This window comes from Agelaius tricolor, unplaced genomic scaffold (assembly GCF_023055355.1).
Source record: "Agelaius tricolor isolate 1412-34295 unplaced genomic scaffold, bAgeTri1.0.p SCAF_9, whole genome shotgun sequence".
NCBI lineage: Eukaryota > Metazoa > Chordata > Aves > Passeriformes > Icteridae > Agelaius > Agelaius tricolor.
In genome coordinates, this window is record NW_027269269.1 from 24536675 (window position 1) to 24607401 (window position 70727).

Here is a 70727-nt window from a genome sequence, read left to right on the forward strand (position 1 = left end):
ACTGTCTTTACTTGTTGATGTGAAGGCAGGCTTGGGACAGTTTCTTTTAGGACATTATTCCAGTTGTGGAGAAGAGTGAAACTAAATGTTTGTAAGTATAGTGGCATGGATGCAGCTTTTCAGTGATGAAGGAGGTTTTGTATCTTCAAGTAACAAGCCAAAATACCCTGTGTCACACTCTCAAAATAACTGGACCTGGCAGGCAGTGCTACAGACTGAGTTGGCAAAGTTAGTTTACAGCAAGGGCAAAGGTTTGGGCTGACTGTGTCAGTCTCACAGTCAGGTAAGTACAAATGCTTTCCTGCCAGGGTCTCAGCGCCACTGTTGACATGTTTGACCTCAAGGAAAAACTAGTATTTAATTTCTCACAAGTATTTTATATTGAGGACAGCTCAGCCCTGAATGATACATAATGTCTGAGCAACAGCTGTAGTAGTAGATTAATTTCCCTGCTCTGAGCAGAAGGTTAGTACTAGGTGACAGCCTCAGGTCCCACTCAGTCTGCATTACTTGCAGTTACAATAAAGCTATTGCAACAGTGGTGGTTCAGGTCAGAAAAAAAAAGAAAATCAGGGATTTAAACTCTGGTTTGTCGGGTTTCAGGGCAACTTTCTCTTTTATTATACTCTTATTCAGTATTCTATAAAACTCTTAAGCCAAACACATAACTCCATTTATTTTACTCAAATTCACAAAAGATATTTATAGAACTGTAAATGGCTTCAACACCTTCTCAAAATACAACCCGTCAGAGGCCAATCTGACAGAATGGCTTGCATCCCAATTAACACTTAAGTACACAGCAGGACAGAGCTATCCAGCTACTGAACAAAGGTTCCAGAAAGCTTGGATTGGCTTACTGTCACAGACATGGCTCAGGAGTCAGTTTTACAGTGACTTGGACTATTTTTACAGTAAGCCACTTACTGTTTAGTAGCTGTCATATCCTGTTTCTGGAGCCTCTTCTAAATCTGAAACAGTTTGAAGAAAAGTGGAAGGCAAAAGGGTTAATCTCATGTGGGGCAGTTGCCACAGGAAAATGGGAGAGATTGGCTGAATGCCCCTCTGGCACCCAACCTCTCCTTTTGTTTTCAGTCTCTTAAGAAAATGGGGGAACATATCCAATGTCCACAGTGATCTTGGTATAAAGAGGATGCTTGGTCCTGGAAAGGAGCCTGAACTGTAATGTATTCATTCCGTCAGCTTTCCATGTTTTTCTGGTGTTGTGTTGGGAAGGAGGCCTGAGGGAGGAAGAAGACCTGCAGTTAGAAGAAAGAAGGTAACATTTGCAGCTGAAGCTGCAGAAGAAAGAATCTTCCAGAGGGCAAAAAAGCCCTGAGCCAATTCTTCCCACAATACAGACTGAACAGATTAGAGTGAGTTCACACTGAGTATTCCAAAGAAGGATGACAACTGGAACTGGATCCTGATCAGAGAGGGAGACCAGCGAGGTGGCAGAGTCTCCGAAAACCAAGAAGCTGTCAGCAGCTTAGAGAGACCTGGGAGTGCAAGGCAGAAGTTTGCAGCCACGGTGTACACAGGCTGCTGTAGGTAGGTTTTTGACAGGGTTGTTATGGAAACCTGAGTTTTGAGATGATACAGAGAGATCTGCACTGCCGGTATGAGAAGCCTCCACCACACTTGACCCAACACCCTCCTCCAGCTCTTCTATATAAAACAGTCTTTGATAAAGTCTCTCATAGCACCTTTCTCATGTCTTCAAACTAGAATATTGCTTTCCACTATTTTAATGGCACGTTGTAACTCCACACAGACTGAACAGCAAGCTTTTAATATTGGGAACTTGTAACACAGTGCCCCTTTAAACTGAAATCTCCCGATTTATAAGACAGGCCATATTTTTTTCTTTAAGTTTTACTCCCTGTATAATTTAATGTTTAAATCTATGTGTTAGCTTCCTAGCTGGCATGTGTCCTTCACAATAGGAAGAAAAGGCAGGAAACTAGGAGAAACCCTTCAAATGTGAAGACAGGAGCTGAATGATTCAGTTGAAACGGATTGGGGGCTGCTTTTAAATAGCCTTCCTAAAGCAGAAAAAGCAGCAGTGACATGAGGCATATGTAGCCAGTGCTGGGGAAGATGACAGCAAGAGCCAAGCTGCCCCAAGGCCCAGAGTAGCCCCCAGCCCCACCAGGTACCTCCTCCAAGGATCTGGGATCTCTGTCTCTTCATTGTAGTCCATCACTCGGTAGCGGCCCAGGTGAGGGGATGTCCGGACTATTTTCATTCCTGCCAAGTGAATCCTGTAAAACAACGTACAAAAGTGTTTGCTTGGGCATAGAGGTGCCACTTCCAGGGTTATGGTCAGAGATGATTTTCAGTGCTAATGCAATAAAAACAAAGTGCAGAAGCAGCACAGGCCACATGACCTTCTCTAGCGGGCTATAGGCCAGGCTTGGGCTAGAAAGCTCCCAGCTGCAGTGCACTTTGACAGGGCACAAGGGGATTAGAGCAAGCAGGGAATGAACTACAACATACAGAGCATTCAAGAACAGTTCCCCTGAGTCTGACAATGAGCATTATTCCACTTCCTGCTAAGAGCGAAGCTTTTGCTGCCTAGAGGTCCATCACCTAAACTTTAAGGGAAAAGAAAAAAAAAAGACCTCAAACTTGCAGTTTCTGAAAGGAAGCCAGTCCTCAGTTTCAAAACCAGATTAAGCCTCTCTGTTCTTCGAGAAGTGCCATTCATTCAGATGGCCTGATCAGACTGGTTCATAAAAGATTAGGGATAAACCCAGGCACCAGACAAACATATGTAAACTCAGCTGCAGTACAGTTAGATAAGAGAAGATGAACTGAAGGCTCAGAATTCCAGAACAGAGCTTCTAAGCCCAGCATTTTGGGTGACTTTCAAGCAACTCACAGCCCACTGCTGATAGCACCTATGTTACTTTGCAAAAAAAAAAGTGCCTTCAATAGTTCTAGGGCTACCAAACCTCTGTTATCACAGGACAGCCCTTAGGCAGAGAAAATTCCTGTGAATGTAAGAATGAATGTTTGCTCAGTTGAGGTTATCTAACTGGCATGTTTGCAGCATTTGACTGCGTTCCACTGGGATCTGATACAGCAGGAATGTTATGAAGCTGAAAGGCTACAGAATTGAAAATATTTGTTAGGCTAGAGCCATCAGATGACTATTACACTTCACTGACAGTGTTATAGTTCCATTATTTCACATGGAGTTTTAGACAGTTTCTTGTTTTCTGAACATAAGCTTATGGTACATTCAACCATAAAGAGACAAAAAAGCAAGAACACTAAACTAGCTTTGCTGTTACATTTTTTTGCATTGCAAATAAGACTAAAACTGAATTGTTAATACATTCATTTACTGTTAAGAAGAGTCCAAGAGACTTTCCTGTAGTTGAAAATGTTAACACATGAGTGGCTCCAATTAGAATAGCGTTTTCTTCTGGTATTTGCTACAACTTGTATTAGAGAGCACTGCAGTCTGGCGACCATGAGTAGCAGCTGGCAGTTTTTTTCATTAACTCTGCTTTTTAATAAGCAATATCCCAGAAAAAAAATCATCTTTGCAAAGAATTTTTTAAAGCTGGACATTGAAATGTCAAAAAAAAGATTCATTAATTTTTTTGCTACATGGTAAGAAGTGCTTGAGCACCTCCCAAAATCCAGATCCCAGCTGGTCACTGAAGAACAGCCAGTTCATTCCTAACTTCTTCAGGCTGAGACTTCAGAATGTGAATAAATCATTAACAGGCATTGTCCAGAGCACCCATGAATCTCTGGGCCAAAACATTGCTAATCATTAGTGTAAGTTTTCTCTGAAAACACAGGCTCTAATTCCCTTCCAGAAAGGGCTATTCTGGGAGCTATATAATTCACTTGCCTTCCAGGATTCTCTTCAAAGGAGTGCACTCCTATGCATAACTGGCATGACTCTACCCTGGCTACCAAAAACCAAATTAGATGCCTAAGCATCTGCTGTATAGACCCAGCATTGTAGTACTTGATATAAAGATCTATTTTCCAGGCATTCTATTCCTTTCATAAATGCTGACTCTCTAAACAACCATACAACCTTTTAGTTGGCTTTCTTTGAAAGGCAAAGGAGGAATTCTATATCAGAAAATTTGGCTTTCAATTCCCAGATGAATACTGCTTTGAAAAAAAAAAACAACCCTGTAACTTGTCACGTTATACAAGACAAAAATAACAAAGGCTTCCATGGTCAGTTTAGTTTTATAAACTCCCCATGAGTCTGCCTCAGTGCTGGATCATAAAGGTGCACAGTGCAATTCCAAAGCTGAATAAAGAAGCTGCAGCCATGATTCTGTACTTGAATTCACATTAGGCAGAGCACCTGGAACTAAACTCATCTATAGAATGCTGCTGCCATGGCAACCAAAGTACAAGAAAAACCATCAACTCTTGCTGTCACTGACTCACACTGGTACACAGGCTCCTCCATCACCCAGCACTGCAGACAAAAGATAGAATTCCTTGTGCTCCTTAATCCCAGGTATCAGTGATTAGGTAACACTTGGAGCAGCCTAAATGCACTCAACTTAAATTCCCAGCTGTCTGAGAATTAGCTGAGCACCTTCTTATTCCTCAAGCTTGCAGATTCCTTCCCTCCCTTGGGGCTGTGAACATCAGTGGAGGCACTTGTCAGCTACAAGTGGTTATAACCCCTTGCACTGAAGGCACAAGGATGTGAAATAACATTCTGCTCCCCAGAAATGAGAAAGCTTCATTTTCCCAGCACAAAGTAATTGGATTCATAGGTTCTGGCCGTTTTCTGACATTAAGCATTCCCAATACCAACAGCATTTGGGATTATAATGGTACTGCAAGCACATTAAGGAACAATGTTGTTGGTTCCTTTCCTAGGGTGCTGCTGTGCTTCACTTGCCAGCTGAGATCCATTTCAAGCCTGTCCTGTGCATTGGTACCTTGTAGCAATGTCATCATTTTCACCACCATCGCCCCAGTAGGTGTTGGGAAACCCATTCATCTTCATGTAATGTTCTGGAGTCAGAGCAGACACGCCCCCAAAAAAGGACTTGTATGGCAGACTAAAAGAGAAAACAAACAGGCAAACAAACACCACCCTCCAAAAAAACCTCCTAAAAAACTCAGCCACCAAAAACCAGAGTTCACTATTGAAGGCTAATGCCTGTCCTCCACAACTAACAGTGTGATCCAAGTCACACATACATTAATTGCATACTTGCAGGCACTCTCATGACAATGCCAAACCCCAAAACAGTAAACCCAGTGTAATTCCCATCATGTTCCATTCCCCTCATTGTTTCCCAAGACCTCCCCCCAAAACTGACCAAAGTAAAGCTGGTTTCAAAACTCTATCTTGGATGAGTTTAAAGTACCTGTATCCTACCACATCATATTCCACCTGATCCAATATTCCCATCTTACATTTCTTTTCTTGAAGGAAAGTCAAACAGAAACCTGCCAGTCATTTGCCAAGCTGAGCTAACTGTGGAACAGGGAACTACAGGCAAGGAAACATTCAAGACTGCACGCTTGGGTCAAAAATATCCTTTTCTAGGAAGTAACTGCTGCAAAACTAACACACAGAAAACCTCATAAAGGTTGTGTCTTTCACTGTTCCCACCCATACTTTCTAACAGGAATTGAACCAACTGGAATATATCCACAGAAAGCAAATGGAGGCACTTACGTGTACTGAAACTTATCCATGGCACTGGCCATGTGCTTGGGATAATATTCATCACAAATGTACAGGTTATAATCATTCTCAGGCACCAGGTCAATATCATGCAGGACAAGGCAGTCCCACTCTTCATCCTTCATGGCTTCCCGGACACCAACATTAAGCAGCTTTGCTCGGTTAAATGAACCAGTCCCTACCTGGAAAAGAAAACCTACATTTCTTCACCAAAACCACACAGATGTTGTTAGATAGCTCAGTTAAAATTTATTTTAGCCAAAAAGCCTTATTCAAATGAATGAATCAATACTGGCTGCAAATTCCATGCTTCCAGCTTTGAAAATGTCACCCACCCTCTTCACAACATTCTTAGCAATTGTCAGCTTTGCTGTGTCAGGGGCCTTGCACTCTTGCCACCTTTCAAGAGATCCATCCATAAGCCAATCCTCAGGTAAACATTTGTACAGCAACACTTTTGCCCTGACTACTGTTTACTAAAACTTACAAATCAGAAAAAGATCTTGGTCAAACAAAAAAGCTTCTTTGCCCTCCCAGTAAACTATTGGTTTTAACTGATGAATCCAAAACTTGCTCCCTTGCCACTGATCTTTTGCAACACCAGTCCATGTCAGGTACAAAATGCTGCTAGACCTGCACAGACTACCCTGCCAAGCCACATGTATGTATTTGACACAGACTAAAAATATCCAGCTCCACTTCAGCATTCAGTCTCCACGTTTTGCTTAGTAGTCACACTGAAGCTACAGACAAACCACATGCAAATCTCAAAAAGAGGAAAACAAAAGTTACAACTGTCCTGGGTTACAAAAGGAAAGTGCTACTGTGGGGTGTAACCAAACTGTATTCTACTTTCCTCTACATCATTTTTGGACAAACTCTTAAAGAAGGGTTGTTTGCAGCAGCTGCCCAGTGCACAGTCACCCCTCAGGCTACAGCTGGGTGTTACACAAGGGAAAAAGAGGCAGCCCTGTGAAGCAGGATAGTGTTTCTTTCTCTTCACACTCAGCTGTGGTACCTTCACCTGCTGGTGAAGCAGCCATCCTGAAGGGTCTCTGCTAAGGGGCCATCATGAACTCAATGGAACCAGCAGAACACCTGGCAACAACCACCAAGGACTCCAAAAATATTCTGTCCCTCATAGGACTATATCATTCCATTGTGAAAGTCCCTGCCCTGGGAGGTACCACCTGAACCTGACCACATAGAATCTCAATTTGGGGATTTGGGACACCATCACTGCTCGAGGGAACCAGAGGAGGAACAGACCTTCTACAGGACCACCGTTTTCAACACTGCAGCCATCACTTAATCAGGCTGTGACCACCATCCTGACCAACAGGGGGACAGGCTGTCACTTTAAGCCAATGTTTTTGTATTAATGTATTTATTGTAATCTTTCTATTAAGTTGTAATTCCAATCTGAAATCTTTCTCAAGGTGATTGTCTGGGGGTTCATTACTCCCGCTGGTTTACTTTCAAACCAGCACAACCACTTAGTGACAAATTTATACCCCCAGGAAAAAAAAACCAAAACCACAACAGAACCAATTAAAAGTGGTACAGTATTTCAATCATTAGCAGTCATGGAGGCAGGACAGCTATCTCACCTCCTCTCAGCCCATGCATAAAACAGTATTTCCACATCAGAAGAGTCACATTTCTTCTTCAGAACCCAGCCCTTAAGTGGTGTAGCTGAGCTTCCCAGCAGGCAGATCTGACTTGGAGTTACCTGTTGGATCAGGTAGATAGTGTAGCTGAGCTGCTGGCGCTGCAGGAAGGGATGGATGTAGTAGAGAAGATGGTGGAGGCACTTCTCCTGGTTCCTGTAGGCCACGAGGATGGCGGATTTGTAGCGGGCAAAGCAGTGAGGTGGCTTGTAGTGGCCACCAGACTGAACAAAAGGATTTCTTTTTATGATCATCCTTTCACTAGGGAGCACCTTGAAGGTGATGGTTAATGGACCAACTGTAAGGAGAGACAGAAAAAGAGTAAGTAAGATCAGTGATGTTTCTCCACCTTTTTTCAGACCATCCAGCCATGTTTGCTCCTTCAGACAGCAGCCCCACCAGAGAAGAGTTAACAAGACCCATGCAGATGTGGCTCTGTGATAAATTTCACTGCTGCCTGCTGGCCAGCTCAGCACCAGCAGGACAAACTACCTGCCAGGCACCCCGAGCCCTGGCACGGCCAGCAAGTCTCACTGGGCTGCTGCACAGCTGCTTCTCCCTGGGACTGCCTGCTACTACAGCCTTGTGTTGCTTAGATGAGATCCTTGAGTAAATGGATTCACTGAAAGAAACAGCGTAGAAAATTATTCAAGATGAACAGACACATCTGCTTTTGCTACCCACTTGGAAAATTTCTTTAAGCCTCTTTCTGAAGAGATTCAAGGACAAAGATGTGCAAGTGGATATTCAGCAGGTCAGGGGAGAAACAGTTTGAAGCCTGGATGAATAGAAATGCTTTAGAAAATGTCAGCTCTACCTTTAAAAGCATTTCAAGTTCAATTTGATGTTACAATCACATGCCACAATAGCTGAATTTGCTATATTATTTCATTTTATACACTTTGATAAGCAGGCAGTACTTCAAAATCTGGGAGAAGCAGATGACAGAACTGAGAAAGAAGAAAGATGTTATATTTTCAGGAACAGGCACAGGATAGCAAAAGAAACTATACATGGTTGTTGTTCTACTCAGCACCTCATTTTAAAATACAAAATATACTGGATATCTTCAAGAGTTTTTGCCTAATTAAAAAAAATCTGCATTTTTACATGAATTCTTCAGATGGAAAAATCCTGACAAGTCATAAGTGAAAAAGAATCCATATAAAGTGTCAATACCCATTTTAACACAAACCTCATTGTTACAATATAAATAAACAAATTCTACAATTGTCTAAATGCCTGTCCTCCTGGGTACTGAGAAAAACTTCCAGAAGTAGCAGAAGACTTGTATTTATACACAAATCAGTGTGTCTTAATGGTTTTCTACAACTGTGAACTTTTAAGAAAATAATACACAGATGCAGAACAAGATTACCATCCAATGTTTAAATGAACTAGGAAAAAACTTTCACCCAAATCATAATTAGAAGCTGGCAATTTCAAATGACAGTTCTATTAAAAAATTCTTTGCAGGCCATGTTACCAAAGGCAAAATGTTTTTTTTTCACCAAAAGTCTGCAAGGCAAGTTTGTAGTTGGTGGTGGTTTTTTTTTTTTTAATAGCTATAAACAAAATTTTCTTTTCTTTCCAAGCTGATAATTAACACTATGGCTATCCTAAATCAGGTTTTCAGTACCTTCTAAGTGAGACTCCCTCTTAAACACTGAAATAAATAATTCTCTCAAAAACCTTCTGATAATGAAGCATGAGAGAGAGAAAGCAAATATTTAAGCCTGGTGTTTAGGAACTTTCATTTGAGCAGGAGAAGGTACAGGTGTGTTTTAAGACTAAATAAGCAAGTGAGTCCAGCATATGCTCCTTTCAGTCCATCCTATATTCAAATCTGTGCTACAATTCTAACAAAAACAAACAAAAAATTGAGCCTGCCCACACCCACATCCTGTTTAACTAACACAGAAAGAAGCAACATCCCTCCACTGGTTTTGGGGGTTTGGGGTTTTGGAGTTTGGTTGATTCATTGGTTTTGGTTGGTTGCAGGATTTTTAGAGCAGTAACAAGACTTAAGGACTAAATTTGCCATAAAATTCTAAGTGTCCATTCTGAACCAGGGAACACTGCTACTATGAGGAAGTTGGTACACCTGACATTTCTGATGGGCAAACCTGTATTTGCTAAGTGTCTCCTCTCCTTCCTCAAGGAACACACAAATGGTATTTCCTGAAGGTCAGTCTGAAGAGCCACTGATCCCATTTCTCATGCTGTCAAAAATGTCTGGTCAGAATCCTGCTGCGTGGGTTTTGTTCATTGGTTTCTGTTTGTTGGTTTGTTTTTAAAAAGAAAGCCTGACTTTTGCTTGTCAGCAAGATTTTGCAATAGCTGACTCTTAAACATCACTTTTCAGTCCTTCTCCAACTATTTAAAATACTGGAGAATTTGATTTTCACTGCATTACCCGCAGCAGGAAAGCAGAGTACATTGCCATATATTTGTACCCAAAACAGAAGAGTGGTTCTTCAGAGAATCATTGTGTGGGCTATGAACCTAGGTCACATCTCCAGTGAACATTTCATGATGTATTTCCTACCTCTGTGCATGCAGTTTCCCTTTCCACTGTTAAGACTCCCACATTTCAGTCCAACAATGTTATCAACCTGTAGTTTATGTTGCTGTTTAGATTAATGCACTTGCTGATTATCAGATCTTTCAACCTAAGGCACCATTAACCACTGATTTGATGACAAGTGGAGCTTGCTAAAGAAGTATTATATTCAGGGATTTCAACTATAGATTATTGCTCTAAAGAAAAATAAGAAGGGGAATTAACCCCTTTTATTCTCCCACAAAGGCAGGGTTTTGTTTTCTATAAAACAATTGGGACTTTGTATTGCAGAGTAAGATTCTGCAGCAACAATCTTTAAATTCCAGAAAAAATGAGATCTTAATTTGGATGTAAGGGTATGAGTAGGATACTGTGAACAGCTTCACTCCTGTTCTCTCCTTCCATACCCAAGCATACCATTCAGGAGTGTAACATTTGCATTTTCCAGGGTTTTCAAGATATTGTGTTCTCCTATGCTGCCTGGCTCCACACATCAAACAAATGAGCTCAGAAACTCAATCTGGAATATGCCAAGGGAAGGAAAAAAAATTCAGTGTGACTTACATCCCCAAAACCTCTGGCTGCCCTACACTCCTTGGCTACAAGCTACATCCTGGCTCTCATGTCTCCCTGCCGTCCAACTAACAAAAGGCTAATGCAATCTAATCCAATTAAATCCCAAATGTGAACAGAGCACTTGCATGCTGGACCAAAGAGGGATAAATAAAACTGCCAAAGCACAGCCTTGGAAAAGGAGGAAAAAACTATCTTACACATACTAGGAAGCACAGGATCCCTGTTGAGGCAGGGCACAGAATCAACACTCCGAAGTGTCCAAGCAATTTTTCCATGGCAAATTTTTCCATGGTTCCAAAGATGTTTCTGTGCCTGCACCATCACACAGAGGGTGTTTAATAAATATGAAACTTCAGTGTACAGTTAGGTCTCACAAATCCCTGTGCTGTCAGCTGGTGCCACTGACAGCACACTCTCTGCTTGCTTCACTCCCTGGGCAACATATTTACCTATGAGGAATCCTATTGACTTTGACCATATCTATCCCACCTTATGAAAGTAACTCCAGGACCTCTGAAATCAGAGTTTGCAGCTGTCATTACCAAGCCCAATCAGAATAACCAGAACTTACACAAGATGAACAAACAGGAACAGTAGCATGGGTGAATGCTGCACTCAGATACTGCAGCACCACACATAACATTACCAGAGTCATATTTCTGTAATTCTACCAGCACATGGGAAAAGAAATAAAAAATTAGACCAACAGCTTTCATTTAAGCATCAGTTGCTAATGATAGAATACAAGGCTGCCTCAATGGCACCTGAAAATAAATCTCAGTGTTAGCACTTTTTTATTTCTCTTTCAATCCAAGAGAAGAAACTCTGGCAGCATTAGAAAACATAGCAGGAGCTACTTAATACAACAGATGGTCCTGCTCATGAAAAGGTTATGACAGATGGGAGTGAAAGGCAGTAACTACTATAAGAAGGGCTTGGAAAAAATCCTTCCACAGCATGAGCAAATTATAACCAGCAAACTTACAGACAGAACTTTCAACTATTAAAGTCCTTGAGGGCCAAACCAACTTGTTCAGCATGTACCATGTATGAAGGAAAGTACCCCTTTAAACCAAACCAGAAATAATACAATAAAGACAAATCTTCCAGCACCAAACTTTTTCCTCATGAGAGGAAAAGATGAACCGAAGCAAGACATCTTGCATGCAATGTGAGAAAGTCAGATTTTGAATTTAAAAGCTATTTAGTTATGTTTAACAAAGTATAACCCTGGCATATAAGCACTTCACTTTTTCTAAAAATAGAAGAGGAAGAAACAGGCAATGGATTATTTGTGTAGAAACTTTAACCTCTGAGGGAACTCAAGTAATTTATTCACTATATTAGTGAAGACACTGAATACCTGCAATGCTTTTCAAGTTGTTGGTCACAAAACGTTCAGTGGACACCACTAGGTACTTAAAAGCATCACTAGTCAGCAGGAGTCTAATTCCTCTAAGGCAGAGATGATTAGCAATTACACTTTAATTCTTTCTTCACAGCCCTGGAAGAAGCAAGTTGCTGCAGATTCAGGAGACAGGAAATAGACAGATGAGCTGCAAGCTGATCAACATTCAAATAGTTATCAAAATGATCTACTACATATATAAATGGAAGAAGTGCTGCACTTCATAAAAGCCCTGATGCAGAAACCATTTAAGCCATTTGGAATCCTTCCAGGTACTTTAACACACTTTAGAGTGGGCACAGTGACTTATTACCAGCTCTGAGCAGGAGGCTGAGTCCTCAAGAATTGATTTGAAATCTCATTTAATAGAGTTTATGAAATTAATATTAAAAGGCATTGCTCTCTGCAATATAATGCTTCCAAGAAGCATCAGTCTCATGAGAGATGATGGCAACAACTATTCAAGACATTTATAAAGTATTTATATCTCAATTCATATGCTCCATCACGTATAAAACAAGGGACAACTCCCTCACAAAATAGCATGCTTCTCAGCTAAGAAAAAAGCAAAACACCCAGAAGAGGCTGGCATGCAGTGATAGAAGGAATAATTTACATCCTATATTTACAGGGAAATACCGCTGAGTAAAAGTTAAGCAGTAGCAGAGACCTTAAGCTGAATTTGTATCAGTGCTCCAAATTACTTGTGTTTCACTTCAACGATGGTTCATATGCTCAGCTCAGTATTTTTATACAGCAAAACTTACACAGTTACTTTGCCTCATGGTTGGCTTTTTTTTTTCTCCCAGAAAACTTGCTGTTGTTTCTGTCTGTGACTAACATCATGTTTCCATTTTAGCTCTGAAGTACCGCCTGCAGGACCATCCCCTCTTCTCAGCACTCTCAGTGACGGGCAGAAAAGGAGTTCTTACAAAGATTTCCCAGCTCTAAGAGCACAGATTAGAGTAATTTTACTCTGCATCCGCCTCCTCCATATACGTCACTACTTTTACTTATCTGATGGTTTGCAGACAAGCTACAGAATTGTTTGGTTCTTTGTTTTTGACACTAAAGCTGTCTCATTTGACTCTTAGGAGAGAGGATTTTCATCAGTAGCGGACACAAGTTAGGTGCAGTCATGTTTCTGCTGTGCTTTTTCAAATAAAACAATTCAGCCTGAAACAAGGAATTGTAGCTTCCCAGAACTGAATGGGCTGCAGTGCACTGAGACCATGACACCCAGCACCTGTGCAAAAAGGCTCTGTGCTACCAGGATTTCAGGAGTTAGTAGAGCTATTTCTGAGGGAAATGCTGAAACACACACCCAAAGCTATCATACATACTGTGTACTTAATTTAACTGCAAGCAACAGAGGAAGGAAGGAAACATCTCAAAAGAGCAGAGCAAGCATCATTACAAAGATTGCAGCCTGAGCAGGCTCATCCAAAGGGTCCCAGCAGAGCTCCCCAACCTAAGTAAGCAACTTGACACAAGAGCAATGGCTTCCCACAGAACTTCCACGTGAACCACGGCCAATCATTTGCTCCTAATGGGCTCCATGTGCAGTGATCAGCTTTCCTAGAACAGCAGTCCAAGGCTAGGGGCTAGGTGTAGACAACATTTAGACATGCAGAAGCCTGTGCACTATGGACAAACCTGACAAGAGTAACTTACTACACAGTACTCTAAGAAGGTGATGGCCCCAAACCAGCTCTAAGTGCATGCTGATGGAACTGAATCCATTCATGGCTGGCTGAGTCAAAGGGATTCACTATTGCCTGAGCAGCACCACCACTCTACTAGAAACACATCCGCTTTATACACCTGGTTTCACTTTGTACTGACTTAAAATTTCTCAACTGCTTTAGTACTGCAACAACTGGATGAATGCTGCTTCTTAGATCAGCTCTGGTTTGGCCCTACTGTGAATACAAATTAACCTCTGACCAGACTTTTAAGTCTAACACAGAAGTTTCTAAGCCTAAAGGATGTGTAACAGTCATAGACTAGAAGATCACCATGAAGAGCAAGGTGCCATCCTCATACATCCTCCTTAAGCTGATTTGAAGTCAACTTAATCAATTTATATTGAACTACAGATTTGATATAAGGCTAAGACAAAGAATCCAGGAGTTAAAGTCAGAGGTCAATATTATGCAGTTTCTGAACTGTTGGGTCATTTTACACAGACTGCCAAGAAAAAAAACCAAAAAAGCATTACTAACTTGATATTATCACCATGCACTGTTTTCACTCTTGCTCTACAATCTTGACATCTGTGTAACCAAATTCTCAGTATTGGAAATTTGTAAGCCAGTAAAATACTTTTCCTTGCATAAGCAATAAAAACAACACAAGTTGTTAAGAGGAGAGAATTTTGTCAGTGTAAGTACATCAGCCCACCTGTTTCAAAGTTTGAAGAAGATACAACTTACATTTATGACACGTTCAGGCTTATGAAGGAGGTTCTTTCAAACCACCTTTCCATGGTTTTTCGAGGTTCATACCTACCCAGGACTGGGGACTGCGCTGAGCAGTAGGGCATGGTGTCTTCATTGGGAGCCCGGGTGAACAAGCTGAGGTTTGTGTACACATCGTGGGGCTTCGAGTAATCCACCACCACCTGAGGCGACTCTGCAAACCCGCGGAACACACGCGAAGGTCCGCCTCGGTAGAGGATCAGGATAAATATTGCTTGGAAGACAAACACAAACAGCAGGAAACAATGATTTTCCATACGGGAGAGGAACATAGTTTTTAGCCCATGCTCCAGGATCAGGGCGGTGAGGAGCTGAAGTGCCTTCCAGGGGCTGCCGTTCCACGCTCTGGGCTACATCGCTGTGCAGACCTCCTCCTCCCCCTCCTTCTTCTCCTCCAACTTTCTGAGGCGACAGCGTGCTCCCCTAGCTGGGCTTCATCAGGCCGCCGAGAGCCAGACCTCCCCTTCCCGGTGCGAGCTGAGCCCGGTGGGCTGGAGGAAGGGAGGAGCCGGCCGAGCCAGAGCCAGCCCGCTCGGAGCCCCGGGGCAGCGGCACGGGCTCGCTGTGGCACAGGCGTAGCGCCCGCCCTCCCCCGCCCGCCTTCCGGCGAGACTACAGCTCCCAGAATGCACGGCGGGGAAGGGAGGGCGGGTGGGTGGGCGGTGCTGCCGCCCGGCATGCTGGGAGATGTAGTCATCTCCCCCTCCCTCAGCGACCGCCGCTGTGGGCGAGGAGGGAGAAGGATGGGGTGGCTGCTGAACTGCCCCCCGTGTCCTCTCGTCCGTGAAAACCCGACTACTGTCTCCACTTTAAGTTGGCTATTACACTGGTCAGGGAGAGATGAATGGAAATTTAGACATTGCAATTGACTGCCCAGGGAGGTGGTGGAGTCTCCGTCCCTGGAGGTGTGTAAGGAAAGACCGGGCGTGGCCCTCAGTGCCATGGGCTAGTTGCCATGGTCGTGTTCGGTCATAGGCTGGACTATAGAAAAGACTCAGAAGTCTTTTCTAAACTGATTTGATTTGGTGATTCTGTGGAATGGATACATCTCAGCCAGTGCCTAAAGGGATCACAGCAACCTGGCCGCTGCGAGAGGCCTCCTCCCTTGGCCATGCTGCCCTGAAAAATTTCAGCTTTTATGCCTCTCTCTTCTCTGGCTGATAAAAAAAAAAAAAAAAAAAGATGGGGCTTATATTGTGCTGTCAGTCATTTTTTGTGCCTGCTTTTGATTAAATGCAGGAGAGGAAAAGACATTTTACAGACATTAAATTCCTACACGGCTTCAAAGAAGAGTTGGCGTTAGCCGTGTTTGCAGTGGGGAGAAGATTAGAAGGAAATCTGTGAGGGGGAGCAGGCTCCATGAGCTCAGCATCAGGCTCCCTGAGTTCCGCATCCCGCTCCAAGGCATGGCCACTGGCCCAGCAGCCCAGCCCATGAGTGCTGGCCCAGACCAGGCACAGCACTGAGCACTGGACAGGCTGCCCAGACAGACTGCCAACCTCTTTCCTGGGAGAGATTCTAAAGCTGTCTGGACACAGTCCTGAGGAACGTACTCTAGGGACCCTGCTTGAGCGAGAGGGTTGGACCAGATGGTCACCAGTGGTCCCTTCCAGTCTCACCTGTTCTGTGATTCTGTGTGCTGCTGTTTGCCTTCCAAATGGGATGGCATAGCAAGAAGATGGGGGAGAGAGTGATATCACTTTTATGAGGAGTTGGAAGTACTCTGGCTTTAGAGTTGGACTGAGATGTATGAGACACATCTATGGGAAACTTGATCTCAGTCATTCTCCTGAGCAGAACAGGCCATTATTCAATTAAAGCGGATTGCTTAAGGCCTGGATGCAAATTGTCATAATTTCACATTTAATTTTAACTTAATTGGGTTTTTAAATAAAAAATGTAGAGAACTTTTCTTTTCCCCGGGCAAAGTCTTGGTTTACTGAAATCCACGCAATGCTGCTGCCACAAGGTTGCTTTTTTGTACACCTACATCTACTGTTTGCATTCTTCTTGTGCCATTCCCTCTACAATGACAGCAACCCACCCTGCTTGCCTTCCCCTCCATAAAACAAAGCAACACTCGCTGTTCTGCTGATAGTTCCAGCAAGTACAATGCCAAGGACAGGAAAGAATTAATCTCTGCATCAGCTGAGAAACAAAGAAAGGAATCAAGATTTTCATGGTATGACCTGGGGCTGCAGATGGCAATTGTTTCAGGGCCAGTAGTGCTTTATGTTTCTCAATCCCTCCTTGGGTCACAGTAGGAAATGTCAATGGAGGAAGAATTTGGACAAAGCATGTGTGCCTCCCTCTCTCTTAGAGAGGGGAGCAGCTGGACCATTAGAGCTCCCCCAATTCAGTGGCTCTGCAATTTCCTTGCAGTCAGGGCTTAGTTGTAAAAATTGCCACCCTGTGCCAGTTCTTGGGCAGAAGAATGAGGTCAGATGGAACCTAATCTGTATTTTCACCTGTGTGCATATTTGTTCTCCAGACTGGAAAACTAAACACAGCTAGGCAGATCAGCTGTCTGCAGAGGAGCCAGCCGGAATGTGTTTCTGTGTGGGCTCGGAGAGCTGAATCTCCAGGTGTGTCTCCCTCAGGAGCCTTCCAAACCAAATACAGTTCCTCTCCTTCCGCTTCAACCATGAGCACTGGAATGAGTGGATCATAAACCCAATCACGAGGCTTTTCCTCACCAGAAAGCAAGCAAGCCAGGAAGAGCAAAGTACTGGTCAGAAACTTCATGGTGCCAGCAGGTCTGAGCCTTTTCAAGGTCACAGTGCTCCTGTTTTAAACAGAGCTGTGGAAACTGGGGTGTGTTTTGAATTAAAAATGAATTGGATTGCTTAAATGCAAAAAAAAAATCTTGTAACTGTCTCCACTGAAGTGTGAAAGGGAGGTGGGAGGAATTTTAGCAACCTTTGTGCAGAGATTTATTGAGGGCAGTGATGGAGGAAAACAATATGAGACTGGATCTGTAAGAACCAGGCACTGGTCTGGATTCACAGTCAAAGGTCTGCCTTTCTCATTTTCACACAGCTCCCTGGGAAATTAGGTTGAATGCATTAAAAAAACCAACCAACCAATCAAAAAAACCCCAACCAAAGAAAAAAACCCCACAAAACAAAATGCCCAAAACAAACAAACAAACAAACAAACCAACAACAACAACAACAACAAAAAACCAACAAAAAAACAAACCAAAAAACACCCAAACCAAACCAAACACCATCTTCAATGGAGCTTGAAATTAAGTTTGTGCAAGAGCCTCTGGATTGTCCCAAGGGAGGGGGCTTTCCCTCCCTCCAAGTGCAGTTGCACTTCCAATCAGGCCTGAACATGATGAGAGACTGAGAGGGATGCCTCACTCTGTTTAATGAGATTCATTCTTGCTTGCTCTTTTTCTCTCCCTTTCTCCTCCATGCCCTGTCTCCTGGGGGCTGCACTAGATCCCCACTGAAAGTGCAGCAAAGTGGCTTTGGGAAGCTTTGCCTTGAAAATGCAGGGCCTGAGGAGGGGAGGAGCAGCTGGTGTAGCAGAGTGGTTGATACCAGGCTGGGTGCTCATACAGTGCTGGTCAATGCATTATCCAGTGCCCTCTCAGTCCCCAGGGTTTCCATTAAGGCAAGAGGGAGGTAGCATTAGTCCTTCTACAGGTGGATGCTTTCAGCCAAGCAGAGCCATCCCTCATTTTTGGGGAGTGAGGTGGTTTTAAACCATGACACTGTGTTTCCTAGTGAGGTGCATGTTTCAAGTACTTTTGCCACAGCAGTTTTTTCTCAGCCTTTTGCAGGACCTTGGCTTGTAAACTTCACATTGTTCTTCTAGCAACACTTTTGTGAATGTTATTTTTTTTATTACATAGGTATGAATCTGGCTTGGTCTCTAGTATGCTAAATTTTCAGCAAGGCTTCCTCAGAAGAGTTTTAAAAATGCTTCCATGTTTCTGAGAGGTGGATGCCCTGCTGTTAAAAAACCCAGATAGCTGATGTCATATACCTTGAACCAGTGATACAGCAAATTAGTGAGAGCTTTCGAAACAGAACCTGGATATCCAAGCTTCTCCTAGGCTTGTGGAAGAGCCAACAGTGGGCTTCTGTCAAACAGACATTTCACTAATAGGCACCCTTCCCCTTGGGATGGAGAACTGACTGCCTGCCCTATGTTTTGACCATCACTCAATTCTGAGTCATGGTCAGCACCTTTACAGAGCAATCGCATTTGGGATGGACACCATGCCCAAAATGACTGCTAGAGATGCCATGAGACTCTGGAGTTTAGCCTATTTTCTCCTGTCTCCTATTTCCTTTATCTCCATAATGCAGGCAGCAGTCTCAGGGACCTGAAATGTTTTTGCTTGACTTTCACTTGTAACATTTAGGTCAGAGGAAGAGTGAAATGAGTGGCCTTGAAATGAGAACACTTTAAATAGATATTTTTCCCATTATAAATTCTGCTGTGTTTTCCTGGAAAAGGAGTAAGGACTTAGGCTGCAGACAAAACAATGCAATATCATACTATTCACATCATATTTAATAATGCTCTAGTACCATTCAATATAAATAAATAACCATTAAAAAGTACTTTCTCGACATTCTCTTTTGTTCATCAATAGTATTTTCTGCAACAGGAAAGGTTAGTAATATTCATTGGTTGGTGAGTTGGATGAGTCTCAGAGAACATGAATATCAGGTACTAAGATGCTAGTAAAAACCAGGCACTGGGATGCCTTCTCTTGTTTAAATACCTCAGGCTTGATCTGCAGCTTTCCCTCCTTACTGCACTCACTTCCCCTGAAGCCTGTAACCCTGACAGCTGCTTCTGTCCTGGGCTCTCCCACCCCACTCTGCTGGCAAACAACCATCTTATCTTGTGGTGCCTGTTACTCACCCACCCTTAGCTGATACACCTTGGCCAGCAGCAGTCCTTGCTATCCTCAGGCTGCTCTACAGGGAACATAGTCTTTGTGCTGAATAGGTCCATCTGTCTGCTAGCCTGGAATGCCAGCTGTCCAGATGAGGTTTTGGTTCTGCACAATGTAGTGACTGACAGAACTTCTTGATTCACAGAAGGTTTGCTCCACAGGGCCAGGCTGGGGCAAGAATGGAGGTGGTGCAATAGGGCTGGTCTTGAGAGCTGACTCTGACCAAGACTGATCTGACAGTGTAGTACATACAGACAAAGTAATTTTACTTTCTTGTAAGGATGTAGAGAGAACAGCTCTCTAAAAATATGTGTGTGGTGGGATCTGTTGCAATGGGAATAGATCCTTGCTACAGACACTCACTGTCAGTGCCTAAACCCTATGTAGGACCTGTGTGAGGTTAAAGGCCAGAGAATTAATCACCACATCTCCTCCTGTTCATACGGGCAGAAACTTGGCCCATCTCAGAGGAGAAAATGGAGGATCATAAATCAACTCCTTTATTCCCTTGCTCTTGCTCATTCATTGAAACCACAAAGAAGGGGACCTAATCTTGGGTTAATGCTGGCTAGAAGCACTGAGCCCACCTGCCTCTGGCAGGGTGGGCTGGTGAAGCTCACTGGAGTGCATGCCCTGCTACCTTCTGCAGAGGGCAGGACAAAAAGCTCTGACAAATGCAGAATGAAAAGCATTCTGTGGATGCTGGACTTCCTTCATGCTATCAGGTGCCAGTAAGCTCTGTAAGGACCTTTCTACAGTCCAGAGAATACATTGCTTTCTCACCCCATTCAATATTTCCTTCATACTGAGACAGCTGGCAGAATGGCCTTGCATTCTGGTGAGTTTATCCAGACAGGCCCTGGCCTTAGCCTCAATAAATGCAGTCTCCATTTCTGTAGTTGTTGCCTATTATTTGATTTCTCCTGTCTCTCTCTCTGAAAGGAGGCATCTCATCCCCTGTGCCTCTCCCATACTTTGGTCCCCTCCTATAGCTGGATGCATGGCTGCTTTCTCCACTCAGGGAATATGGACCAACTCCCTCTCTCAGATACCCTTCAAAGAGCCCCTTTCATGGAGGCTTCCTGAGAGCCCATGGGGACTATCTGCTGAGTGAGGCAGTCCTTTGCTCATGTTTTTACCTCAGTGGGATTGCTTGAGAGCCAGAAACTTAGTGCCACCCACATTTGTTGCATAAAAGAACTGTGATTTCCTCTGCTGTACTGCCCCCCTTGCTGAGTTTCTGATTATATTGCCAGTTTAAGATACCATTGTAAAGAAACCCCAGGGAGCACAGAACATATGACATTCATCAGTGAACACCAAGCTCCACTGTTCTGAGGCAAGGGGGTAAATACTCTTTCTTCATGAATATGTCATGTGACCTAAGCTAAAAACCAAAGTTTTTTTCCTAAACAAGGAATAGGCAGAGAAGAATTCTAGTATAAATAAATCAACAAATAAATAAGTTTCCTGCTAGCCCTGAATTCCTTGGGCAAGGGATGACTCAGTTGCTTATAACTTTCTCCCAGCTGTGAAATCCTTGATGTGTTTTGAATGCCTTAAGCCTTGTTTCTCATGGCCTGAGTGAAGAAGGATTTAAAGATCTGCTCAGAGGGGTTTCTGGGTCATTCAGGGAGTTTTCCTGGAAAAGTCACAGCGACACTACTACCCACGCACACATATGGTACCAACACTTGTGCTTTTAATCCAGTGCATCCTTCCTTCGGTCCTCATTTGCACCTCCTGTTTTGTAGGCTGCCTCCCACCTGGCTGTCTTCCTGTTTTATTGAGGCAAAGGGAAACCCTTCCACATGACACTCCTCTCTCTTCACAGCACCACACACTCCTTTCAAAGTTCAGCTGGAAGACCTTGCCACATTTGTTATTTCAGTTGTCATGTATGTGCTCAAGATAGGCTTTCCGATGATGTCTCCACATTCCTTGATGTTCTCATAGCAGATGAGTGCAGGCTGAGGGTTCCTCTTCTCTGAGCACTTCTCACCCACCTCCCTCTCAGAGAGTTGTCTTCCTCTCTGGAGGTCCAGGAAGCAAGTCCATGCACATGATTTGAGGCTCCTGAAGCACCTGATGGTGCTGCAGCAGGCTTCCAGGCCTTGAACACATTCAAGTCCACCCATCTTTGCCCCTGCTTTCTGCTCTCTGCAGCAGCACATGGAGGCATGGCCTCTGACATACAGTACCTGCCACTCCCAGTGCAGGAGAGGAACTTCTGCCAGAGGTGTCTGTGCCTGGGGATCTCAGATGGAGTTTTCCAAAACAACCTTAAGCAGGGACAGTTCAAGATCTGAGCTGAGGGATAGGCACCACATCCCTTCTGAGCTCCCAAACCCCAAATGAGGTCAGCACAGGTTCCTCTCCAACACTGAAGGCTGATCTGTGTACATATCAGAGTGCATCCCTCAGAGGGAGAGACTCTCATGCCAGCTTTGCTTTAAAGCTGTTTTGAGAGCATACCAGCCTCAGGCCAACAAGTCCATGTTTGTGCTTTAGTGACAACTCCTGTCCTTGAACTACTGCAGTTCACAGTTACTGTACTGAAGCTAAGGTTTTGCAAGATGCCAGGAGAGACCTTTGGAGGCACCTGCACCCATCCTGGATTTCAGCCTCTGTGCTGGCACAGTGGAGAATGAAGATCACATCTAGTAAGTTTAAAGAAATGGTTAAAAGTACAGGGCCCAGTGGGGAAGGGAAGCACTCCTCTCCTAGGTGGGGAGGATCTCAGGGCATCACCTCAGCTCTGTCCCTCCTTATTACACCTCTTTGGGCAATGGGAGCTGTTTGGAGTGGTGACATTTGGGGTGTTTGTCATCCTCCAGCAGTGGAACAGAGTGCTGGGCAGGACAGGCAGGGTGCACAGTTGCTATGGTTGCTGATGAACTTCGGGAACAATCACAGCTCTCTGCCTCTGTCAAAACAAACACAAGGTGAGGTAAGAAGGTGTAAATACAACATGGCTATCCCCCCTGGCTCAGGCAAACACCTTGCAGGCATCAGTGAACAGGTTCCTCCTGAACTGTGCATGGCTTTGGGCTGGGATATGGCTGAAGAGCTGCAGGGATTCTCTCTCTGCACTAGAGTCTTAGCTGGGAGATTTTATTTACAAATTAGAGAAAGTTTCTGACAGATTTTTTTGTCTGTACTTAAAGGCATTATTTTAACTTCTCTGATAATTTTTTTAAAGAAAGAGTAGGAGGATGAGATCTGAGGATCTATTCAGTCTGTCTGGAAGCTGTGAAATGCAGATGAACCTTCTCTCTTTCCAAATTTCACAATAGCAGGAGTCCTGTGCTAACCTAAGCACACTCCTCTCTTTTGGATGCCTGTGAATAAAAATTAGCAATAAGAACAGGTAGTTTTTATAAGACCAGTCTTCCGTGATAGTTTTCAGGACTTTAAGAAAGAAAAATATGAGGTGAAATTAATCTTCATCTCCTGTTCTCAGAAGGCAAAGCCTGTGTTTCAAAGGTGTTTCAATACAGTCAGCAGGGATGTATGCTGTGATAGCTTTGGTGCTCTGTGGCAAGCAGCCATGCAAGTGGTCCAATTAGAGATTAGGGGAGTACCAAATCCCACACCAAGCAATGACTGCCTGACTCACATCTGTAGGATTTAAAGGGAAGGAGGGCTCTGGGAGGTCTTGGACTTAACTGGCTTGATCTGATCCTCAAGGAGGACTAATTGCCAGGAGGGAAAGATGGAAACATTCTTCCTATTGTGTCTAAGAACAGAAGATCCTCAGGGGAGCAATTTTGCCTCTTTTTGTTCTCAGCACTGGCTTATCTAGATCATGTCTATCAATGTTCTGAAGCTCAGTCGCCTTGATAGTATGAACTTCCAATACACTGAAGCCTTCAGCAGAGATCTCAATTTAAAATTTTAAGAGATGCAATCTAAAGATTTTGCTTGATTGCTATTGATAGTCAAGCAATTTACCTTGCATGTGTCTCCTGGAGTAGATGCCACCTGCCAACCTGATGTGTCAGAGCAGCTGCCCCACATGACAGGCAGTGGTGCAGAAGGATTGTGGTCAAAGTGACTGCTAATGCAAGTACAAAGATCCTTAAAAATCTGCAGAGTTGATCCAGCCAACAATCTGATTGAAACCATTGGAGAGGATGGCTTGGATTAAGGTGCAAGTCCTGCTGGTGAATCAGTGGCAGTGTCTTGACCTTGTAGGCTGGTTGCTTTCCTTTGCCATAACAAATCACTCATGGGAAGCCATTCTCATGAGACTCCATAGCTGGTGCATTACATCTCTTATGGAGGATGGCGGAGTGTTTGGCCAGGGAGAGAGGCGAGGACAAAAGAGCCCATCCAAAAATGGCACATTTGTGAAACATTACATCTGCACTGTGCATCTCCAGTGGAGCAGCCTCTCCTCTGGCAAGTAGGCAAGGAGGATCTAATCCATCTGAGTTTTTATAGGCCTGCTCACCCTGTATAAAGTAAGTGATTCCTGCAGAGCAGTTAACTGGACTGTGAGTCCTTATGAGATGAGTTTGGGCAATCATAGGCAACTGCAGACTCAGCACGGGTGAGTGTGCAAAATGAGCCTTTTGTAGTGGATCTCACAAAAGCACTGGTGAAAAGAGGAGCTTCTGCCTAAGCATAGGCATAATTTATGGGTTTCTAGGATATCTATAATATTAATAAAAAGCTGTCAGAAATGATACAGGGTTTGTGCCCTGTAGGAGGGACAGGTAGGCTACCCCAGGGTCCCTACGGTGGCACCAGGTGTCTGTGTTTAGATAACTGACTCCAGTCCCTTCCATCTGCTGCTGGGTGTGCAGGCACTGGGATTGCTTTGCACTATTTGTGTGGTGTCACTCAGAGATGATGAGGTACTGTGGCAATGCTGAGTGCAGCTTCTAGTGATGCACACAGAGATCAGTGCAGGAGTTGAAATACTCATGACTGCCTATATAAAAGCTGTCAGTTTTATTTCCACCGGTAGAGCTGAGCTGAGGTGTACATTGGGGTCAAAACTAAAAGCACTCCTGGAATATCTTCCAAAGTAGGACTAAATCATTCAGCATCCTGTGTCCTGACACAGTTATGACTGATTTCAGAAAAAGCTGGGTACTTCAAAATTGGGATACTTTTATTCTTTTTGGACTTTTGGGGCAGGAATCTCCCATTGAGATCAGAGGGCATGGCATCTGGACACTTCTTCATCATCATTCTCTTTCTAAGAACATATCAGTTATCTCTGATCCATTCCTGCCTCACCCATGGTGGTTGCCATAATTCCCCATCCTGCTGCTGAACCCTGCTCTGTGAACTGCAAAGGCATTCCTAGTGCATTCAGTATTTCTCCTCAGCTAGCTCTGGGAGCATTGGTACCCAGCACCTCAAACTGAGAGAGTCTGTGTAGGTTGTGCTTTGCTGGTTCCTGTTCTGAGGTGCTCTAAGCATTCCATCAGCCTTTCCCTGCTGCACCCACACCCCAGCTGTTCATGCAGGATAAAAGCTGAAGGGGGATGCATGAAATGCAGGATAAAAGCTGAAGGGGGATGCATGAAGCACTGCACAGGTGGCAGGGCTGGTGGAACAAAAGGTTGCCTGCAGCAGTGTGATCTCATTCCATGCTGTAGGACAACTCCCACACAAAGGGAGTTTACAGCTGGATGAAAGAGTCCAGGGGCAAGAATTTGGCTTGTCATTAATACTGAGTTAAACTGGGGGATTCTGCTGCTTCTTTTCTCTCTGGCCAGCAAAACTCCCATATGGTCTGCAAGGAGGCTTGAATGAGCAAGAAATGCAGAACATACATGGGTAAAGATGAGAATCTACTTCTTGTCCAAAGGGTGGCATGGAGAATTACCAGAGCAGTCATATATGCAGTCTTTGAGGAAATAATAGCAGAAATAAGGAATCAGGTACAGATTATTTGCCTTGCTAAAAACAGTAAAGACAAAGATACTCACACCCTGGAGCAGGCTCTCTGCTTACACCTCTACTCTGGGGTCTGTAAACCCACGCTTGCCTTCATTAACCAGAGTGGGCCTCTCAGTTCTTGTGTGCCAGACCAACACCTAGAGGGAAGCACAAAGAGTTCAGGGCATTCTGAATAGCAGGGAAACTATGAAAATACTTCACCCATTGGGTGGGATCCTCAGAAAAGTGAGGCTCAGAGCTGTTTGAAGTATGTGATTGAAAGGGGTTGATCCTGGGAGACACTTTATGGGCACATGAAAAAGTGACGAAGAGGGATCATTCTAGAGCAAAATTACAGACTCAACCCTCTGCCAATCCTCCTGGACTTTGGAGAAGCAATCTGGGCACAAATTGTACATCTGAACTTCTTTATTAATGAAGCATACCTAGCATTGCTCCTTAGCTCTCTCTGAGCTTCACGTCTGTGAAGAATTTAGCAGGCTTTGTCCATCTGTCTGTCCCAGCATCATTTGGCACTGACATGTGCCAGCACAGGGAAGGAACAATGGAAGGTGAGAGAGTGTGGCAGGAGGCTGTAAAAGCAGCCAGGACCCAGCAAGGAGACTGTATCTTTGAGATTTCTTCTACTACTCACCTTTGTGCAGTTAGCTGCTTTGGGCTCCAGCCCGTCCATAGTCACTAAATCCTTCAGCAGACTTGTTTCCTGGTACCCTCCTTTAACTCCCTCCAGCTTGAAACTGGCATGAGGCTTCTCCAAAATCAACTTGATGCTGATAGCAAATCCGGCCATGTCAATAGCAAAGGGACGATTAGGGTCAAAGACGGTTTTCCAGCCCACCACCTTCCCTGCTGGGCTCACTTTTGGGGATTCATATCGCAGCCCCCCAACGAAAGCCACTGGCCAGACTGAGACCCGCCTTGTGTAGCGCATCTGTGTGCCAGAAGGAGACAGTGCTGTGAGAATTCAACCCCACCACGTCTGTCCCAACCCGTTAGTGCACCATCCTCTGCTTTCATTGGCACCTGTCCTCCCCCACGGACTTCCCACACCATCACATCGCTCTCGGAAGCACAAGCTCTAGTTCACCTTGCTGCTGCTTGAAGAGCCACAGCTTCCACAGTCACAAGGCAAATTCTTAGCACTTTATTCTCTGAACAACAACTCACTGCTTTTCTGTGCCCACATTCAGTCCCGCAGAAGAATGATAACCTCTGCTTTTCTCATCCCATTTGAACTTTTACCTTTTTCTTATGGTAGAATTTTATCATTTTTGTAAATGCCAAATACTACTGTTACCAGGCCTCTAGCTCTGTCTTACCAACTCCACTCACTCCAGCTTCACACTCATGCAAGTAATCTCCCTGACTGATTCATCTTTGTCCTTATCTATTCCAATTTCTCCCCCCACCTCCTGCCTTGTTTTTCCATCCATGACTACTGCCTAGAAGTGTGGGGGTTTATTGAAATTGTCAGAAAGGACCTGGAAGTAAGTAAAAAGGATGAGCTTAACAGAGACCTAACAACTCTGAAAACTGGAAATGTGTTGTGATGCATAATTCTGCTCTTCAAGTGGCCTAGTACTGTTTGGCTTAAATCGGTGACAAGAGAGTTTACTGGATTTTTGCAAATTCACAATAGGCTTGGCATCTCACAAAAGCCAGGTCTCCAGCAGAAGTCTGGGCAAGCTCCAGTGATCCCAGAGGCACAGCTCTCTTGTGGTGGCTGGAACTTGGAGAACTGAAGGGCAGCCAAAGAGTAAAGGTGGATAGAAAGTCAGACAACTCTTTTATCATCCCCTAACTATTACACCCCTACAACAGTGCAGATTTACACCTTGCCAGAAGTTTGTCTTTGGTACTTATTTAAATTAGGTCAGCTCTCCCTGAGGAGAGGTAGAAATTCTGAGGCACACATCCCGTGGTCCCTGGCAAGAGGAACTCCAGCTGGTGCAATGATGAGTGAGTGGCTGTTCACATCCACAGCCTATAGCATGGCAAATATGTTCTTTGCCCTTTCAGCTTGCATCTGCCCTATACCCAGCTGCCACTGCATGGCAGAGTGGCGAGGTCTTTGCAAGTGCAACTGGGCTTAAGAGGCTTTGCAGCTCTATCCTGCTTTTCTGTCCCATGTAATTTTATGTCTCTTACCTCCTCAAAGAGCTCCAGGCTATAGGTGTTATCATCATCAGCAAAATAGACTACGCCTTCTGGTGGTGCGGTGTTGCTGAAGGTGTCCCTCAGCCAGTGCAGCCCCAGGTTCCTCTGTAGTGTCCCCCTTGGGGTGTGGGATGGGATCCAGGACAGACCCAACTTCAGGCTCTTGGGTGTCTCCACGTTGAGGTGGGTGAAGTTGAGCCCAGCCTTCTCCAGCAGGTTGGATACAAGGTTGGTCCTCCGCGGAGAGTCCTCCACCACCACCCAGTGCAGGTTCTGTACGTGGAGGAAGGTGTTGGCCAGACGGGTCAGCTCAGCTTTCTGCACGGGCCGGGTGTAGGTCGGGGTGATAACAAAGATGGTTGGCAGGGTGTCTGACCATGGGGGAGGCCTGGAGTACACATAATTCTGGATGATTTTAGGCGTTGCTCCTGTGCTTTGCTGCTGCCGAGTGCATGATGGGAAGACTTCTTCTCTCAGTGCAGATGTACCATTAAGGAGAGCTTTAGAGGTCACGTTCTCATCTGTCTCTTCTGGGACAAAACAAAGGAAGAAAGAGGAAAAAAACCCAAAAACATGTCAGAGGACTAATAACCAACAGGCTGCCTCATGTTCAGGGAGGCACACATCTATCTGGAGTTAGTGCTGCATCCTCTCTCCAAAGCCAGCCTAAGGTGCATGTTTAACACACTCTTAAGAACAGTTTATGTTTCTGCTGTCAGCAAACCCAGAGGGGGCCTTCAGGCAAGTCTGTCTTTGTTTAACCCTTCCCGTGAGAGAGCATCCTTGCTGAGGGTTTGCAACAGAAGTCATCACAGCCACCAGCACACTGACAGCAGAACTTTTGCACTTACTTCTCAGCAGGCTGAGGTAGTGGGTGGTTGGGTACTGGTGCCACAAGGTTAGGAGAAGAGCCCATGGCAAGGCAATCAGGAGCGTGGTAAGAAGGTTACGTCTCCTCAGCATGCTGCAGGGAGCTTCCAATGCCCAGGCATCTCTCTACCTTTCAGAAAAGAAAAAAGAGTAAGGCCTCCAATATATAAGCTGCCAAAAATGCAGGGAGGCATGACAAATGTTTGGCCCTGATCCAGCAAAGTGTTGTCTAAGTTTACAAGGAGCTCTATTAACACTTGAGGTCCAAACCATTATCCTACTTGGCCAACTCTGGTACCAATAGAAGGTTTTAGCTATTCCTGTTGCTCTAAAGAACCTCCCACAATCCCATGATGAAACCACTGTCCTTGAGTTAGGGTTGTTCATGTTGCTGATTCTGAAGTCAGAGAGGACTTCTACTTGCCTCCTGTTTGAGACTTGTGTTCATTCCTGAGCTTTGTTGTGGCCATTTAATTTGCTTCTTTCATACAACTTTTTAGAGCTGTGTGCAAGATTTGTGTGCCTGAATATGCAAGTGGACAAAACAGATGTCAGGCATCCTCTAGATAGCCAGCACCTCTTAACACTTCTGCAGTGTTAACTCATCCTCCTTAGGCAGATGCATTGAGGCAATTGGGCACGCATGCTATCATCTACCAAGCATTCCATGAAATCCCTGCCTTGGTCATTCCACAGTGCTGGTGATGCCTGCTGAACGTTTAATTATCCCACATCCCTTTCTACTTCCGGTTTGCAGTGTTTGGCCATTGCAGCATTTCATTGAAATCACAGACTTTGGTAGGGCCACCAGGCCCTACCAGTTTCTCCTGTACTCCTAGGCTGATGGCATTTTGAGGGAAGAGAGTGATGGCATCATGCTGATACAAAAAATTGAAAGGAGATTCAAATTGGTTGGCTCTCAATTCCAGCTCTGCCAGGGATTTTTAAGTACCGAAGGCCAGTCAGCTAAAACCAAGGTCCTCAAAGGGACACAGGCACATTTTGTTCAAAAGCAACTCTTTGCCCAGGATTTGGGTCCAGCAGCTCCTCATCTGTCCAGAGTGGAAGGATTGTCTTGCTTCAGCCTTAGAGAGTTGTGGGAGAAGAAATATGACAACTAGTCTAAAAGGGCTCTGCAGTGACAGCAGCCACAGGGTACTGGAAGATATTAGGAGATGCTAATCTAAATTCATCCTCTGGGGCCTCTTAGAATCTGTCTTTAATTGTTTCTCTGACATTTTACCTTGGTGTCCTGAAAAAACCAAGGAACATGCAATTGCAGGGCTCATCAGTGCTCTACCACCAATAACTGTCAATCCTGTTTCAGCCACATCTGACAGAAGACTAGCATGTCTCAGCAACTCCTCTGGTGGGCAAGTGGATGTTCATAAGCAACTCCTCTGGTGGGCAAGTGGATGTTCATAAGCCCTGTTATGGAAATTACTGCAACACAAGCTTGTTCCTTGCTAGACACCAATGGTACCAATGATGGAGCAGTCCCTTCGGGAAACATATTCCCACTGACTGCTCCCCAAGCCAACCATTAATGGTGTTAATGTCTAATATTTCTTACCTTCTCACTCAGGAAACACCATGGTGTCCATTTCACTACTTTCAAGCTACAAATAGCTGATGAAGAAGTGGACCAAGGAAGCTGCATGGCCAGGGGCACACTGGAGTGTTTTGGTGATGTGAGCAGGAGCCTTGTGCAGCAAACATGCTGGCTCTGCTTAAGTGCATTGCTTTTTGATCACTGGCTCTGGGGCAGGTACAAGGGTGTCCCTCAAGCTTTAGTAGAGGTATTTGGTAAGCTACAGATCCAGGCCAGACACAGGGCAGGATGAGGTTACTCACACCAGGGACTGCTTTCCCCACAGGAAATCTTTTCTCTTACCAGCGTAGCAGCGCAGAGTAAAGCCTCCCATCACTCATGGCTGTGAGAACAGACAGAGCCACAAAAGAAATCTGAGGATTGCTATTAACAACTGCAGATACCTAGGCCCACCTGAGCCCTTGCTCAGGGTCATCACAGCTCCTTGCTTCCTCTGGTATGCTTGCAATTACAAATATCCCTGCACCAGACTCAGGCAGCCACTGCCTCTTCCCTTTTATTAAAGGCCTTAATTATACAGACACAGTTTCTATGCAGCAGACCTGCTACTGCTGCAAACTCAGGTTGCTTCTGGAGGGAAAGAGAGGATGAGGCAGTCGTGGCAGCCATGTTACCAATAGAGCACAGAGGAGAGTGGATCAGAGTTGGAAGAATTTTTAACGAATTCCTTTTCTAGTTCTTTTTCCTCCTCCCTCTTCCAGCCAGCCCTGTTCATGCTTCCCAAACACAGCAAACAAATGGAGATGCTGCCTGTGTGTGCAACTCCCCTGGTGCTCTGTGCTCATTTATTTCTGCATGCACCTTCTCTCTATTGCTTTTCCAAAGCAAGCAAGGCTGAACAAGTTAAACCCTGCATAAAGCCCCAGGTAACTTGTGAACCTCACAGAGGAGCTGACTTCAACTCCATTTAAAAAAAATCTCTATTGGAATACTTTATTTTCTCTTTAAAATGTTACCTTGTCTCCTCCACTGTCTCCCCCTGAATCCATCATGTGTACTCTTCTCTGTTGCTTTATATCTTTCACCTGCCTTTTCTCAGTCCTTCAGGGTCTCTTTTCTTCTCTGTTTCCAGGACTACAGAAATCCCCTGGCTTACTAATAATTTTAGCCTTTGTCTTCTGTCCTTACCCACACAAAGGCCCTTTGCATTCTCTTAATGTCCAGCCCTCATGGAATATTTCCCACAAAGTGGTCCATTAAAGCATCAGTCCATCCTTTTGAAAACACAGCATCAAAATCCAGTCACATATCAATGCCTCTGGGAAGCCTACTGATGGCCCCAGTGGGGCTTACTGCACATATTTTTACCTACTTTTTATAATTAAAACCAAAGTCTCCTAAGTGGCTCGGATTAATTGCATGCCTGCTGGCAAACATTGCAGTGTGTATTCTTGGCACAACCAGCTACCTTCCTTCTGCCTTTAACCCCTCTCAGAGTAGATCCTGTTAAATGAGATTCAAGATCAGAAGAAATTTTTGTGATCATCTAAACCCATCTCTTGCATTCATCTGGTAATTCCTGGGTTTAAGCTGTAGAGGGCAGGGACCATCTCTTAATGTGCTTGTACAGACCAGCACTGATCCCAACGGGAGCCTTTGGATGTGATTGCAATACAAATATTATTGATTGTACTCTCTTGCTGGCTCTTCTCCTCCCTTGCTATTTCTCCTGTCCTGCCTATTCCCCGTTCTCTTTCCTTTTCTTTTTTTCCCTAGTGTCTCCTGCAGCCCTTGTTTGTGTTACACACCCTTAACAACATTAGCTGAATGTTTGATGGATGCCTTCAATATGCTGCCTGTAGCCTTCTTGAGCTGTTTTCCAATTACACATCCCTCTTCTTAATTTCATCCATCAATCTTCTGTTCTCCATTAAAAAATAAACAAACACACACAGCACAAAGCTGAGTATGATAGGGACAAAATGTTTCTCATACTACTTTGGCTTCACACTGCTTTGTCAGACTTCTCAGCTCCTGGGATGCAACACCATTCAGTCTCCATTTAAGCTCCTGTTCTAAGACAGGGGGCATTATTCTGAAAGGATTCAGGAGAAGACAATGAGAGAAGCACACAGAGGGAAGAGCTGGATTCCCTGGAATGATGCTGAAGAGAAACAAGATCTGGCTGAGGCGCAGGCCATCACATGTGACCAATCCCTTCATCTGTTATTGACTAATTACCAGCAGGGTACAATTTGTTACAGGCAGGACAACCCAGATATTGAGAGAGGGATAAGGATTCCAGGCTGCAAAATGACCCGGGAAGTGACATTCTCCTGAGCTGCAGAGTATTTGAAAGGACATGCTGGGTGAATGGGAGAAAGGTGAAAGTTAGGGAGAGACGCAGCTGACTGGGGATTATAAGGCTGACATATTCCAGTGCCTCTGACTTTCCTACAGTCCTGTTGGGAAGGTGCTCAATTTACATCCTTTTTGATAACTCAGAAATGGTTAGGATCACATGGGCTTTGGTAGCTCTCTGAGGTTCTGGTTCTGCCCTCTGCCTTCCTGATCCAGAATGAGAACCACACTTTTCAAAAAGTTTGCTCTGCAGGAGAGGCGATTTTCCAGCCTCTGGTTCAGGGCGGCCGGCCTGTCTGAGCCAGGCTTACAAGACTCTGAATGCTGGACCAACCACAGCCCCAGGACTGTATGGCTCTAGTCAGAGACACAAACTCTAAAGATCCTTATCTTCCCAGAGGGACAAATTTCACAGTTCAAACTGTCCCTTGGGAACATCCTGCCAGCCAGCGTAACGATTTTCTAGGCGAGCGCCCAAAGCAAACTACTCTCAGGTAACGGAGCCAAAAGTTTCAAGAACCGCTCCCTAATCTTGGTTTGAGCCGTGTTTGCAAGCCTACTGTTCTATGTGTACCCTGGGAGGAGACAGGTGGAGAGGGGAGGAGACAGGGCTGTGAGGAGCAGGGCTGGAGCAGACCTGCAGGTAGCTGCAGATGACTCTTAATTTCACACACCAAAGCCATCAGCAGGGTTTTTGGTTTGTTTTCCTGCGTTTTGCTGCCTCTCTCCACCAGCCCCTAGCCACCTTGATCAAGTCCATGCAGATTTCATGAGTTCCCTAACTCCTGGTGTGGGAGATGTGATGCTGAAGGCAGAGCAGGGAGCTTTCAATTATTGATGAGAGCGACCTCTCTTTAAACAAGGAATGCATAATTCATGGCAGCGCCGGTATTTGTGGTGAGCAGCACTGGCTCAGTCCCTGCCTTGCTGAAATGCACAGGAAGACACTGTCCCCTCTCCCTCCATTCCCTTGGGCCCATCAGAGCCTTCAGTTGAAACTACAATAGTGCTAAAAATTGAGACAGGCCGAGATGCTGCAGCGCTTCCCCTCACCAGGCAGCTGCCTCCCTGTTTGAGATGTGCACGATAAAGTGGGAGGATGGATTCAAGGAACCACAAAAGTGGGTGGAACGGGTTATTGCTCTGGGATAAGCACAGGTAATTACTGTGCAAACACAGCCAAAACAGGGCATTTCTCAGTAGAGAGACTCCTCCAACCCTCGGACAGGTCTTCAGGAATGGCATCCTTGTAGGACAGAAAGGGTAGGCTAGATCTAAAGGACAGTGCCTGAGGGTTCGCATCCAGCTGTATTTCTTGAGGGAGTGGGAAAGAGAAGGGAAAAGGCAGTTTTGTTTTCTGCTCAGAAAGTAGCAATTTCTCCCCTAAACTCTGCTGGACCTCAGTGGCTGAAAAACAAAGGGGGGCAAAAAAAAAAGAAGTGTTTTTTCTTGGAAGTGAAATGTTAATCATACAATCATGGAATGTTTTGGATTGGAAGGGACCTTAAAGATCATCTAGTTCCAACCCCTCCGCTGGGCGGAGACACCTTCCACTAGACCAGGTTTCTCAAAGCCCCATCCAACCTGGCCTTGAACACTTCCAGGGATGGGCTATCCACAACAACTCTGGGCAACCTGGCCCAGTGCCTTTCCACCCTCAAAATGAAGAACACCTTCCTAATATTTCACCTAAGCCTACCCTCTTTCAGTTTGAGCCCATTCTCCTTTATCCTTTCCCTATATGTCTTTGTAAGGAGTCCCTCTCCAGCTCTATTGTAGCCCCTTTCAGGTATTTGAAGGTGCTCTGAGGTCTCCCCAGAGCCTTCTCCAGGCTGAACAGCCCCAACTCTTTCAGCCTGTCTTCATAGGAGAGGTGGATGGAACAGGGAAGAGAAAGGCTCTGATCCCACAACTGGGATCTTGACCTCCCAGTAGCCCAGGTAATAGTAGAAGACTGCAGTTCTGTCCCAAAGTGCAAGAGTGCTCTTCTGCTGGGGGTTTTAATCATCCCTCTGCTGCAGACCTGGCGAAGGGCTGCAGGCAAGTGACACCTGCAATCTGAACGAGGTGAGCACTCCCCTACTGCTCATGGGGAGAGAGGGCAAAGGAAAATTAACTGAGTCCCCATGAGAGACAAAACCCAGGGAACTACAAATAATAAAACAATACAGGGAAGGATGGCCAGGCTCTTCCCCACAGCAGGAAGAGCAGAACTACCAGCAGCTGTGTAGTTTCAAGGCTCAGCCCCATCAACACTCTGTCCCTTGGTGCGCAGGCTCCTGTGGGGACAACTTCCCCAGGAAGTGAGTCACTCTCAGTGAAACAGCTGCCCCTTCCCAAGCCCCTGCACCTTTTCCTCAGAAGCAAAGAAAGGCTTCATCCTCCCCTGCCAGCTCTGATCCCTTCACCATATGGGAGCACAGTTACTTCAGCCCAGAAACCAGGCTTGTCCCTCAGGAATACACCATGCACAACCCCCTTCCCTCCACTGCCCACATGAAGCCAAGCTGAGCATTCCTCAAAGCTTGGTTTGTAAATAGCTTGACAGTGCACCTTTCTGAAGAGCATCCTTGTCCTAGACATGTGGCTTGTGTGTGGGAGCATGGACTGAAGGAGGGTGGTGCTTTATAAAGGGATTACTTCCAAGCCAAAAAAAACCCCAAACCAAACCCACAAACAACAGAAAACAAAAAAGAAATTTGATGGAGCTAATTAAATCTGCGGGCTAGGTCCCACAGGAGCCAATACTTTAGAGACAGCACATGGCTCAGCCTGCTATCCCCAGATAGATCAAGGGTATCCAGGCCCTATCTGGGCTATCAGCAGGAATGGAGATAACCCAGTTTGAATACAGACTAGACCTTGAACTTGGCTGCAAAGCCTGTCCTTGCAGGGAGCCTTCCAGAGCCTGAAAAAGGAGGTCTAAGTCAGGCTATTTTTAATCAGCCCAGACCCAAATGTCCTTCACGATTGATCCATACAACCTGTCACCACATTCTGCTCCCTGAGCATAGGCCAGGGTGGCCTGTGACTCAGAGGGACACAGCCCTCTGCCCCAGCACAATTTCCCTGCACTGCAGAGCCATAATCCAGGGGTGCCAGAAATACCCAGAGAAAGATTAGCAGCTCAAGCCCAAAGAGAAGCAGGGGGTACCAGATATCTCCTGAGAAAGCTTGCTCTCTCCTGAAAGCCCTCTAAGCTTGGAGTTATCCTGTCTTGAAAGGGAACTCAGGGGCTTATTCAGACGTCAGCTCCTCTTCCCTGCTGCTGAGCTCTGGCAGAACTGAGGTCCTTTATAGATGCTGATGACTATTACAGAATAATAATTCCAAACGTATCAGCATGAATCAGCCCAATATCTGCATTAGCCAAAAAAAAAAAAAAAGAAGCTTTTTTTTTTCCAAGGAGGCAAAATAATTCTAAGGAAGCAAAAACAATAGTGGATTGTTCCAAAGTTTCTGTATATCTCATTCAGAGCTTTCCCTACTGAGTTAACAGCTGATGCCTGTTCAGCAGGAGTGGGAGCTGTCATTTTACAGCTTTTTTACAAAAGCAGAAAGGAAAAACCCATAGTATTGCCTTCCAGAACATTTTCAAAGATGAAGAGGAATTACTTTTTCAGAGAAAAAGGCATTAGGCATTATTTGATGATAACTACATTTCACAGGTGCTTGTTATGGGGGAAAAAAATCACATTGATCACAAGCTCCTTGTAAAGATATGGGGCCCAAAGGCCAATGCTGTTCCTCTGATAGCAGCCAGGATACAGAGACAGGCTTTGATCTCAGCTGTGTGTCAATATGACATCAAATGCAGACCTCCAGAGGAACAAGCTATCACTAATGCACACTCTTGATTGATTTAGACAGCTTGTTTTCCTCCTGCTTTCAAAGGCAATGTTGAAATGCTCTTCCCTGCTGGACTTCCCCATTACTCCTAGGGAGGGCAAAAGAAAGCAAAGGAGAAACTTCTCTGGCTGAAATCACAGTGCAAATGAGTGGGGCAGCAGTTTTGTCATTTAAAACACCAGTATAGCTAAATATGTCTACTCTCTTCCCAAAATCTGTGAAAATACTGGCATTTTAATGGTTACATGTGTGTGTTGGCCCCCTGAAGAATCAGAGCCCTGATCTGTTATTATATGGAGAGAACTGTGGGCAGAGAATGAATGCAGTGTAAAGGCAAGAGTCCCCCTGAGTTTTTATTTGGGAATGCTGACGGAATGATGTGATCAATAAAAGCATCGTGCAAACAGCAACTTTGTGTGGAATGTTCTTGTGGGTGGCTGCTCCATATGGACTAAGACAGAGAGGACACTGGACAGCACTGATGCCACATCATGCAGGTGTTAGTTGTGTGAGATCACAGAGAGGAGAAACACCACTCTGGTGTCTTTGATGGACATTTTTGCTGTTGCAGCTCTCTGAGCTGTGTGAAATACGCTCACTTTGTAACTGGCTGAGATGGTCCAAAATGCTAATTCTGATTTCTTCCTCCAAATAAATCATCAGCACTCATTATATTTGCCACTTGCTGTGCAGCATCCAAGTGTCATGTGGACACTTTTAGAAACAAACTCAGAATGGATAAATTGGCACCTAAAGAATTGTCTTTTGCAATTGATATATGTTATGGTCCACTGCTTGATTTGTACCTTAAATGCCACAGCTGATCTGTATAGCTTGGGCTTCATTAAAAGAAGCACTAGAATGAAAATTAGAGTCAGCACACAGTGTTTATTTTTCTGCCTTCTGCTTGTGAAATAAAAAGGGAAGAAGAGAGCAAAAGAAAAAAGGGACAGGAAGCTGATAGTCAGTGTCCTGCTAGGACAATCCTGCTGTCCTTCCCTGTCCTAACAGGGAAGCTGTTGACTCTGGACTACAGGCAGGCCACGTTCAAAGAATGCACCAAGGTGGTTGAGATCAAACCCATATGCAATTCCCACCACCTGGGAATGCCAGGGGAGCAATATCTAACTTGGGCACTGGCAGCAGCTGCAAGCCTATATCCCTGCATCATGATCAGAGTAAGTTTTATTTTGTAGAAAAAGTTAGCAGTGGATGCATTTGGGTGAACAGATGGAGCTAAGGAGTAGCAAAAGTCACATGCCCCTTTCTAACAACAATTCAAGACTACCAGAAAAAAAGGATGTGCGTTTTGGTTTCTGTTTTTCCATGTCTTGCACAGTTAAAATGGAAGAGTCTGTTGGGAAGGCAGGGAAGGCCGTGAGGGAATTGAGGGCAGACGAGCTCACAGCATGAGAAACAAATTGCTCTCTCTCTTAGAGTGCATGGAGCTTGCCATAGGGCTTGCTTGTATAGGGATTGCTCTCTGCCATGCTCCTTAATTGCACATGAAAGCAGCCTGGTCTGAAAGTGTCTTTGCATGTAGTGTTTATAAAGCTTCCCTTGGGAAGGAGGTCAGCCTGTGCAGTATTGTACTCATGGGCCTATCTGTGAAATTGTGTGCTTCAGGCTGCCCTAGGCCTGGGTGCAAAAGGGGTTTGATACTCCCCCAGGCTGGATCTGTTTCCTGAGATTGGAGTATCATCTTTGCACAAATAGAACCACGATAACCCTGGGAGATGTGTCCCCCCAGCTCTTACACCTCTGCCCTCTGCAGGGTGTGCTGGGCAGTGCTGTCCTGCCTACCTTCCACATTCATGGGCTGCCAGTTGGCCTTGGAGCGAATAACTGATGAATAGATACTTCTGGCTGGAGAGGGAAGACGAACTAGGCTTTTTTTGAACCCTTCTCTGCAGTTTGAGAGCCCTTGGAGCTTCCAAGGCAGACCAAGTTGGCCTGGAGGATCAGGGCAGACAAAGAGTGGTTTCTTGTTAAAAGCAGAAATGCGCTGCTGCTGTACATCTGAGAGGTGGATATGAATCTTTCCTGATTCTGGGGATGAATCTGGCTCCCTCCTTGTGCTCAGGGAAGGAAAGTTCTCTCTGGTTTTGAGGATGTTTGTGGAGGTCAACAGGCCAGGTTAGGTATTTCTAGCTTCACACATGCACATGTGAACTACCTCCATCCGCTACCAGCTCCACAGAAAATACCCCCGAAGGGCCAGCAATAGCTTCTAGGTAGAGGAAACATCCAAAAACTGCTTGGGAAGGAAGAAGGAAGAAACTGGATTTTTGCTTCTGCTGCTGTAACTAATTTCTAGGCCATTTGTGTTTGTTCTGGTGCTCAGGTTAGGACCCATGTTTGGGTTAGGAAAGAATGACTTGGTATCAGATTTTATCAGTCTGGTAAGTGCAGTGCAAAAGGGAGTACACAAGAGCAGAAATCTTGCCTAGTGACTATTTTGCACCAGTGTTTAACAGTTCCAGGACTTGGTTTGACTTCAAGAGAGTTACAATCCAAGTGTCCTTGGCTTGGCATGGCTTGATGGACTGTGAATAAAACTTGCTGAGATGGCAGCTGATCTACCACTGAACATGAGCTGGTGTTGACAAAAGAGCCACAAACATCCTCTGCAGCACCTCCACAAGAGGCTGCTAGGTGGGAAGAAGTGTACAGAGTTTGTCTAGCACACTGACATGACTAGGAGTGTGGGGAGTATAAGTACAAGTGGGGAGACTGGTCATGATACAGGAACAGGCTTGGATTTATTCTCAAGAGGGTGACAAGAGAGGCTTTTAGAGGTCGTAAGAGCAATTTTAAATAATCCTTTCCCAAAGAATCCTTTGGGGTGAACTATATTCACCCCTAAAAGTCCACACAGAGGTCAGCAGTGATGATCTTAGCAAAATGCTTATTGGTGTCCTGTGACTTTGTAATGGTCCTGTTCCCTTGTAATGAAGCTGCTGATGCATATCGAGTAATCAGAGATTTATTGTGTTTTCCTTAATGCTCCAAGAGTCCTATTCTAACACAGAAGTTAGAAACCTCACTTTGGCTGGAAAAAAACCTCCTGTTATAATTGGATGACATGCTGCTGAGCACTGTAGGTTTGAGGAAAATACAAAACAGTATGAGAGTTGCTAACCAGAATGGGAAACACACTGGGATTACTGGAGGAGTTATGGAGAAGCCTGTGGGCAGCTGCACTTCAAAAGGTGCTGGTATCCCATGCTGGAGAGCAGACATATGAGTTTAGGCAGAGCAGGGGACTTAACTGTAGAGAACACCTGAAATAACTAATTGTTCACAAAACAGAAAATGTAAGAGGTTGGTAGAGGTGGTTCCAAGGGCAAAAATAAAACAAAAATAGGCTGGGGGAATAATGTTGGCCAGGCTGAGATCTGCCACTTAATAACACTTGACAAAATGCAAATAATTTCTCCTTCCTAAAGATCTGCCAGGGGATGCCTCAGCTATCTGGGGTCAATGATTAACACTCCTACCTCCTTTTCTATAGCTCCATAGAGATGAGGAGCTGGCACACATGTCTGAGGGAGGAAAAAGCTTGCTGTGGACCGTGGAGCAGCAGGATTTGCCAGCTTGCCTCTGACTGCCCAGCCCAGCCCTGAGCTACAGCTCAGCCGGGCTCATGTTTGACTTCAGCACACACTGCTTGTGGGCTTTGTAGAGGTGCACAGGGATAATCAGGATTTGGTTTCTGTTTGCTTGCTAATTTCAGCCCCTGCTGTGAGATTTGGATGTTTCTGAGGATTCTGTATTAGCTTTAATGATTAAAAAATTATTTCAATGCTTAGTGAAGAAGATGCATGATCTATCATAGAAGCCGCTTAGCAACAGGACTCATTAAGACACGTATTAGTACAGAAAGATATCCTTGCCCCAGCGCCCTCTTGGAATGACTATCCACTCATCTAAACAAGATAAAGGTCTTTGCTGGCCTCCTGTGAGGCCAGAGGATAAAGCAGTCAACTGTGAAACAAGATTTCTTGGTTCTTTTTCTGTCTTCAACTATGCGTCAGTATGTGGATCTGGGCAAATCATTTCACCTGCTTCAGTGCCTCAGTTCCCCCACAGGTGAGATAAGCACAACAATGTATGAACACTCTGGGGAAATGACTTTCAAGTGCCTAAGCTCATTAGAGAAAAAACAACCAGAGCAGTGAATAAAACTGTCTCAGCCCCTTGCTGGTAGTTTGTACTAACCACATGGTTCACTTTGTCCTCCTGAAGCCCCACATACAGTTAGCTAATTACAGGGGAGAAAAAAGATCTTTTCCTAGCTCCTTACCACCTGGTGGTAGCCAAGCACAGATGTTAAAACTTGTCATTTGGCTCAAAAGAATTCATTTTAGGCAAAGCATTTCTGGTTATCCTTCAAGGAAGGAAAGGGTCTGCCAGTTCTGGGGCAGCCTCTAATTTTGCTCAAAGGAGCTCTGTTAAATACCACTTCTGAGAGGAGAACAGTAATACTTTGTGTTTTATTTCCAGAGTCATTCACTGAATCTCTCAGGCAGCAACATTCTTAGGAGGAAAAACAGAAGAGGGGTGGAGGAAGCAGGTGTAAGAGCAGACATTTCAGTCCACAGTGAAAAAGCAGAGGCATTCCTGAATCTTGGGCTTACATGCAGGACAGTGAACTTCATACCTGGATGGACAAGCTGTGGTCACACCTCAGTGTGGGGTAAGGGTAAAGGAAACCTAAATGACAGGAAAACAAGGGAAGAAAAATAGGTGTAGGTGAGAAACTAAGGTGTGACTGAAAGTGATTCCTGAGGAATGGAAAGGGAACAGAAGAAATGAGGTTAATGGGAATGCAAAAGGAGGAGGAGGAATGAACAAGGGTGAGGGAGCAGGAGACCAAGTGGGACAGCAAGCAGGAGGCACAGTCAAATCATCTGAGTGCTCTCTGAAGAGATTGCCTATTTTGTTTCTGCCCTTTTTTTGTGTGTGATCTTGCCTTAAAATTGCAGGAATGTGGCGGCACAGCACTGGCGCTCTGATTTATTAATTCCATCCCGTCCCACAAGCCCATAAAACAAAAGCATCTGTGTTTGCTCGAGAGAAAACCATGAAGGGCCTCATTCACGTCAGAGGTGGAGAGAGAAGCTGGCAGATAGAGGAAAGTCATCGTCTCCTCCTTCCTTTTCACCTTTGTGTGGATCTGGGCTGGGGGAAGGGCCTCGAGAGAGAAGCATCCAGGGGATGAAGTACCAGCAGGGAGAAAGTTAAGATCACCCTGGCATTTGTGCTGGAGAAAGTGGAGGGGAGACACAATGAACACAATGACTGGACCAGTGAGGAAGGCACCCCAGCACAGCAGAGAGGACAAGATCCCTTGCTGCCACCCAGGCTCACCCAGCACTGGTCTCTGAAGTGGCACTTTGTGCAATGTCACTCCAATGAACACCAGTCCCATTGCTGCAGTCACAGTCAGGGCTTTCATGAAGCCTAACTCATAGCTATGGACATAACCATAAAAATAAATTAAATCTGCCAGTCATAGGAGAAATACCCTTTTTTAGCTTTCAGAATGAGGGAGGGTCAGGGCAAGATGAATGTTAACTATCCTACTTTAATAACTGGGGCATGAAGGGGGAGAGGAGCCAGCAGCCTCTACTCCTGCCAGGCAAGGATCAACTGTGCTCTTTCTATCAAGAGGCACTGGGAGATTTTTGTTGGGAGCAGAGGACCTTGCTAAAACCCTGCCCTTAAGGATAGTGTCTTTAGAAGCCAGGCTGCCCTGCAACGCCCAGGGGAGCATCACCTCAGGGTCTGCAAGTTACTGCTGCCTGCCTGGCCCTTGGCTTTTCCTCCAAGTTCTCCCACACAAGGATTGCCGAGGAGCAATCCTGCTTTGCTTAGCAAATCACAGTTCCCATGTGCCCTGTACTCCCACACACAGACCCACCGTGAACTTACAGAATGAGACAACACTGCTGCTCTAAAATCTTTTATCCAGAGCTGAGATTGCCCGACTGCTAACCCTGTTCAGCTCCAAGTAATCCCAGCACTTTGCTTGGCTAGAGGTTGGCTGTACTGGGAATAAGTGCCCTTGCTCTCATTGACAAGAGGTAACATCCAAAGAAAACCATTTCCTTTTGCAATGCAGCATTATTCATAGACCAGCACCACATAAAGTTGCCAGGACGCTGGCAGTCTGCTAAAATCCACAACATGGGCAGGGGAAGTGGCAGCGTAAGCACCACTGGACCAGCTCAAATCTCAGCAGAAGTTAACCTGAACCTGCTCCAGCTGACAAAACCCAAGCCTAAAAGAGCTAAGTGTCAGCACACAGGCTGGAAAACACTTTTTTTTTGCTTCTGCCTGGAAACTAAAATATGCCCCAGTGATTTTCACTTAAACACGTCTCTGTCCTTTTGTCCTTCATCTTACATTGATCAGTGTTGGGGGTTTGGAAAGTATAAAAAATCCTATGCTAGAGGATGTGAGAGGTTCAACCCTGAAGATTTAAATATCTTTCAAGTCGACTGCCCTGTCCACTATCCATCTATCCATCACAATTTCTACTCTTCCTGAATCCTACACTCAGCACCAGCAGCATCTTGTAGCACAGAGTTCCTTATGTCACAATGCACAGCATGGGAAAATGCTTACTTTTATCATCAAATTGCTACCTTTCATGTTTTCCTGAATGCAGTCCAGTTCCTCTACTGAGAAAAGCCCTGTAGAGAAGCATTCGTTCTCCCTCTTCTGTGTTGTTGATTGCTTTGTTTTTTACCCCAATATCCCTCCTCATGTGTCTTCCTGAGCTAACTAACCCCATCTTAAGGAATCTCTCTGTGTGTGCCAGGCATTAGTGGGATTACCTGATCAGAGTAGGGATGAACAGCAAACAAAATCTGAAGGTCCCTTTGCTGGAGCTGTGGATCCCATTGCTGTGTCTCAGACCTGGGAAGCTGTGTCTCATGAGGAAACTTAGATCACGTTTTATAAATCCCAGGAATTTGCAGAGTGCAATGTTTTCATCTCAGGCAGAAAGATGTCAGACAGCCCCCCACATTGTGTGGTGGAGGAGGCCAGCAAGGTAGCTGATTGAACACTTGGGAACATTGGCAAAGTAGATAAATTTGAGTTTTAAGGAAAGGCCTTTGGGAGCACTAATGTCACATGACAGCAAGCTAGAAGAGACTTCAAACTCTTAATTATGAGCCTGCACAGCCTAAAACAGCATGAAAGATTAAGGGACCAGGTTTTCTTAAGTGTGCTGACCACAGGCTGAGATGCAGTTTGGAAAGGTACCCCAGCCTGGGGATCTGACCAGTGTCCCTTTCAAAAACTGGGCTTAGGCAGTCATGTGTGCACCTGAGATGAGGATGCTGACAGCCCCAGGTCTCATCCATACCCTGTATTTATTAGTCTTTTGTGGTACTGGTAGGTTTGAAATCACAGTCCTGTTAGGCTGAGCTGCTTCCCAGCAAGTGCTTCCCAGAGACGCAGGGGCCTCTGGCCTGTGAGACAGATGATCTGGGGCTGTCTCAGCTCTGACGCGCTGAGCTGCCGTGTCTCCCTTGTAGAGAGGGGGTAGTCATCCTGACAAACAGCTCTGTATGTGGGCAGGCAGTGCTCTTAATCACACATGCACAGTGCTTGGAGATCTTGGGATGGCAAGTGGTGCAGAAAAGCCTAATGCTTATTATTAGGTAGAAAGGCCAGGAGCAAAAAGGGCAGAGTGATTTTAGACTCCTCCAGGGCCCTGGAGGTGTGTGGGACCCAGATTCCAGTCTGGCTTATTACCTCCTTTTTAGGCTTCTTCTTTTATTAGGAACAATTAGATACAAGGAGGAAGGGGACAGATATCATCTTTCCTGTGTACATCCTGCAGAGAATAATTGCAGAGCTTTCTCAGAGCAATTTTGCATGCTCAGTAAAGGGCATCTTTGAAGCCTATCAAATATCTCATCCCTTGCAGGCATACATATGAAGGCTTGCAACACACGTCTTTATTGCTCCCAAGTATTGTGAACAGGAAAGACCATCAAAAGTGCTCAAGGCAAGGAATAAGAGGCCTTGGAAGTAGTTCCAGGAGGTGGATGGAGTTGTGGGGTGGCTTCTTATGTTTGGAACAGGAACTTTGCCTCCTGAGGCATTGGAGGAAAGCAGGAGGTGACTGTGCACCAGCACCCTGGGAGAGAGGGGCAGCCGAGGCTGGAGTTATGAAGGCACTGAGAAACACAGGGATTGTAGAGCACTGTCATTGGCAGGTGACTGCCGTGGTGAAGAGGGTAGGAAAGCCATCCAGGGGTACAGCTGGAGACAATCCAATGCAGGCTCCTGCCAGCAAGCTGCCTACTGGGGACAACTTTGGTCTCAGACACTAAGGACATCTCCTGGCCTGCTGCTAAAGCAAGGGAAAATTTCCTGCCAAAAAGCACCTTTACCAGTGCTTCATAGGCAAGAAGAAGGATGCTGGGTACGCAGGTAACACAGCCTTGAGCTGTCCAGTACAACCTTGGACACTCTGCAGGGAAGATGTCATTAGAGAACACAGGCACTAGGGACCAAAATATTCCCAAACCATGGAAAGAATATGAATTTAAGGGCTGTACATTGTGGAAGTGTTTTCTCTGGCGTACATTTAGCTGCTGTATAGCTCTGTACAGCTCCCTAGGCAACAGTCTTCCCAGATGACACTGTAACAAAGCCCAAAGGTGCGGGAGCTTGCCTCATTAAAACCCTTGTGGAGGGAGCAAGTGTCCTCAGCCCAACTGCTTTGTTTTCTATCCCGTGGCTGTTCAAGTGTCTTGCAAGCCAGGCTGAGGCCTCTTGTTGTAAAGGTGGCTGCATCTCAGCTGTGCTCTGTGTCAGCTCATTGAATTGCTTTGGGATTGCAAGGTTGCCTAGATGGTTTTGCTATTATTATCATTATTATTATTATTACTACTACTATTATTGTTACTGCACTCAAAATGTCAAAGAAGAGCTTTAATTTGATCTCACCAGATTCCTGAAACACCAGATACAATGAGTTAGCTGCCCATCTACCTCTGTACCTTAATTGCTCTGCAGAGCCTTAATTCAATGCAGACTGAAGTGCCCTGAAAGCAACACCAAAGTCACTCCTGTGAGGGACAGGGGGAGGGAAGGCAGGAATCACAGTCATGGAACTCCTGGCCTCACACCGGGCAGGCACAGCGTGCGCTCAGCTACTGGTGCTGTTTCCCTGGTGTGCCTGTCCACAGAGAGATTCCAGGAAACCATGGAGCAGGCACCAAACAAAGGTGATGGAGCCCCCACATCCTGCTCCAGGGCACGAAGAAAACAGGATTGGCAGCACGCATGGCTGCAAACAGATGTGACACAGGCTGTCACATACAGCTCTGCCAGTGGCTTCCTCGTGCCCTGTAACCCTCTCTATTTCCTGAGACAGAGGTTCCCATAATCTCCTACTGAGGAATCACATTTTAGAATATTGATAGCCTCCCTTTTTTGAGGGTCCTATCCTGCTGTCTCTGTGCACCTATCTCCCAGCTAGTGGAAGTGGTATCTTGCCTCTGTTTCTAGTCCGTCTGAGGCTATTGAGGTCACTGCCTTGCACTTCTGCTGGCTGTCCAGAGGTACAAGGTGTGAACCTCCCCATCCATTTTTCCCTTTTTGCACCTGATGAGATTTAAGCCCAAGCAGAAGTGGGTGATCAGACTCATGTGTGAAGCTGCTGTACTTTGCTACACTCTCTGCATATGTGCTTTGCACAAGGAAGCTTCCTCTGAGTCCAAAAAATGAGCTGAAAGCACCTGCAGTGGCTGCATCGCTCACTCTCCCCCAGTCCCTTGCTGAGCTGTGTGGACTTCAAGTTATCGGACGGGCATTTATAGCTTGTCATTATTGCTCTGCTGTGGTGCTGCTTGCTGCTGCCCTGCTGATTCCAACACCCCTTCTCTCCAGCTGCACAGAAACTGCCCCTTGGCAGCTTTCCCTTAGGAGTCAGTGAGGAACTGGCTACTTCTCTCCAGATTTGCAGCACCTTGAGGGGTTTCTCTCTGTCACACATTAGCTGCTGAGCCTCTCCCTCTCCTCCCCTGGCCCGAGGCTGGAAGGGTCAGTGGCTGGAGCGGGAGGCCGAAAAACGTACTTTCCAACTCGCCTAGCAAGATCCACCCCAAGCTGCTCCAGAAAACCAGCAACTGCATCTCTCGGCAGACACCCGTGTGCGAGACAGGGGTAGAACAGGGCAGAACTCTTCCCCAAACCTCCTACTCTTGCCCTCTCCCAGTCCACGTCTGCAGAGTCCCTCACTGGGACGCTCACCTGGGGTCGGTTCCAGCGAGGCTGCCAGTGCCTGCACACAAACCCCCTTGTCGCCCTTCTGTAGTTTGGCTTCTCCGGTATTTGTCACCAAGAGGCGCAATGAAACCTCTCCGGGAGCAGCGGCGTGCCCGGGACAGGCGTTGGGTACCCTTGCTCGGAGATCCCAGCGGCGAGATTCCCGGGTGGATACACACCAGGAATGAAGGCATCTCCCCACAGCTGGAAAATTCCAGCCTGGGACTGGGATGTCGCTCCCCTGGAAGGTGTCCGGACCAAGGTGCGGGGGGATGCAGGGACAGGGGCTCCCCGTCAGGAGCGGAATCGGTCCTGGCGCTGAGCAGGGATGAAGTTCGGGGATACAGCTGCCGGTCGCGGGGCAGAGCACCCCTCCAGCACCAAGCGCCGGGGGACCGCAAGGTCACCGCTGTATCCCCGGCGCTGCTCCCACCCGCAAAGCCCCGGTGCCCGAGCGCGGGGTCTCCCGCTTACCTGGCGAGATGGGCCGGTCACGGTGGAGACGCCGGGGCGCCGGGCGCGGGGCGGCACCGCGCCGGGGGCTGTCGGGGGAGCATCGCCCGCCGGCGGGCGGAGGCGCGTCCTCCCTGCGCCCTGCGAACGGCACCGGCACCGGGACCGGCCCGTCGGCGCTGCCGGCGGATGGCGGCGCCCGCCTTCAGACGGCGCCGGCGATGCGGCTACGCGCGGCGCGGAGCCGATTTAAGGCCACCCCGTGCCGGGGGTGGGGGGAGCGCCGAGGGCCGCCCGCAGCGGCTCCTGCGCGCCGCGCATCCCGCGGGGCCACCTTAAGCGGGGAAGGGGCGAGCGCGGAGCCAGGGAGGGGGGAAGGAGCGGCGAGGCGGCGAGCGGGGCCGGGAAAAGCGGGAAAGGCGAGCGGGGCCGGGCACGGCCGCAGCGCTGCCCCCGCCGCCCTCGAAGGGGGAGGGTTCCCTGCCCCGGCCGGCCGCTGCTCTTCCCGCCGAAGGCGAGGGGCGGGATGTTGTTGCCCGTGCCGAGGATCTCTCTTTGCCGCTGACCGGTGCTGGGGTGATTTCCCGCTCCGGCTGCTTCAAGGAAGAGCCACCTGCGATGGCTACAACCCGTGCGGATTGGCTATCTGCAGGGCAGTCACAGCGGCCACAGTGCTTCTCGAATTTGGTCCCGCACTTGCTGCTTGATGCGCGCGTCACCACTGCCTGCCTCAGTTTCCCTGATGTGGGAGGATGGTGATGTCGGTGCAACCACTTCCCACTGCGGCAGCCGCTGGGCCATTCCTTGCTCTGGCCACATGAACAGCCACAGCCAATGCCTTGTCTGGCGGCCTCTGCCTCGGAGCAGTTAAATGGGAGCAGAAGACCAGCCCGCTTTGGTTTTCCCCTACCTACCTCCCTTAGGTGCTGTCTCTCGGCCATAATAAAGTCACCATGCTGCTTGAAGGGGGGTGTGACAAGCAGCTCTTCCCTCAGGCTCCCAGTTGGGGCTGGATGCACAGAGGGCAGAAGTCAGGGCTCTCACACCTCAGCCCTGCTGTAGGGGACTTCTCCTTGCACTGGGCTGCACAGCACACATCGATCCTTCCCTTACCCTTCCGAGGGTTGTGACTGCCATATTCCAGGAGTTTCTCCTGGAGAGGTTTCAGGTCTCAGCAAACCATGAGGCACACAAAGTAGCACAGTCCCAGGCTATGGTGGGGACTTGTTGATCACATTTGGCTTCAGGTAACAAAGCTCCTGCCATGGGATGCAGTAAGCAGGGCAAAATGTTTTGATATCCTTGGCTGGCAAGTGCTCTTGGAGAACAGGAGAAGTCTGCCTTCTCAGGATAGCTGGCAGGTCTTGGCCACGTTTCTTTCTAGAGCAGGCATTTCTGAAAACACCTTGAAAAGAAAGACATCAAGTGACATTTTACAGCCCAAATGACATTTGCAAAGTGGGACACAGATGCAAACCCAACACAGGCAAAGCAGCAGGCCAGGGCCAGTGCCTTTGCTCACCTGCTTCTCCCTTTGCCAAGGGCGCGTTCCAAGCAGTTGAGTTCAGTGCTCAGAAGGACTATGGCCATGGTCACCACTACTGTGCTCATGGCTGTGCAGAGCCACTGGCTGTGTCCTTCTGCACCTCTCCCCCAGCAAGAGCAGGGCATGGAGTGCTGCTCTTCACCAAGTGTATTGAGGGCTGCTCTTATTCTGCCCTGGCATCCTAGGCTGCCCTTAATGGCAGGAAGCCATCCATCCATCCATCCATCCATCCATCCATCCATCCATCCATCCATCCATCCTGTGTTGGAGGCATGAAGTCCCTAGGCTGCACGGTCAGCCCAGAAGGGTTCTGTGTGCTTGTGGATAAAAGCCAGCATGTGGGTGTCAGGAAACGGCGAGATGCTTCCCCACAGATGGCTCAGCAGAAGCCTGAATTCCTCTTGCACTACTGGCAGAAGCATTACCCTGATCCAAGAATGAGTTAGCTGTGTTGTTCCAGCTCTGCAGCACCTTGATTTTAGGAAAATCCTCACCAAAGAAATTGATTGCCTACGCCTGCGAGGCATTGAATCAGAATTCCCTGGGATAAGGCAGAGACTTTATCCTCTTGTGGCTGGGGGAAGAACTTGAGGAGGAGTTAATTGACTGATAATTAACCACAGGCATCTTGGGTGTTTAGTGAGCTGCAGGCAATCCTTGGGTGAACACCCTAACTCTGGGACCTCTCTAGGAGAGGTTGGTTAAGGACTTTGACTTCTGGGGTTCTCTCTGGAGTGGAAAAGCATGAGGAAGAGAGCAGGTCCAAGGCTGCTGGAAACTCTGGAAGCCCAAACCACTCAGGCTCTGCTTACTCATGCTCCAGGCTCTCCCTTCTTGTGTCCACAAGCTTTGACATGGCTGTTTCACTGCTACACACAGAGCCACAATTTAAACACTCTGTCCTATGGTTGGACTGGGGGTGCTGAGAGTCGGCAGTGCACGAAGATGCTTCCCCTCATGCCACAGTCAGAGCTGGCTTCTGGCAAAAGCTGCACACTTCTGCAATGAGATTCAGTTCTGGGTCAAGTGGGTCTGTGCAGAGATATTTTTCTCAGATAAAGCATCCACAGTAGATTAATGGGAGGGGACAGTGGAGTATCCAGTGTGCTACAGTCCTCTTTATCCCTCCTGAAGGCAGTGGCTGGGGCAGTCTGTGTTCCTAGCCACGTGGCAGTGGAGCTGCTGCCCTGGTAAGACCTTCCTCCTTCCAGTGCCACCACAGCTCTGTCCAGCACAGACATATGCAGCAATCCACATTGCAGTGCTCTGGGTGGCAGCTCTTCCCTGGCATGCTGTACTTCCCTAGGCCATCTGCCCCTGTCTCTGCCCACACTTCCTCCACTGACAGTACAGCATGAAACCTCCATCCTGATGCTGCCACTAAGCTAAGCTCCTTCTCAAGTGATAAGTGCTTTGAGATCCTGGGAGAGATGCTGTTGGAGAGGGTAGCTTACAGGTGCAATCTGTGTGCAATTTATTCCTGTAATTTGCTTTTCTTGCTTTTTCACTGCCATGCTCTAAGGGGCCTGATGCTGTGTCAGCCTTGAGGCAGACCCACAGACCACATCCCTGAATCTTGCAGCAGTAAGTCACAGCAGAGGAAACACTGTGGAAAATGCTCACTGACTCGTGCTACTAAGGAGGAAGCTGTGCTGCAGCGCTGTGAGCCTCCTGAGGTCTTTCTCCATCTGGGCTGAGTGGCTGCAGCTGCTCCCCACTCTCCCGACTCACCTCTCCTGTTGCAGCTCTTAGAAACAATGCATGGTGCAGTGTGTGTGTCTGAGGCACCTTGTAGGATTGGGGGAGCGAGTTGTTCACACTTTCCAGCCTTCCTTTTGACAGGGGATTTGGCTACAGGGCAGCAGGGACCTTGCTGGTGTCCTCTGCTGAGGGAATGTGTGTGGTGCTGTGCTGTTGGACCATCTGTTCCCAGCTGTGCTGAGAACTTGCCCCTTCAGTGCCCTCAAGGCAGGGGAGCCATTGCCGATTCCCTGCTGGCATGGTGTATTTCACAAACAAAAGGTGAGGAAGAGCTGGGAGCAGCCCTGGAGGACAGCACACAGGGGATGTGGATTTGGGAGGGAAACCTCCAGAAAAGGTCAGTAAAGAGTCATGCCCACACCCGACATGGCCTGTGAAGCATTGCTAGGTAGTGGCATCACACTGTCTCTGTGAATACAAATCTCAAAACATTGCAGACTAAAGTGAGTAAAACCTTCCCTCTGAATTTGGAAGGTGGCACCCTTTCTGCTGAGAGAGAGGATAAGCCCTGGAGAGAAGACAACTTGTTCCCTCAAAGTCACCCCTGAAATCCATATCTGAGGGATGCAATGAGACACCAGAGGTCTTGCTTGCCAAGCCCCTCCCTGATCAGGCTACATTCAGCCCGAGGGTATTTTCAGAGAGCTTGCTGAGCTGTCTTCTGCCTAGTCCACACCTCTGCCCCAGGACAGGCCCCCTTCCCAACTCCTTTCCTTCCCATCTTCTGGATGTGGTTAAAGAGTAATGGCAGGGGATGAGGAGGGATGTCAGGTGCATCTTTTCCAAGGTCCAAAGTTGCAGCAGGGCCTCTCTCTCTCTCCTCATTGTAAATCTGCCTGAGAATATGTGTGGCAGAACAAGCAGTCCTTGATCTAAAATCTGCCATCCTTTGAAGAACCTGTGCTTCAGCGAAGCAGCCAGCAGTTGCTGCCTGAAGAAGGCTGAAAAGCCACTCTGCAAAGCTCTGCAGTTTCATTTCTCTCCCCCTTGAAGCACCAGAGCTGTGCACTAATCAAGCTATTTCTGCTACAAGCTTGGGAGGAAAGAAAGAGAGATTGTTAGTGTTAATGCTATTTTTAAGTACTTTGCAGACTCTTGAATAGGATGATGATGGGGGCCGGGTAAGGACCCAGACAGAGACAGATTGATGTGTGGTAAACACATCTGCTATTCTGCAGTTGGGAGGCAGTTCTTTCAGCAGCACCACTCCAAAGGTGCAGCAAGGAGCCCCTGTGAGGGCTCTGCTCACAGCCTCTGACAGGGCTTTGCCTTGGTGCTTCCAGTGCTCTCTGCTCCTTCCTCAGCCACCTGCAGGGCAGTGTCACTGCAGAGGGGTTTAGAGCCTGCAACCTCCCAGGAATCAGCTTCCAGTGGCACAGCATGTGTAAGGGTTGTGCATGCAGGCCAGAGCCCTCACACACCTTCTGTGTGGGGGGAGCAATTGCCTGCTTCTGCCTGTACCTTGCACCCTGGGGATGGGGTCTGTCCATGAAAGGCTGGAGAGAGCCTGAGTGACTGTCTTCTCTCAGATCCTCCTGCCCAACAGCTAAAGAAGTGCAGATCTAAAGAAAGTCTTTGGTCTCATCCCTGCAGGAGAGAATGTTCCTATGTGATAGGGAGAGAACAGGATGGGAGCAGGGAGGTGAGAAGAGGGTTGTACTGATGGAGAAGTTTAAAGAAACCCTGAACCATTGAGCTGTTTGGACAGGGGCTCCATGTGTATCCCAAAGATGGCACTTAAGCATTCTGCCTCTCTGGAAAAGTTTTGCAAAGGGAAGATATGATTTACCTTTTGATGGATTTATGACCCATTCTTTAGTGTCAAGCAGAGAGCTTTATCCTGAGGGTTGATCTCTGTAGAACGGCTTAAAAAAGGAAGATGCTCTCTGTTAAACTGTCAGCTTTAAGAATTATTTCTGTGCCATTCTGTCAGTCCCGTCTCCATTAAATTCCATAAGGCTTTTCCTTAAAGGTAAGTAACTGATTTTTTAAGAAACTAAATCTTAAGTGAGCTATCTGTTGAAAGCATGGATGGATCCTCCATCCCATTACAGTGAATCAATGCATGAGTACTTTTGAAAGCACTGTCATGGAGACCCTGACCTGGACCAGGAGATGTTGCCACTCCACGCACCCTGACCACAGCAGATCTCTCTGCACTGCCATTCCTAACAGCCAGTTTTAATCTTGCATCCAGAAGGATGCGAACGGCCCTGCTTTCCATAACTGCTCTACTGACAGGGATGTCAAATCCTTTTTCCAAAAGCCGATCGTGACACGTCCTTTGTCTGCTCCTTCTGGGAGGCGGAGGGAGGCTGGGGGTGGAGAACAGAGGGCAGTTGTCACCCAGCTCCTTGGCTATATGAGAAAGTGGCTTCTGTTTCCGAGCTTCTCTCTGCTCCACATCTTTCATCGCCATCAAATTGAACAAGACTTTCTTTTGTGCAAGGGGAATGAATGGTCCGCGCGAGGGTCAAATAGCACCGCCTGCCCAGGCTGGGGCCTGCCTCACACAGTATGGGCTTGTCCTGGGCACACACAATCGCTGTCAGTTGTGTGTGCCCCCAGGCTGGCCTTCCCTCCTGGCACTGGACACAGGGGGGCAGAGTCCATGCATCCATCCAGCCACGGAAGGAGGCGAATGTCAGGGCAGTACTGCCCTCTGCAACATCCAGTGCTGCATTCCATGCAACATCTAGTGGCTGGGGAGGGCTTTTCTGCACTTGGTGTCCCCCACTTGCTGGATTAGTGCTTGAATGCAAGTCTGAGCATGCCAGCAGTTCCATGTAGTCACAGCTGTGAAGTCCTGTATGAAAGACCTACATGTGGAGGTCAGATAGGAAATTTCTCTTGATGTGGTGATGTTCTGATCTGGGTAATAGCTCTAGTTGCGATTTTTGGTCCTTAAATGAGAGGCAGTCACAAATCCCTATGGATTCTCCGAGTGAGCCACATGCCTCCTCCAACACAAGCCTGCAGAGTAATCTCATAAATGCGACAGAAGCTTTTGATCATTGTCTGCCAGAACAGAATCTGCTTCCTGCTGTAGGTTATGCATCACAGAAAGATGCATGCTGGTCTTTGCTGGTGAACACTTGGATGTTTGTTCATCCGGCCTTCTGGTGCGTGTGGGGCCCTCTGACTACGTCAGCTATTGATGCCACCCTTCTGAGTCTGGGTAGCCAAGTCTGGGCAGAGCCTTCTCTCTTAGGAGGGCTGTATCTCTTGATGAGAAAGCAGAATTTGTCAAGGCAGAGAAGTACATGGTGTCCAGTTTTTAGAGGAAAAGGCAATGTCTTTTCCTCTAAGCCTGCAAGCTCTCCCTTAACAAGAACAGTCTCTGCTACTCCAGTGTAATCCTGCCCAGGTTTCTGCTTGGGAGATAGCTTGGACATTACAGATTCAATGCATTTAACATTCTTTGCTTTCTGGAGATCTCCTGAGCACTGTTCAGGCCAAGGTGATTACAGCTGTGCTGAGTGGAACAGCAAAAAAAGCCCAAGCTTGAGCTGAATGCCAAGACAGGCTGTTTCTGTGTCAATCAGCAATGAAGAAGTCTGTGTCCATGGGCAAAACCAGGACAAGAGGCTGCAAATATCTGTGGAAGAACTAAAGACTCTTGGTGATTGCTGTATTGTGCCACACCAGCAAATAGAAAGGCCGCTGTGCTGGGCTCTTTGTTAAATGCATCTCAGCCTCTAAGCTGTCAGTTTTGAGTGCTCATAATGCTTGGCCGGTTAATCATTTTTGCAACATGAAACTCTATTTCAGTCCTGAAATAGAGTATTGCAAAGTGTGCTAGACCAATGTGACATGACAATGACATTAAGAAGGCTCAGAAAGCTTTCAGACCTCTGGACAATGGATTATACTCCTGCTGATGGGCTGTCTTTAAGAACAAGAGGCAGTGCTACCGTACCTGAAACAGGTGGAAAGACTCTATGAGCAAAGAAATGGGATGAGCTCATGAGCAGGGATATGGAAGTCCCTTCCTCTCCATCCTCCTCCATCTGTTGACCTCATCTCAGCACTGCAGAGGACATTCTGCGTGGGAGATTCAAACGTTAATTCAGACTTTGGGCTTGCTTGGCTCTCAGCACCTCGCCCACACAAATCCTGCCAATAGTCATTATTGTGATGTCTTCAGAGCTACTTCCAGTGAGGAATATTGGGAGAAAAGTGATGGGTGGATGTAATGTAATGTGCTGACACCACATGAACCTTGTACCCCACTCTTTATTTCAGTCTCATTTGTGATGAAAGGCCTCCTTGCTCTTTCTTTGCTTTCCATCTCAGCAGCAGCAAAGGATCAGGTCAGGGATATGAAATGAACACAAATGTGTACAGGCTCCATGTATGTGTGCATGCATGTCTGTTAGTGCCTGTGCAGCACAAGGAATAAAGTTAATGATGTCTCCTTGAGTAAGTCACGGGTCACCTGTCATCTGTCACCTGCCTTTGAAGGTCTAATTTTGTCAGACAAGACTGATTTTGTCAATAGGGTATCTATAAGAAACATTGTCCTAAGAAGAGCTAATACTCTCAAAGAGAAAAAGACTACACATGTACTTTTGTATCCTTTAAGACTTGAATATTCTGGGAAGTTGAGTCGTGTGGCAATAGAACAGCACTTATTGCTCTAGCTATGTTATTTTAACTCCCTCATGTGCATAATCTGTTCTAGAATAAGAGTAATTACTCCAAAGTAAGAAAATGCTTTTATTCTAGAACAGCATCTCCCTGAGGGTGAATTATACTGAGAGCAGAGTGTGAACTAGTTCTTCCTGCCTTACCAGACTTTAGGATGCAAAAATTGTTTTCTGATCTGCACCAGAATAAAAATCAGATTATTTCGAGATTTTTATCAGTGAAAATAAATCAGTGGGATCAGGAAGAGCTCCTTAGCAGCCTGCTGATCAGTATCTGCTGTGGGTGGATGATCCACAGTTTGAGGTCCCTCGACTCTCTGATTCATGGATGGACATTTACTTGGAAATCCTGCTTAGAGTGAAATATGAATGAAAACACTTCACTGTAATAAGTGTGTGTTCTGACTCTTATTGTCTTTTTTTTTTTTTAAATTTGAAGTGTCCTTGTCCTTGAGAAAAGTTTCATCTTTGATAAAATCAGTTGGTATTTTCCAATGAAACACTGGTTTGTTAAAAAATTCATGACCAGCCTTAGTAGTATTAGCATAGATTTAATGGTATAATTATCTAACTATAGTTATGCTGGTCAGTTCCCTGAGGTACTGAAGCTCTAAGCTCATTTCTTTGTGTGCGTGCAAGCACAAATGATAATGCAAGTCGAGTAATCCTCTCCCCTGAACATGGGCATCTCATCTCTTCCCTGAAACTACCCTTGCTAGTGGTAGCACTCCCATGATCCTGCCGTGCAGCCCCCTGGGCTGCCCTTCCCGGGCTCCCCACACATATGCTAACAGCTGGGTTTCCCCTGAGGCTCCCTCAGACCTTCACCTTCCAATGAAGCAAAATCCCCAGCCGCTGCATCCCTTACCCCCGTGCTCTGTGTTTGCAGCACTGCCAGCACCCAGGGCTGCTCTGGGCTGCTGACCTTGAAGCAGCAAGCTCTGTTATGCCCTCACCAGCCTGCCTGCCCGGCTTGCCTTTGCCTTCCCAGCGCATCCTCCTCCTCCATGGCCGCACTTGGAGCTTGTTGGAGCATCCGCTGCCCTCTCCTTTGGAGTCGCAGGGAACGCTGCTGCCCTCAGCTAGCTGTCAGTATTTACCATGACATCCCATTAGCACAATCCACACTAATGACTGTAAAAGACGCATCCATTTCCATTTTCTAAAGGGCTTCCACTGGCTGGGATCCAGCTGCAGGGTGAGGCTGGGGAGGGTGGCAGGGGGACAAATCTTTGTGTTGACAGAGCAAAGGGTACATATCATTAGCGAGTGCTCTTCCCTCCAGCGGCTCAGCGGCTGTCAGGGGCGAGCGAGGGATTCCTCTCTTGGCAGCTCAGCACTCGGTCAGGGCACTGCAAGGTGTGAGCTGGTTCGGGGAGGGGGGAATCGCCTCCCTTTTGCCATCTGCACGGACAGAGCAGCTTTCCAGTTACACAGACTGCAATTGTCCAAAGCTGCCATTTCTCTCTGAAGTGTGTGTTGAGAGTTAAATCTGCCGTCGCATGCCCAGTGTGGAGAAGCCAGGAAACAGGATGCAAGAAGTTCATGGTCCGTGTGTATGTGGTGGGGAGAGGGGTCAGGGTTGGGAAATCATGATGCTGCCTCTCCCTACCCTACACAGCACTCAGTTCACCTGGTGTGCAGGTCTATGTCTGTAAGGTCTCTGATTTGTTCTCCCCAGATGTCCCCAGTAAGGAAGAATTCACTTCCCCCATATATTCAGCACTCTTACCCACTCCTTTACAACACCTTCTTAATCCTGTTTGTGTCCTTTTGTCTGACTGAATTGGACTTTACTGCAAAGGAACTGAGAGACTTCACTGTCAATCTTGTGTAGAGAGGGAATGGGTCCATGGGAGATGCTCAAAGCTCTTGCTATGTCATTCTAGGTGGAGATAAGTCAGTTCTGTTGCGGTGAGACCAAAAAATAATGGTTACAAGAAATCAGGTTTGTATTCTGAGCCCAACCCTGATTTCCTTCAGCAATCCCTGCTGGGTGTTTTGGTTCAGGTGAAGGTGGAAGAGCATATGGCACTCAAAAACCCAGGGCAATCAAACATAGTGATGCCATTCCCTTCTTAGGACTTGACACCATTTTCTCCTTGTCCCTCTCACTTCCTGACTCCAAAACCTCCCACCCACTGCTGGCACAGATCACTCTGTGCTACCCAGCACAGAGGCTTCTATACAAGTGAAATAAAGTAGAGAGAGCTTCCGTCTCTGCCATCAGGAAATTTTTCCTCAACCCAGTGCAACTTTTGCCATAAAACTTACCTGATAGTGAGTTGGAAATATCCTCTTTTGCTCCTCGCTTGTCTCCTGCCTCCCTAGCAACCTTGCCCTTTAGCTATTGATGAATAGCTGTGTTTGCTTTTTGTCATCTATTATCCCACAAATATAGATTTAACTTCTGTAATACTTGCTGTAAATTTGACCTTCAAGCTCTCTGACTGGTCTCATCATTTTTCTCTGACCTCCAGTTCCAGAAATTGCCAGAATTGCCACAAGTACACAGCTGATGTTAACTCTCACCAGTCAGATATCCCCCCCTCTTTCTTAGGTGCCCAAAGCAACAAGGACCATTTTCAGCACATTTTTAAATTAAAACCTTCTGTTTAGTTGGTGCTTCCTCTCCCTAGGTCCTATGCTGTTACTAGAAACATTTCACATATCTTCTATTTGCTGAGTATGTGCTAGCAATATTTTAGCCTTGACTTTTTAAAATGAATCCCATCTGGATGTTTCTTGCTGAGGTTTCCAATCTCTCTTGCTCTCTTCCTGGTTTGCTTTGGTCTTCATTATTTCATCCCCAAGGAACCACAAAAGGTTTCTATAGTCCTCCTTTGATGTCTATCCTTTTCTCACTGCCTGTATACTTTCCTTTTGCATTTTAATTCGTTGAGAAGTTCCTTGCTTATCCAAATGGGCCGTATGCTGAAATATCCAGTCTTCCTGCTGAACAATATTGTTTGTTCCTAAGCTCTCAATAATTTTGTTTTAAGAATCAGTCAGGCCCCCTTGGTATCTTAGCGCCTCACAGCAGCTTCTTTTTCATATGATTCTTCCTGGAAAGTCTCTAAAAAAAAAAATCAAAATTTGCTCTGGGAAAATCCAGATATTAACTGCTGTTTAACCTCCCAAACATTCTCTAGATCTTCAACTCAGAGATTGTATGGTCACTGTGGTCCAAGCTACTTTCTGTGACATCATTCACCACCATTACCCCTGTCTAATGGAACAGCATTGGAACAGCATTGCTTTATCCCTGCAGTATTTTGATGTTCCTAGGACATACCTGGGTTTCCTGTTGCCCTCCCAGCAGATGTCTGGATGGTTGATATTCCCTGTGAGGATCAGGGCTTGCACTAAGGAGATTTCTGTTAACTACTTCCTCCTCTTGGTCCAGAGGTTTGTGATGGAACCCCAATGCAACCTCCTCATGTTTCTTTCTTTGCTCCTGCCTGCCTTCCTAAAGAACATCCATGACCTCCAGTTATGAGTGACATCCTACCACGTCTATGTGATCCCACATGAACCTTTCTTGCTCACTGCAATCCGGAAGATGGAGAGGAAGCTGGGTGAAAGTACACACAGTCTCTTCATGTGACTTCCCTTTGGGTAAGAAACCTCTTGCACCATGTTGGTTCCCAGCTGTGTTCCCTTACCTTGTGGTCATCAGTACTGTGGCACTCTGGTCCTCTCCTGCTGCAGCCTGGAAAACTCTGTTGCCCGGTGTTACTGAGTAGAAGGAAGTGTTTTCTGAGGCATGACAGCAAAACAAAGCTAAAACAAACACAGAAAGATAGATACTGAGATGTTCAGATTCAGAATGAGGACAGAAATAATAAATAGGCCTTAAGATTAAAACTTTTTACGGCTACAACCTGTTTTTCACCGCTGCCCTCTAAGGAGATGGGTACTGTACATCATATGCTGTGACAGGGTGGTCTTGCTAAAAGCAAAATGATATGTGATGTGAGTGAGAGATTCATGGCACATTGGAGACTGGCTTGTCTTGCTTGTCTGGCTGAGCTTTGTGTGAAACTGATACGCTCTGATTATCTCTGATAATATGACCTGATGGCCAGAGGGAGCTCCACTACACAGCACTACAGCAGAAAGAGCTGCGCAAGGCTTGGTTAAGCATTTCTGAGTAGGCTGAGAAACTCTGATGGAGTAGAGGACTGCTTCCAGTCTTTCCTCCCCCCCAAAAGAGCCATTTGAAGGTCTTTTGATCATCACTGGATGGAAAAATTAGTCAAGAGGATGAATCAGGCCCTAAGAAGAAAGGTGAATGGAGCTCCGGTGATTTTTGTCCTACATTTTGTGTGCCCAGTTGGAGGTTGCACATGATTCAGCAGGACCTTCTCTGTTTGATGTATTGAATGGCAGACAGCCTAAAGCCTTCTGGACTTCAGTCCACAGCTAAACCCCAAACACTTCCATCACAGTGTAGTGATAAGAGAGAGAAAGGTAAGAAAAAATCCCAGACAAAAAAGCAAGGCAGGCTGGCTGATAAAACTAATCAGGCTGGCAATGAGGAAAAGCTTTATTGTTACTACCTGCAACTGAAGATAAACTACAGGCAAAATGGCAAGAGCCGTTTGGGCTGAGCAGGGAAGGAGGTGGTGAAGATTATGGGATGGAGCTCTCTGAGGAGAATCTTTGAAGTTGATTTACTATGTCTCTGACCTGAATGAAATCCTGGGAAGCTCTGAACTGCACTTCAGATGTGGGGGGAAAAAAAGACCCTTGTTTTTTTTGTTTTGTAAGTAGAAACACACATTTGAGGAGGGAACAGGGGATACATAGCCAAAGGGACAGCTAGCCAGAAGAGGTAACATCTTTAGCAGGTTTGTCAACACATTTGTACATAGGAAAGGCAGCAATGAAGGGCAATGCATGATACCAAAAAATAAATGCTTCTTCCCACAAAACAATTCTCCAAGTGTGGGGTGAAGGAAGGAAGCAGCACAGCTCTTGGTGTCTGCAGCAAACAGAATCACTGCCTTTGCTGTCTCTTCACAGCACTTGGTGCTTCCCTCCCTTTGAAGCACCACTACCCTGTGCTTCCCTGAGGTGGTCTGCAACAAGTGCCAAGCAGAAGCAGGTACATGGCCACATGAGACTTTGCCAGCATGTATGGCTGATTTCCCTGGAGCTGGGAGGCAAATGGAAATCTGCTGTGCCACCTTTACAGGATTACATGGATGTCTGTGCTCTGGGGCCACAGGTAGCCTTCCAGCATCCCATGGATTTATTTCTGCAGCTCCAAAGGGAGGACACGGCAGCCTAAGGGATATGATCTCTTACAGACCTGAATGCAGAAATGTTCAACCTCAGGGAACTTAGTCTGAAAACTAAACAGTCAAAGTAGGGATAATTATCAGCAGCTTTCTTTTCTATCTTCCCTGCTAAACATACACTGACTGGTTCAGAGAGTTGATACTTAAAGTATCTTAAGGACACTGGGAAAATCAAAACCAAGTAGTTTCTAAAGCTGGAGTTGTAGGGGAAGTGCTGAATTTCTAGCTTCAAAAAGCAAGACAATTTTAGGGGTAGAAGATCATTATCAGATGTCTATTTTTGAATTTTTGCTTATTACCATGTTCCCTGACCAATTTGCTGAAAAAAAAGAAGCAGCCAAAAATAAGAGAAGTAAATTAGATGGACGAATGTCAATGCACCTTTGAAAAGAAGCCCTGAGACCAGAGCCAATGTTGATAAGCTCTGACTTCAGGATACCATTTATAGCACAAATGTATATGACCAAAATAGGACTGGTCGCAGTAGCAAAAAGAAGGACATGAAGAACTGTGTATTTTATATAAGGAAGAAAATTTGCCCTTGGGAGCCACGGTACAGTACTGGAGGGAGGCTGCCTGCCACCAGGGCAGTTCTGCAGAACTTTCAGGTCTGTGCTTGTTGCAGTGAGAGGCCAGCATCCTCCAGCTTGCTTAAATACACAGAGAGACATGGGTACACACAGAGCAAGGTGCCGCTTGATTTCACAATCCTGAGGTAAAAAAACCCTAAAAAGCCATAAAAATTGGTTAATCCTAGGGAGGATAGAATCCATGCATACAGGGAGCAACGGTGGGTGTGCACTGCGCAGAGCAAGGGAGGCAGGACCATCAGTCCATAGTGGCAATGGGCTTTTGCTTCCCCAAAAGTGTGATGGTTCTGCTGAGGAGCTGGTGGGTTAATTGTGCTGGCAGGCAGCCTGATAAAAGAAATTTAATTGCTCACGGGCTCCTGTGTAGCCAGCAGTGAGCGAGAGAGAGGAGGCTGTGCTAGCTTTGGGGTGGGAAAATGTTTGTGTTGCTTTCATGAGGAAATTAAAAATACTGGGAAGCTATTCTGATTTATTATTGAGATAAAGCTGACTACCATTCCTCAGGAAAAAAAAAATCCTCTGGTTGCATGAAGCCAGATCTAACACCAGAATCTGCCAAACACTACACACAAAGGCACACCTAATTGCTCAACACCAATAATGATTTTTTGCTCACAGTAGTAAGTTTAGACCCCTCCCATTTTTCCCTGGGCTATGTCCCTACCGTCAGCCCTAACTCACACAGGAAAACAAGCTCAGCAAAGGGAGTGGTTTACCTGGGGGTCAGGCAGTGAGTCAGCCTCAGAGTTTAACCAGAGAATGTGTGACTTTCCATATGCTTGCCCAGACCTCTGGCTGTATTTCCTCCCCAGACCTGCCCCCAGGCCCTGGGTGGGATTTCTCTGCTCAGTGCACTGTGCATTAGTAGAGAGGAGCTGCAGAGGGTCTGTGATTTTGCTGACAGGACACTGCTTCACCTGAAGGATGCCAGAATTTCCCTTTTCCTGCATTGATCTTCTCCTAAATGACTTGGGAAAGATATTGCCATGGAGGAAATGTTGACTACCAGGCTGGCAGCCTTGATGCAAATGTCCAAAGCAGCCAGGTCTTGGTGAGATTAATCCTTTCAATGAAAGATTGTGGCAATAAATCTGTGTAAGGGGTGGTGAAGTCTGATGCATGAAGACACTTTAAAACAACTAGAGATGTGTACTGTAGCTTGTCTGAACGATTCACACCTGCCAAGTGACACCCACACATTTTATTGTGCCTGTCAGTCTGCCCAAGCCCAGAAGGGAGGAAAAAAGCTGGTTTTCTTTTTCTCCTCCATACTCCTGTTACTGCCCTTCTGGTGTTTGTGGGGCAGGTAACCTGCCTTCTCCCACTGACCCATTTGCTGAGGTCTCTCATGCTGAGATACTGTGTCCTGAAAAAAGGAAGGCAGGCTTTGAAAAGGGCCTCTGTGAAGGGTAGCAGACATGCAGTGAAGAGCCATTGTACCAGGGCTTCCCCGGGGCACAGTAGATGGAAATGTTATCTTCAAGAAGCAGTACACAAAGATCACAGCTTTTTATAGCTCTGACCTCTTCAGACCATAACTCCAGGCCGCAGGAATGTTTTTTTCCCAAGCTTCATGATTTGTGTCTGACTCAGGTCCTGCAGCATTGATGCCTGTCTGAACACAAGCCATGCTTGTGGCATGAAGGACTGCTATTCCCCAGTCTCACCTGCCTCCTGGAGCAGAAAAGGCAGTGAGGGTTTAAAAGAGGCATATTCTTCCTCTGCCTCTCTTTTCTTTCTTCCTTGCATCCCATCATCTTCTTTCAGGAAGAAGATGAGACACAAATAGAGAATGCATTTGCCTTTTCTCCCACCCCCCCACTTCAAGCACAGAAAAATGCATTGAGAGCAAATTGTGCCCTGAGTTACCTTTACCAAGCCCTTTTAGGCTTGGGAAGGGAAATAGGCTGCGGCTAATGCCACCTTGAGATGCAGAGTTTCAGAAAGGAGAGAGAAGAGCTCAGCCAGGAGCTGTAGGAGCATATCTGGAAGAATGAGGTTGCTCTGGAGATGAGGGTCTCCAGAATATCTGCAGAAAAGACAAGGGTGCATACACATGTTTTTGTGGGTAACATGAGAGAAAGTACAAGCATCAACTGAATGAAGCTTAAAGGGGAAAGCTGGGAAATCTTCATCTTCAACAGGGTCCAAATCAGTTTGGCTTTATGCATCTTGAAGCAATGAGTGTAAGTTTAATTCCCCCAGCCACATATGTGGATACAGTGGAGGAATGCCCTTTTGCACATCTGTGTGTGTGTCTGTGAGAACGAGGGAGTAAAAAAAATGCACAGTCATCTTCTTTGCTTGGTCTGAGGTATGTGGGAAGGCATCTGACTCAGCATTTGGGGTTAGGCACTCCACCAGAGAGAGAAGCAACTCAAAGCAAAAGTTGGAAGATGGCTCAGCTGCAGGGAATCTTAGTGTAAGCTGTATAGGGGTTTCATAAATACTGTTCCTCTGGGTCTCTGACTGACAGCAGGTTGTGCTCCATCGAAAACCAGGGCAGCTCAGAGAGGTCTGGCAGGAAGACAAGAAGGGGTGGTCCATCAGACTGGCTTAGCACTATATCATTTAAACAGAACTCTGCCTTCATCTCTTCCAGGGAGATTTCATGCAGCTGATTTAACACCCTAAATAAGATATCAAATATTAATACAAAATATTGCCTCTACCTCAGGGATGCAGAAGCTGTTCTTGCCATAAACTCAAGGCTTTCATTAAATAGGCTGAGGCTGCAACTGTATTGTTCTTATAGAAACAGATCACTTTTCCTCTGTCAGGGCGCTGCTGTGATAGAGCTGTGAGAGAGGGAATATGAGAGAAAACAGTATGGAGCAAAAGAGATGATGGAAGAAGAGATACAGGGAACAGAAAATGGAAAATATCAGCTGGGGAAAGAAGGATCAAAGAAAGGAATGAATGGGTACTGATGATGGGAAGGAGAAAAGAGGCAAAAGAATGGGAAAAAAAAGTAGCAATTATGTGGCAAAAGAAAGACAAAAGCAAAAAGCTTGTTTCTGATTCACAAGGCTAGCACATGGTCCTGAGGGGATCAAGGAACTACTCTGGAAATGCTCAGAAGCTGCATATGATTATTAATTAGCTGCAAGATGGAGTTGAATTTTTTTCCTTTTGGCTTTTTCCATTCTTTTGCCTTTACTCAAGGAGACTGCAATGAGAAGTTCACCAGACTGACCTTCAGCCCCTGGGCTGGCAACAGAGAAACAATACCTGGGCATTCATACCTCAAACAGGAGGTGAGGTGCTGTGGTGGCCTCTGGCAAGTGGGCACTAGCACATGGTGTATCACTGGTGGGGAAACCTCATAAATGGGGCAATTCCTACCCTCCTGTGGTCTGGGATGTGCAGCCAGCCTGGCTTGATGACTAAACCAGCCCCCAGCTGCTTTGGAAGTACTATCATTGCTTGTCTTGTGAATTAAAGATCTTTCCTGGCTCTGTGGCTGCCTTTAGTTGGTCCTGCTTTGTACAAATTCTTTCCCTGCTACACTACAGCACAATGCAATACCAGCAAATAATTCCAGAGGGTTTTAGCAGAAGACAGACTTCCAAATGAGAGAAGTGAGTTCAACACGCTCCACAATGCTATGCCACAGGTGATCTTGTGCTTATATTTTGCTGATTTTTAGGGATTGCTACCCAAACCTCTAAAGGCAAGAATAAAGAAGACAGATGAAGAAGCAGCACAGTGTGAGGTTTCCTTCTTTAAGGTCCCCATCTGCTTCCACAGTGTATGGTCAGTAGAGGGAAATAACACATTTTCAGGTGGCAGAAAAAGACCCTCTTTTCATTTTTCTGGAGATTAGATTTTTACAGTGTGGCTCATTTGACCAATTGAAGGCAAATGCAATTCCTGGGCCTGCCACGTTTCAGGCTAAAAGGAATCACAGTTTGATCAAACAGTCTGACCTTTTGTGCACTGCAGGCCTTTCATATTCTTATTCCATTGCCACTATAATGGAGGAAAAGGAACTTGTGTTTCATGAAAGCATCTTTTTTTTAGATGAGTGTTTAGTCTTCATTTAAGGAGAGCAGGGGATGTGACGTCCACATTTTATGTCAGTGCTGTTTCCTGGCTGACCATCCTCTTTGTTGAAATTCATGCTTTTCCTCCAGCCCAAATTTGTCCAGCTTTCAGTCAGTGACTTCTGCACTATTTGTTTTCTGCTAGATTAGAGAGACCCCTTTAGTAGCCGGCATTTTCTCCCATGAAGATACTTGTAAGTTGCAACCAAATCACTTCTTTGTCCTGGTTTTGATAAACGAAACAAACTCAATCCTGAGATTCTCATAGAAAAGCACTTTCTCCAGATCTCTAAAGATTTTAGTTGCTGTTTGTTTTTCTCTTTGATTTTTCAGCATCCTTTAGAGGATGGACACCAGAGCTGAACATAGTATTCTCCACTTTGATTAATTAGGGGAGACTCCATTGCATTATATGGCTTCTGTGTGAGGGGAAGTGGAGGGACAGGTCCTGATCTCTTCTTGCTGGCAACCAGCACCTGAGGCAGCAGTCTGAAGTTGTGTCAGGGGAGGTTTAGTTTGTATACTAGAAAAAGGTTCTTCACCCAGAAGGGTGGCTGGGCACTGGAACAGGCTCCCCAAGGAAGCAGTCATAGCACCCAGCCTGACAGAATTCAAGAAGCATTTGGACAATGCCCTCAGGCACAGGGTGTGACTCTTGGAAATGGTCCTGCACAAGGCCAGGAGCTGGACTCAATGATCCTTGTGGGTCCCTTCCAACCCAGCATATTCTGTGATTCTGTAATACTCTCATGCAAACATAAAATAACCCTTCTACAACAGAGAAGTAAGAAACACTTTTTTCTTCTGCATTGAAAGCTCTTATTATCTCTCTTTGTTAAGCAGTGATACAAGATGATCATTGCTTGTCTGGCTTTGCCACTAGATCCTCCTCAGATCTGATGTGTCACAAGACACTTGTGGTAGGAATAGCTTGTGCTCTTTCTTCTTAGTTTTTCATTGAACCACGTCAAAATGCATTTTGTCTGTAAGCATCCACTTGCTATTGAATACAGTTCAGGGTCCATGATGGCTTTTTTCTCATATTTACTACTCTGCCAGACTTTATCTCTCTATAAACTTTACTGGCTGTGATTTTTTATTTACTTCCAGATCATTAGGCATCAGGCCCATTTCTGATTGTGGAGCTGTGTGAGACACCATCCCCATTTGAAGAGTTGTTCTTCCCGACAACTCTCTTTAAAGGCCTTACAGCTGTTTACTCTTAACCCATTTATGATGTGCTTTATGGATGTTGTAAAATCATCACAGGTCTGGTTTTAAATCAGAATATCATGCACTACTAAGTGAAGATAAATCTGTGTAGTTAACTTCTTCAGCTAAACTCACAAGTCCAAGAAAATCACAAAAGGTTTGACATGTTGATTGTCATTAATTATATTTCTGCTCATTACTTTGTCAGCAGCGGACATCTGGCCATCTGACCTACCACTGGAATGAGCTGCTTGCCTTTTTTTGCTGCATTAACACAGCATTAGAGTTCTTTTGGTCTTCTGAGATTTTGCCTCCATGCCAAGGTTTGTTTACTGTAGATTACTGACTCTAATCAATAGGTGACACAGTGAACTCCTTTGGACTCTTGGATAAAAATCATTCAGATCTGGAAACATTAAAATATCTAACCTTAGTGGGTGATGTTTAATAGCTTAAGACACTAATGGACTGGAAAGCACTTCTTCATCCTCTTAAAATGTTGCAGGGTTTTTTTGTGGTTTTTTTTTGGTTTTTTTTTGTTTTTTTTTTTTTTTTTTTTTTTTTTTTAATACAGACTGGAAGTACTTAAGTTGGTCTCTTTTTTTCCAATGCATGAAAAAATATTATCTCCACTATTTCTGAACCTTGATAGAATTTATTTTGTCCCTTAGACACTTAAAGTTCTTTTTGTTCTTAACCTTACCACAAACTTGTTTTCAACTTATGTTTAGTTTCCCTTATCAATTTTCTATATTCATGACTTCTAATTTGTATTGACTGTCATCTGTTTTCTGATACAGTATAACTCATTTATCCTACATGTCTTCCCAGTTTCTGATTGCTGCTTTGACTTTGCAGCTGAATAAGGATGATGAGCTCTCAAGGCAAAGCATCCCTTTTCTTGATTGAAAAGATGTACTTTTTTTCTAGCAAACTTTTCTGTAAGACCTGCCAATTTTCATTTATCTTTCATGCCTAATTTTTCCCCATCGATTTCACTTGTATTTTTCTTCTGCTGTTGAGAAATTAGCTCTTTGCAACTGCCCTCTGTTTGCCCACATTTAATGTAATCATCGCAAAGTCATTATCATCTGTAATTTTAGAAACCTTTAAACTCTGTCAGCCCCAGCATATATCCTTATAATCAAAGCTCATTAAAACAGTGCTTTCATTTTTTCCCTTCATTAGGTATGAAGAAGAGACAGGTGCTTAAAGAATAACTCACCTTATTTTCTGCTTTGATTTAGCACTCTGGAACATCCCTGTACCTGCATGCCTCCTGAGTTTTATTAGGTAGCATATGCATTCAACATCCTTTGGTTCTGAATTATCAATAACTCTAAATCAAGTAATGACATCTTTAATGCAGACTGCCACCTCCACTTCTTTTTTCTGCTCACTTATTCCTAAAACGATTAAACCCATGGATTTTAACATTCCAGGCCTGTGAATTGTCCCACTAGGTTTCAGCAATGCCAATTATATCAATGAGAATTTCTAATCATTCTGCTTGTTACAGAGTCTCTTTGCACTGCAACATGAGCAGCTGAAACATTTCTTTGCCTATGTGCTGCCATCTCAGTGTGCTTTGTCTGTGATGAGCTGAATTCAATGTCACTTTTTCACTCCTGCACTCGTGGCTTGCCTCACAGGGTGTGGAGTATGTGATGTGGTGTCAGGATTGTATCAACATCCATGTTTTATAACAGTGCTAGAGGCTAACTTTTAAGATGGCTCTTCTGCCTAGAAGAACCATAAAAATTGCTGCATTGGAACTTGGCACCTGTCAAGTCTGTCTGTCTTCAGTTAGCTCATGATAACATATTTAATGCCAAGACATACTACATAAAGGAAGGAAAAGATGTCTTTGTTTGTCATATTTACAGCAGCAGAGTTTTGTGGGAGTTAGTGAAAAAGGCACTTCTTGTGCTCTGGTCCAAAGATTATGAGATAGAGTCCAGGACACAGCTGGATCTGTTCAACTGTTCTGGAGGGAGGAAGTCCCTTAGATAGTAGCCATAAGTCAAGACAGAATATTTCTCTATCTGCTTTTCACCTAAATGTTTTTCTTGTCTCATTGCTCTCCCTCTAGATAATTATCACAGGGTTTGTTGAAATGGGGCCAGTGGTGCTGGCCATGTCACATGCTCAGTTATTCAGCAATAGACTGGGAATCAGTGGCATGTCTCCATCTTCCCAAGGGTTTTCAGAGGGCAGTGTTTTGAGTTGTGCAGGAAGGAGCTTCAAAGGCAGATGAGCAGCTGTCCATCATAACAGAATGCCTCATCTGCAGCCTCCCTGGGCCTGGGTTACAGGGATTGTTTGCTGAGCAGGGGACAGACAGATGGGAGAAAGTCTTTGCAGCAGAGGACATCAAATATGTGTAATAAATGTAAGACTGGAGGTTTGGAAGTACTGATACTCATTCACATACAGATAGAGTGATAATATAGATTAGAATTTCTTTATAATCCCTTAAAAAAAATCTCATTTTCTATAAATGGCCAATCCCACAGTTGTTGTGATCTCACTCATCAGTTTCAAATCCCTGGGATGAACAGGAAAGAAAAGTTGACCCAATTGACAAGTAGTTTCCCAGTCCATAGCAGGCTTGTTGGGGCCTCCAGGAGCAGGCTAAAGGAAGAGAGCCAACATTGGTTCTTCCTGAAGCAAGATAACCATCTACTCAACCAGCATCCTCTTCTGTAAGGGAAAGACTCTTGGGTTACCCTCCAACAATGCCTGATAGGGAACCAACCCAAGCAAGGAAAAACAACTCCCTCTAGCAAAACACATGCCTTTACCAGAAATTGGCTAGTGGTCCATACTTTTCATTAGACTCTCAGCCACAATGTTTTATCACTGAGTGCAACACCAGACAGAGATGCAATTTGCTCATATGCCTCAGCTTCAGCATAAACAAACAGTAAACACCCACGAGGGCTATGAGAGGTTTATCTGGGAAAGGCAGTATGTAAAATGGCAATTTCTCTGAAAACTGCTTCTGGTGCATGTTCACAACATAACTTCTGTGCAAAAGCACCTGGGATGTAATTTTCCAGCTTTCTGCAAACCATAGTTTCCATTGCCATTGGACATGGGTCAGGATGGGTATCTTATTCCTTTTCCCCAGCTAGAAAACATTTTCTCTGCCTGCCTTAATCTCTTCCCCTGCCACATTCAATACATTGGGAGTGTCAAGTCACCAAGTGCCAGCACTTGTGTCACTCCGGGCTAAGGAAAAGCCCAGGTGCCTGCTGCAATCCAAATCATTCAGGGGATGCTTGGTCACCTCTCTGCTGAGTCAAGTGTTTAAAAGAGAATACATCACAGGAAGGGGAAAATCAGCTGTTCCCTCAGCCTTTCATTGGTGTCTGAATGATAGAATGGGAGAGGAGCTCAGTTTCATCTGAGCAGTATTAATTGTGGCTGGATTGTCACCAGTGCTACAGGCAGAAAGGTTTAGCAGTAGTGTGGGTGAAGAGAAGCATATTTGTCACAACAGCTTAGGGCTCCTCTGTGCTGGCAGGGGGGTCTGGATTGAAACCCTGGGATGATGAGGGGTGTCAGGTGTCTGTTACCTTTCCTGGAACCCTAACATCCCAGTGAAGACTACAGACAAAAAAACCCACAGCACTGCATTGCAACATGCCTTGATGGTGCTTAAAGAGAGCTCTTTGAAGGAGCCAGCTTAAGACACGGGCATCAGAATTCCTAGTGCCTAAGCTCTGAGCAAAGCATGATTTATACCACAAGCCTTCCTGTGCAAATGTGCTCCATGCCTTCAGGTCTGAAGTGTCAGGATTTATTCTACCAGACTCTGAGATAATATGACAAATTTGCATCTTCAACTAGATCTCACAAATTTCACCAATCCCCCCAGCATGTAGCTCTACTTCTTTCCATCAGAGCAGCTCTCTTTCTTCCAGCAGGAATAAGAAATTCATGGTAAAGAAAAGAAATAGCAGATAATGCTTATGTGTGTAAACTGTCCAATGGGTCATTTATTCAGCCTGCAGTGGGAAGAACCAGGAGTATGACCAGAAGTTTAGCTTGCAATGGACAGAAAATCCTACAGGCTTTTATAATGGACACACTAGTATCCTGCTGCTGCAATGTGCAGTGATTTGGGAACATTTGAATGCAAGAGTTTTCCAGGGTGATACAGTCCAGTCCCTGCTAACAAAAGCAACTGTACCTCAAGGCTTCTTATAAACTGATCAAGAGTATCCCATGTGGCTTGACCCCTCTCTCCCTTGGACCCCACGTAAGGCCAAGGGCTGTGAAAGTCTTCAAAGCATATAAACAAAGAGAAGCATATAAACAAAGAGAAGATACTTGCCATAGTGGCAGACAAAGTTCAGCTGCTGAACACTGATACATGGGAACATTGATACACTGAAACAAGGGAATCATCTCACTGAGCCCTAAACATTGCAGAACCCAAATTAGCTGTCCCTAACAATGAGGTTGTTGAAAACTTGTGCTTCATTCCAGTGTTAATCCAAACCAAACAGATGGAGGAAAAAGGAAGAACAGTACAGAACTCCTATATGTGTTGGTAGAAATATTTATTGAAACTTATGTTTGTAAATGTAGAATTTTTATTCTGTGGTGGCTTGTGCTGACTAAGAGTGGTTACAGCTGTTCCACAGGATGGTGAGGCTGAATGCTAAGTGGGTGCTTTTTGTCTTTAAGTCTGTCAATAAAGCTCAGAGTTGTAAAAGATGCTGTATTAAACACTAGTTATTATAATAGTATACACATGCAAAAATGCTGCAAGCCCAGAATTTTCACAGTGCTTGTGTTATTGAGAAGAGTCTCAAGAAATGCTAACCCTA

The 70727-nt window shown here is 45.8% G+C and overlaps 2 protein-coding genes across 4 annotated transcripts; both read right to left on the bottom strand.

The window, feature by feature from the left end:
• Nucleotides 1-651: 651 nt before the first annotated feature.
• LOC139592913 (beta-1,4-galactosyltransferase 3-like) lies at nt 652-18753 on the bottom strand. The gene is made up of 6 exons (XM_071433310.1): nt 14424-18753; nt 7428-7663; nt 5687-5877; nt 4938-5060; nt 2160-2264; nt 652-1241 (listed from the first exon to the last, which is right to left on the bottom strand). The coding sequence occupies exons 1-6, from the start codon at nt 14662-14664 to the stop codon at nt 1100-1102; spliced, it is 1038 nt and encodes a 345-aa protein (XP_071289411.1). The 5' UTR covers nt 14665-18753; the 3' UTR covers nt 652-1099.
• Nucleotides 18754-18907: 154 nt separating this feature from the next.
• On the bottom strand, nt 18908-47461 carry LOC139592914 (galactosylgalactosylxylosylprotein 3-beta-glucuronosyltransferase 1-like). Of its 3 annotated transcripts, none has more exons than XM_071433313.1 (6): nt 46798-47461; nt 28244-28392; nt 27384-27919; nt 25870-26166; nt 25265-25372; nt 18908-22242 (listed from the first exon to the last, which is right to left on the bottom strand). In XM_071433313.1, exons 2-5 carry the CDS (start codon nt 28353-28355, stop codon nt 25286-25288), a joined length of 1032 nt encoding a protein of 343 aa, XP_071289414.1. In that variant the 5' UTR covers nt 28356-28392; nt 46798-47461; the 3' UTR covers nt 18908-22242; nt 25265-25285. The 3 variants fall into 3 exon arrangements, with proteins under 3 accessions (XP_071289414.1, XP_071289413.1, XP_071289412.1); XM_071433312.1 differs by having other exon boundaries at nt 27384-27922; nt 28244-28388; nt 46798-47454; XM_071433311.1 differs by having other exon boundaries at nt 27384-27922; nt 46798-47451.
• Nucleotides 47462-70727: the final 23266 nt, after the last annotated feature.

What these genes read in the sequence shown, in the direction of transcription:
- LOC139592913 (XM_071433310.1), bottom strand. Translation starts at nt 14,664, where the DNA reads ATGTTCCTCTCCCGTATGGAAAATCATTGTTTCCTGCTGTTTGTGTTT. An exon ending in ATGGATAAGTTTCAGTACAC is followed by an intron (nt 5,061 to 5,686) that starts GTAAGTGCCTCC and finishes TTTCTCTTTTAG; the next exon opens with TCTGCCATACAAGTCCTTTT. An exon ending in ATCCCAGATCCTTGGAGGAG is followed by an intron (nt 1,242 to 2,159) that starts GTACCTGGTGGG and finishes TTCCTCCCTCAG; the next exon opens with GCCTCCTTCCCAACACAACA.
- LOC139592914 (XM_071433312.1), bottom strand. Translation starts at nt 28,355, where the DNA reads ATGCTGAGGAGACGTAACCTTCTTACCACGCTCCTGATTGCCTTGCCA. An exon ending in CTACCTCAGCCTGCTGAGAA is followed by an intron (nt 27,923 to 28,243) that starts GTAAGTGCAAAA and finishes GTTTTGTCCCAG; the next exon opens with AAGAGACAGATGAGAACGTG. An exon ending in GCCTGGAGCTCTTTGAGGAG is followed by an intron (nt 26,167 to 27,383) that starts GTAAGAGACATA and finishes TCTGGCACACAG; the next exon opens with ATGCGCTACACAAGGCGGGT.